This window comes from Lichenostomus cassidix, chromosome 4, assembly GCF_008360975.1.
Source record: "Lichenostomus cassidix isolate B80296 chromosome 4, HeHo_3.0, whole genome shotgun sequence".
Classification (NCBI taxonomy): Eukaryota; Metazoa; Chordata; class Aves; order Passeriformes; family Meliphagidae; genus Lichenostomus; species Lichenostomus cassidix.
In genome coordinates this window covers 28,939,115-29,011,203 of record NC_139484.1, presented here as the reverse complement: position 1 = coordinate 29,011,203, position 72,089 = coordinate 28,939,115, and the positions used below count along the sequence as shown (strand labels likewise).

The following is a 72,089-nucleotide window of genomic DNA, read 5'->3' as shown; positions in this document are numbered from 1 at the left end:
GAAAAAGAAACACACTAATTTTAAAAGGGATGCAACAGGACATTTTGTCCATAGCAACTAGCTGAAGACAGTCTAGCCTGCAATTATACCTTTGTAGACATAATTCTGGTAAATTTTTTAATGTACATTAATATTTGTTGTTTACACAATAGTTCAGCAAGGCAATATTCTCCTCCCCAGTTTAGAGACACCAAAAGTCACATGGCACAGTAGAGCAAGGGGTCTATCACTAATACATGGTATATTAGGCTTTTAGCTCACAAGAAAACCAAAAATAAACATTTGGTTTCAAAAACATCACAATTATTTTGCGTTGCTCATGGATTTCTAATATCAGCATGTTCACAAAATAGCTAGAGCAAATCCTTACTGCAACCATGTTGTCAGTATGTCCATAGCAGGACTAAATAAGTTAATCTTTTGAAATCTTTTCCAGAGTGACATTTCTATGATTTCATCCCATGAAATATGTGCTGTCTTTTTTTGAATCCAGCTCCAATATGCCCATACTTTCCTTCCTAGATTCTGTCTAATCTCTTCTTGAAAGACCCCAGTAACAGCAATTCGGCTACTTCCCAACAAAGTTTGTTCCAAAATCTAAGCCTTCTGGATATGTCCATAGAGTATCTCTGTTTTCCATCTACTGTGTGGTTTATATTTATGTTGTTTCTTTGTAGCTCTTAGCAATTCTCATTACTGACGTGTATGGACAACACTTTGCAATAACTTATCCTATTCTTATACACTGATTTCTGCTTATATACTGATTTCTGCTTATTCACTGAATATGGAACTTGGGTCTCTAAGCTGGATTTCTTTTTTTTTTTTCTCCAGTGCTAGGAGCTTACAAGCCAGGTGTAGAGATGCTGAGCACTGAAGGGCTGATGCATCTGGGTGTAAGTAGCCCTATCCAATGAGGTTCATCTACATATAAGTCTGTTTCAGAAGAGAATGCAGCTTGAAATGAAAATAAGAATAGTTCTATGACAAGCCACGCTTAGAGAAACTTTTAGTGGCTAAAATAGCACATCACTTTACAGTTAGCTTTTAGAGAGGGAAAGCTAGATGCACCCTCCTCATCATCAATAGTATAATTTAACGTCAGGCTGCTTGCTGACATTAATTTTTCTAACAGGTTTTGAACTTGCATAACTCAGGAACATTTGCCCACTTAGGAGAGACTTCATTTCCACTGTACAGCAAAAAGTTGAAAGAGGTGAATATTGCCATATATCATACAGAATGACAAAAGTCAAAGTATCTTCTATTCCTTATTTTTTTGCTCCGACTCCAAAGCATCACTTCTTTTTTATCCATAGCCTAATACAGAAATTAGAAGTTCAGGTAACAGTTAAGATGTACTTTTATGTCAAACACTGGTAATTTATCAGTAACAGGGGAGGGACTGAAATTTATCAAGGAGACAGTGACTCCAAAGTACTGTGACAATGAAAAGGGAGAATTCTAAATTTTCAAGGACTTTTTGGATTACTCCATGGAGAAATCAGGAAGTAGGATGCACATGTTATACTGCAACCTTTCACAACAAAACAGCCTAAAGGCAATGAGAAGATTTTCATACTGCTGAGGGTAAGTGGTCTGTGAATCCTACTGTAAAATATTCAGTGTCAGGAAAATTACCTTGATCTTTGCCCTCTGCATGATTCATATTCTTTCAAGTTAACACTGAAAACAAAACATATGAAAATGCAAGCATGGTGGGTGTCTAGCTCTAAACACAGGACTGTCTGGTCAAAAACAGATGTAATTTTCACTCCCTTCATTTACTTTTGTCTTCCTGCATGCAATGTTACCACTGAGAATTAAATCCTCGCCACGCTTCTGGATAGGTTTTCAGGCTAAATTCAGTTTATTGAGTATTCAAATGAACATGCAATGAACATGGGACCCACCCTAAAACTCTCACGAAAAACTATCTTTTAATCTTCACAGAATCAACTAGGTTGGAAAAGACCTTTGAGATTATCGAGACCATCCTATGACCTAACACCACCTTGTCTCAATTATTTAACTTTCAGAACTGAAAACTTAACCAGAAGGAAGATTTGTATTGACTTCACAAACTAGGATGCATTTGAACTTTTTTTTAACATAACATCTTCAAAGACTTCCTGTGCCTCTAGTACAACCATGTAGGCAAAAATTTCCCAGTCAAAAGATATTTGATAAGCACATATACTGTAAATAACTGCACATTTATAAAGAACATCACAGAAGACAAGCACTATGCTGCTTCAACACCCTATAAAAGTCACTCTCTTTTGGAAACATTAACACTTCCTTCCAAGAAAAGAAGAGTCCAAACCAAATTGTAACTCCAGTCCATATGCTGATAAAGTTTCACAACAAGCTGGTTTGTGTTGATGAGGAAAGGCCAAGGGAAGGCAAACAATAAGTCTGGCCTTCTCTACACCAAGTCTCTTTTATGTTCATTTGGCATTGTAAAAAGAGCATTTTCTGATGTGCAATTTATATTTTCAACCATACAAACACTTTTACCTTGCCAAATGAGTAAAAAGAAGGCCTGGTAAATGAAAACCAGCCCAGCATTGGTATATGAAGCATTAGTGTCTCCTCTCTTCTCACTCAATAGGGTAAGTTTACAATAATGTATATTTTCTCAACAAGAAGCCACATACATGCTTGCCATTAAAGAATTATGTTTCCATTATTATGTCATATATAGGAATAGGACTCAACATGCCAAATGCGAACTCCAACTTTGCATCTTCAGTTACAGCAAATGTGTGTTATGAAACAGGCCTAGGCTCGGTATTACCCCTGAATCTCTGTTATACGTACGTTAGAACTGCAATCCTGGTCCTGAGAGTCATCACTCTAAAATACTTCACAGCATAAAGTCCCTGCAGCTACCAAAAGCAGTCTGCATGCACCAAAGACCCCACCTACAGCACGTGAAGATGCTCAGGTTTTTTTAAATTTCACAAGCATTTTCTTAGTCTTCCTAAGTCTGCGAGATCTGTAAACTCCTTATTGGAGCTCAGAAAATACACAGTGCCAGGGGTCAGGACACCTACCCAGCAAAATGCACTGTCCTCCCCAGTGGCAGGAGGGTCACGGCACAGAGACCAGGACAGCTCCATCCACATCAGGGCTGCTCACAGCGCTGCCTTCTGCCCCACAGACACAGCCACAGCGAGGTGGACAGCCTTTGCACATGTCTAATAAGTCAACATTACTATGGGAAAAATTCACCCAATGCCAAGTGCTCCAGCATAACCACATAACACTTCATTTGTGAGCTAAAAACTCAACAGGGATTTAAATGAATTAGATCCTTGTGCACACGAGAAAGTTAACCCTTGCTGAATAAACCTTTTTTATTCGTGTATCAGAATTAGAAAAAAATATTACATAAAAAATAGTTTAATTTGAATGCAAATTAAATGGCTGACATACCGTGTCTTCAAATATTCCTGTTTTGTAATTGCTTCTTCTTTTTTCTTGTTGTTTATGAGTGCAATGTTCCACCAGGGTCTTCTTTTTCCTATGTGCAACAAAACCAAAGATATCTTCTAAAAACAGATGAAATAAATCAGAACACTCAAAGTCAAGGCTCTCACTCTGGTTTGACTTAAAACAGAAAAAACACGTTACAAAGTACACCAAAAGTTTGCCAAGTCTCTTTAGTGACCCAGAAACTGATTATGATGTACTGAATTTTGCAAGTTACTAAATCTGCCCACATATACAACACCAAAACAAATTTTGGGACTCTCACCAACAGGATTTTCCGTTCAAAATTAGACAGATGCAGTAGCATAGTGACACCCAAGGAAATCCCTTGCTGGTTAATTGGATGAAACCAGCAGGCACAGAATTCCCTGAAGATATCAGCAGATGCACCTTGAGTGGAATATTTCTATCAGCCGTGCTTCAGAGTCATCCATGGTCACCCCTGGCCCTCAAAAAGCCTCCATGAGACGGAAGGGCTAAAGTCAAATCTTTGTCCCACTCTTTGTGCCAGCCTCCTACTGCCTGTGCACTCCTGTCAGTGTGTCAGAGTAACAGCACCATTCCAGGCTCCCTTAGGGACAGGAACAGGGCAGGACAAAGACAAAACTTTGCATTCAGAGGTATTGCTCCTTTTTCATTAGCATAAGGACCTGACCCAAAGCCATCACAAGCTGGCTGCTGTCTGTCCATTTGGTCCCCTGGGCTTTTGACCAGCACAAGTTGCAGTTTCGTTTAAAGCTGAGCACAGTTCTTTTCACACACAAATACAATGACAAAAGATCACCATGGCTGTGCCTATCAAAGCCAAGGTGTCGTAAATGCAAGAAGTGACTGAATTAGTGCACAGAAGGACAAGGCTGGAAAATTAAATTATATTTGCTACAGAAAATCTGTCTTTGTTTTCCAAGCTGTTCTTGCTTTCATACTCAAGTGTTTTGTGTTTCCCTCATCAGTAAGCACCACTGCTTGGGAACGGCTGTGTCCTTGGGTGGACACATGATTCATGGTGTTGTTGCTGCAAGTCCTGGGTGTCTTCCTGGAAGATTTCTGTCTTAATGTGGCTTTTTGCTTAAAGAAATGTACTTTTAAGTCAAACCGGGTTTACAAATATCTCACCAACTCAAGTGAAGTCCAAGTGGGTGAAAGGCAGTTTTATTTTCCTGCTACAAATTTTCCAATCTCACCTATTTTTATGTTACCAAGGGAAACCTCCATGATTTACTAACTACAAGCCCTTTAACAAACATGAATTCAAACAAGCACTTGTAGAGAACTAAAACAAATGCTTCACTCTGAAAGGTATGTTTTCCTTTTAAACACTTCTTCCGTTAGAATAGAAACATAAATTCAACCGCTTTTCACTTTTTTTTTAACAAAAAGTTACTCCCCTCACCTCCCATCCCAGATGGCTAGATGTTGACTCAGTGCAAAGAACTTGGGAGGCTAAGCAAACACGAGCCTAGTTTGACAATTCATTATAACTTGGCTAATGCTCCTCTGTCACCAATAATCAAGGCTCTGCTAACACTTTCATTTCTTTCTTTTTTTTTTTTTTCCGAATACACTGCACTCTGCTCAGCTGAATCACCAGGATTTCTTTTCTGTCAAGAGGGCCCTTTCTTTTAACGCTCCTTAAGGGAAAAGTATTTACTTCTTCAATGAAGCCCTTGAAGTGGTTTGCGTCTTGCAGGTGAATTAGCAGAAATGTTGGTTTGCATGAGACTTTCAGGCATAGCTTTCTCTCTGCTACCCCCTTTTTCCAATGCAGCACTGTGCAGGGCAACAGTGCCCAGCTGCAGCACTTAATCCTGTATTGTCTGCCCTGCCCCAGTACTATTTGATTGAAAATCCAAATATGAGGCTTGATTTAACAGAAGTCCTGAGTCTGTCCCTTAAGAAGTTCCTTAAACCTAGTGGAAAACCTCCATATTTTCCATATTTGCAAAGGCTTTCAAATCTGATTCCTGCCTCCCTCATGAGAAAGACAAACCCCCCCCCCCCCCGCCAACGCAATGAGGTTAAGGCAGAAATGTCACTAAAGCACAACCACTTAAGTGAAACCTTTTCCCACGCCTTTCCTTGCTGCCACCAAACGAAGGCACAGCCCTGTAGAGGACCCTCTGTAACATGAGGCTGTACTGAGCAGGAGGTGACAGCACTGGAGCAGAGTCCATGGGATGGGTGGTCACCTCCTGGAGACCAGTGCCACTGGCAGGCCCGTGGCTGGCAGCAGGCTGAGGACCACACTCTGTGGGACTGTCAGCAGAACAATGCGGTGTGGTCCCACATGCCACAGCACGCTCCTACCTGCTGGGATGAGCGTGGGGCCAGCCAGTTCATCTCCCACCACAGATCAACAGAGAAAAGACCTACCTGCGGAAGCAAGGCTAGCATGCCTGCCCCAGTTCTAATGCTGCAGAGAGGAGGGGCCCAGCTTTCAATGGCAGGAGCATCTCAAAGCACTTGCAGAGCCAAACAGTCAGTGAGCCAGAAGACGTGGAAGGAGCCAGCGGAGAGTGCAGCATCCAAATCAGCAAATCCCTTAAGCATGTGTTTAAGAGCTTTACTAAATCAGCATCACAGGCCGTCCTCACCAATCCTGCAATACCAGCCATGAAGGGACTGGGAGGCAGCTCAAACCCCTGCAAAAGCATATGATGGCAAGCAAAGAGAGCATGGGGATATGGGTAGAGTCTGCAGCCCTTTGTAGCAGAGATGATCTGCATCCAAAGGGATGCTCCTTGGAGCAGTTAACTGCTCTGGGCAGTTACATTGAGTTATTACCATACAACATCTTTCCTCTCTTTTTTCTTTTGCCATGTTGTTGTCAGTTTTTTTTCTCTAATGATGTTTATTTCAAGTTCTCATCTCCAGTGGAAAAGCCTTATCCTACATATGTTCTGCAGATTATTGGACTCACCTCCCCCTCCAAGTGTTTCGACAACAATCACTTGTTTTCTGTGCAGAGAGAGGGATTACAGCCCTGTGGCATCTTTCTGCATTCTTTAAAATCTTCTCTCCTCTCTGGGGAAGAATCTGTTTCTGATGTTAATGTGGTGCTACGTGTTTTTAAAGTGTTCTGATCCTGCCTGCTGTCACCACAACATGGTGATGAATTAAGAGTTTAATTTCAGTTTAATTTGCACATGCAGATTAAGAAACATAGAGGAAAGGGCATGGAAGGACAAGAGCAACTCTAATATCTCTGCCTCGCTCATGTGCATTTCTGGTGACTGTAAACTGTTTCATCCTAGTGTTGATGAAGAAAAAGTAAGAAACTTGAAGATTTAATAGATTCAATATTATTTTTACTCAGATATTACGGAAGGTGAGAATTTAAGAAAAACTCCTTGGCAACAGAGTTAACACAAACACTTCTCATTTGCTTTAAGTTTCTCTTCTTCTTTCTTAGTACTGCAAGAAAGCAGTAACGTGATGAATTTGAAGTATGCCCTTAACCCCTTAACTGAGCTGGGGAGGGTTGGATAAACAATTATTCCAGCACCAGAATTACTCATTCCAGTGAGATGGATGGAAACAGAGATGCAGGCTCTCCAGTGAAGACATGAACCCTCAAAGCACTCAGGAGGAGACAGTCTCATCCCTACTGAAGGTATGATGGTCTTCAGCCTGACCAGCCATGGGGAGCTGTTCAGGATGCAGGACATCCAGCCAGGTCATGCTCACCCTTGCCATATGGACACCTGGTCTTACCAACCCTTGCAAAGGAACTGAGTCTCTGTGGGGACTCTGCACCTCTCAGGCACCCCATTTCTCAGACCCTTAGAGGAAAGGGATGAGGTCAGAAAATGTTATAAGGAAAAATTTTGGAGTACAGACCACTCAGGCTGTTTAAATTGATTGAAGTGATTAAAAATGGAATGCCCACATTTTGACTGTAACATATAGAAATTGTGCTAGGCATCAGGACCTTTTCAAAGAGTGCTAATTTATAGATGCTTTTTTAAGGAGGACAAGTGAGTATATCACTTTTTCTTTAAAGTGCAGCTGCAACAGCAAACCACACACACTGTAGATTTTATAACCTTGCTAATTTTCCCTAAGTCTTGGGAGATATTGGTGGTAAGTATAAAGGTATTTTGTTTCAATCTAAGAAGAAAAGGAAAACTGAAAACAAAAGAATTTGTTTTCAGAGTACAGTTAACAGCTAAACTGAAGAGATATTGACTCTGATCCGGACAGAACAGCCGGTGATGCCAGGAAGACTAGCATATACCACTTAACTCAACTAAAGAAATTGGGGGTTATTTTTATTCCTGTTGATGTTAATGAGAAAACTGGGCATCCTAAGCATGCAGGAACAAAATGACAACTTAAAGGAAATACTGTATGAATCAGTAACCCAACTGGCTGTGTGCAGAAAAATTGGAGCCAGGAGAACAGAGACCCTAGGAGCATTGCACTGGACAAGACACTTGCATGGAGAGTAATCAACTTCCAGCTCTTCAACACATTTTCCTACTTCCACATTCCTGTTTCTAAAATAGACAGCTATAATGCAGTTCACTGGGGTGCAAGAGGCTCAGATAAGTAAGGAGGAGCATTTAAGAGCTGAGACTGAAACCTTCATCGACTGTTAGCATCATCATCCAAAGCTCTGACCAACCATTTTATTGTATGCCAGCTCTTAAAGCTTTGATTGTTGTTTTTGTCTCATATGAGAAGGAAACCATGTTTTTTATGGCATCATGTCAGAATAGCTCAACAATGGGGTGCCAGCCTACCTTGAGTTCCGTTTCAACAATTTTGGGGAAAAGCTTTGGATCTGAGCTGGAAAGGACAGAGCTTTGACTGCAGGTTTGCCTAACTGCCTATGCTGAAGGGGTGGAACAACTTTCTCAGTGACTAAAACATTTTTGGGGACATAAAATGAAGATCTTTTGTCCAAACTCTAGCCACAGTCCAAATTTGTAAATAAAACATTTCAGTCATGTGTTAATATGAGGGGCCAGGTGGCACAGAAAGGTTATTCACCTACAACAGCCCAAAAATGGAACTGAAGAACTTTCTCTCTCCCCAGTCTATGGAATTTTGTCCTTGCTTTTAGATCTATGGGAAAAATCCACTGTCAAACCCTCAGAGACGTCCACAATGCTTCTCATGTTCCAAAATCACTGTGACAGCTCACATAATAAAATATTTGCTGGAAAGGCACCAAGGCATATTAAGTATAGAGAGGCAGCCTTAACTCTCACTTTCCACAATTTCATGAGCCTGAGTCAGAACTGCAATGTTTTTTGAACTATATATGGACTTAACTCATGGCATTTCTTCACCCATCCAACACCTTTCTATTTACTCCCATATGTTATCTCATATGATCTCATTATTTAGATTATTTTAGCTTCACTTAGCATGCAGGTGATGCTGCCAATTTGCTACCTAGTCATAAAACTGTGTATCCTTTTACTATCATTGGGGTTTTCTGAAAGATGCAGTAATTCTACCATCTCAAGATATTACACCAGCTGAAGAGTACATTATTAGGCATTTCATTACTGTAATAAAAATGGAAATGTATGAACAGAAAAATTACAGATTTTTTTGTGTTCTTTTCTCATTATTCTAATTTTTATTTGCTTCTGATTCTATATATATCCTGATTAACCAATGCCACATGAGAGACTTAAAACTAAATGGTCTGGAAACGGGAATAGAAGTTAAGTAAGTTCATAATGGCACACAGAGATCAGCCAAAATAATTTTTAAACTGTTCCCCACCAAGCTATTAAAGTACAAGGCTAGCTACACTCACCAGCACAAAGGCAATGATATCATCAGTTCGCTAATATATCTTCCATTTTAAGACCACTATCAGCCAAGCAGAAGACTCAGCCTGTTGGGTTCATTCCATAAATAGTTATTAGCTACAGCACCGAGCAGAGTGAGGAAAGAATGTTATTGTCCAGGAATGAGTTTGTGTTGCAACAAAGGAGCAGCAACAGAAATTAAACCTGCTTTGTCCTTAAACTAAGAGATCATCCTCTGGCTCACAGGGAAAACTCAACCAGTCTCTCTAGAGTTCTTGAGATCTTCCTGCTTTCCATTTTGCCTTACTGGTCTGAGGCCAAGACTTTTAAGGTGACTTTGGCATAAAAATTTAGCATACTAAGTCTATATACTCATTTACCAAATTCACAGAAAAACAGTTTATCCCTTAAACCTTTACATATAAAAACTTTATATTTTGGAGTTAGTCAACACTGCCCACAATTCATGGTGGCTACTTCCTTTCGTAGACATCAAACATGAATGGCTTTCTGAACTATATACTCCCTCCTTCTGAAACTAATTGCTGTTGTAGTACATGTGAAGTAAGTTTCCTAACCTACAGCATCCATGTTATATTCAAAAAAGATTAGTTGACCAAATACTGTTGGGTGAGATGGCAAGTAATGAATTTTCTCAATTATTTCAGAGAGAACAGAAGAATTTCTGGGTGTCTCAGCTGAATTTTCAATCACAATTAAGTTATTTAACTAAACAGGTGAAATAATAGGCAAAAGTAAACCACATCAGTTCTTTAAATTCATTATAGGCTGTACCAAAAAAAAAAAAAATCATATTTTACCATGGATCCATGAAAAGTGACAGTGAGACTAAGTTGTAGTGACTGAACTCATCAAAGATCAAAGTGAAAATAAGAAGCAAGTAGCTTGCTTGTTAAAGTGTGGGTTTTTTCAAAATAATCTGCAAAGATAGGTCAAATGTTACCAGTCTTAAAAAACCCTTGTGTATCCAATCTGGAAACTCAGTTCTGCTGAGCAGCAGCAGATAGGACAGGATCTTTAAGCTCACATCAGTCAACCTGAGGAGCTTATTTCAGCTCTAATAAACCTTTCTGAGTACGTACTATGCACTGGAGCATGTATCAGCAAAATCATCCACAGCTCTACACAGCACTCCCACTTCCAAACAAGGAAATAAAAAGGACAACCAGCAGGGCTTATCTTCTCCTCTAACCAGAGATACATACCTTACAATTAGCATGCCTATGGTTCACAGAGGGGAAAAAGTAACAAAACACAACAAACATAATTCTTCTCCTAAAAGAGTGCTGCTCCAGCAGCACTGTGATCTCCAGGCTCCAGTAGGTCCATTGCCAGAAGCAGATCAAAATCTCATTCCTGTCACTGAGACACAGTTTTATGAAATCATGCATGCCAAAGCCTAAGAAATATTGTGCAAAAGTCAAACTGCATCTTTTCTGAGGAAGAGTTACTAGCACACTGTGTATTCATACGTAGCAATAACACAGGAATCTGTGCATGCGTCCTTTATACAGAAACAAAATCCGTACAGATGTTTGCTATCAGCCCAAACGTGCACCCTTTTATGTACATCCTCTTCAGCCATACACAGAAAATTCAACAAGTATCCTTGAGTGAGGAGAAACATACAGTTCACGTGCATCCCTTAAACCAGTGAGGAACACTGCTCTTGCAGGGGTTAATGCATGAAGGACTCAGCTGAATCAAAATCTGCATTTGACTTTCCTACAGAGATCATGGGATATTGACTACCCAATTCCTCCCTAATGTCTCAAAACAGAGGCCATGCATTCCAACTGTACATAGAAATGTTTAAGAGCTTAATGTTCTAGCTATTTGTGTGTGGAAAGCAAACCTTAAATACAATTAATTCCATAACTCTAACCACATAAACCAATTAACACTGACTTTCATTAACACAGCATGGAGTTATATTCACTGTGAGGGTGTGATAGTCTCACAAGAACCCTAAATTATTGTAACTTGTAAGTCAAGCCAAAAGAGAAGAATGTGTTGGTGATGCTTTCTAAATGATAATTCTTCAATACTTCTTACCAGGACTAATACCTGGTAACAATACTTGCCAGTTGTTTCAGAGTGCTACGTTTCTCAAAATGAAATCTAGACCACAGAAGTCAGGTGCTCAGGTGAAAGTTGTTGATGTGAAGTAAATTGTATTGTCTGACAGTGAATTATCTATTGTATCTTGCAATTTTTCAACTATGTATTTAACTGTCTACTAACTATTTGATGAAAAAGCAAAAATTAAGAGATTGCATAGTATTTTAGCGTCAGCTGCCACATTATTAATGATAGCTCCCCTTCACAGACACAAGCAATGCAGATCTGAATGTTTCTTCAAGACAAGATCAGCTGCAGAAATAACTCCTTTAGGAAGAAAATGGTTAATGCTCTCTTTCATCTGCTTCTGAAACTCCAGCCACCTTCTAGTTTGCATAGCATGAAAAAATACATCTGAAAAAGGTTTCTGCAACATAAGAAATTAACATCATGCGACTTGGAATTTAAAAGTGAAATAAATGTGTAGATATCAATTCCTCAAAGCCACAGGCTTCCACTTAGGGCTGGTCAAAATCCTACGAAAATAATATGAATTTAGTGATTTGCTTCAATATCTGCCTTTCATAATTATTGTTCATGTAATATGAGCACAAACACATTTTGAATTCAGTGGGATATACCCCATTTCTCTTACCAGTTCCAGGACAGGATCAGAGATACTACATGATGAATATGATGCACTCAGCTGTGATTTTATTGTCCCTCCATTTCTGCTGCCCTGTGGAATGTGCAGAGAAGTTGGTTCCTGTGATAAGGAGAACAATCCAAAATCAGTAGGGAATAAAAGGTAAACAACTACAACAACTACAATTAAATTCAGAGTATATTCAAAGAGGTTATGGTTTATATCTAGTTGCTCGAATATTCTGGTTCAGCAGGCACCCTGTCATCAGTCTGCTTTTTCAGCAATCCACATAGAGGACATCACCACTGATGTAACTGGGTATATGTCATATAATTGCTCTGGGACAGCATACTCTATAGATTTAGTGCATGACTCTGTACGTGTTACTGGGTTATTAACAAAAAAGTCATTAATCACTGTGACAGACACAAAACAGCACACTATTCTCACTCTCTAAACTGAGACACCAAATAGACCCATTGCTAACTAGGATGATGACAGCCAGAAATTAAATTTTAAAGACTCTGTTTATTCCTCACTTCTAAAAATTATTCCTCACTTTCCTACCCTATTCCTTCTCACAAATCTGGTAGCAAAACATTAGGCAGCCTCTTCTGTGATTCTGCTGAACAGTTTCTTGTTAACAGACACATAATAATGATGACAAACGAGAGAGAAGAAAGTGGTTATTAAGCTATTAGAAGCTGAATGCACACTGTTTGAGCACATCCAGCATTTATCTACCTCTAACTTGCTTTTCTAAGCCAGGAACAGAAAATGATACAGAGCAGAAAATGTAAATCATCAATGATGTAATAGTGACCTGTGTGACACCTTGGAAGGGCTTAAGCATACATTCAGATTTTCTTAACAAAAAACCCCATTGTCCTATCCTGACATAAGAATGCCTGCTTACTTTCTTCACAGCTTTCCAATATACATTAACCCTCTCTGTTATGTAACACTGCATAGGCACTCCTGTCTCTGTCTGAAAGGATGCAGCAATATTTACCTGCATGTGGCTGTGAAGACAGCAGGTTTTGATTCCTGGAGAATGGGACTGGATACTAAGTTTTATTTTCCTAAATAACTTGTAAGTAATATTCAGCTATACTACCACTGAACTCTTCCTGGTGTTTGTAGAGGGGAAAAATGTATAAAAGGCAAAAGGCAAGCATGCTGTGCTTCCAGAGTGATTTGTCATAGGAACTTGACAAACTCTTGTGCAAACGCACCTAGCAGTGGATTAAATTACCCTGGATGAGTTCTCTTTGGCTTGCCAAAAGAGGAATGAATATGATGAGGAGCCTGACACATATGTGCCTGGAAGGAGCAGACACAGAGACAGAGCAGGATGGAAGATCTTGCTGGGAGATCTGCATATCCAAAAAAAGCAGACATGAGCAACGCTGCCCATAAAACCAGATGGTACCAAGAAACAAGAAGTGAATCCAGAGAAACAGCTGAGGTGAACCTCTTTCCAGAGACAACCTTTTGCTTGTCTCATCAAGTAGATTAATGAGCTGAGAGGTGGCAAGTATTATTTTAAACAAGAAAAGAAAAAGAAAAGAAAAAAAGTCTTTATTGAGGACAATCTGGGATGTTTACTTTTTTTTCTGTTTTCTGAAGTTTGAGGTTTGTGTGTTTGTCAAGCCATGCTTTGAAATGATCTTTTATCAAAAGAAGTTATGGTTAGGGATTTTTAGACAAAATATTTTGATAACATGCTTTGAATATGTTCCAATTACCATTTCAAAACAAACTATCACTGACATTTTCAGGAGGTGAAGTGTTGGGAAAGCCCAGCTTTTCCCACAAGTCTTGTTTTGCTCTGGAAGAAGCCCATGCTGGAATGAAAACATATTTCTTATCAAACTTCAAAAAGCTCATCTGATAATTTGGGGAGTTCACTATAATTGGAGATGGTGATTCATTAATAAAAAAAAAGACCCACTCAATAGAAAGGGTATCGCACAGGAAAAATACTGTGTGAGTTTCAGAGGTAATCTGCAGCATTGACTTTCTTACTTTGTTAAATTTTCACATGAAGAAGTCTGAGCAGAAAAGTGACCTGTTGTCTTGACCAAAGACAGAACCTGTTTAGAAATAAATTACTTGTTAGCATACATAGTGTATCTTTTTCTGAGGATAGGTATCTTTTCTTTATTTTTCTCATATTGAAATTGGCCTTTTTGACCTACCTACACATTTTGCAGCTTTGTTTTACTTTTTTTCCATGACTACATTAAAAAAAAGTTACAACGTAGTTGACACTATAATTTCATTGATGTTTTTATAAGTCAATGTTGAATTAACTGCAGACTGAGAGGAAAGACATAACAGAAGAAAAATAATTTCTGCCTTCAGCTACCTTAATATACAATTACAACAGCGTAGTGAGAAAGAAACAGTGCTTTACAATGAAAGTGTTTAAATAGTCAAAACAACGATGCCCCAGTTTCCGCATGAAGGAACCAAAACCCTTCACAGGTAATCTTGGACTTAAGCTACAAGTACAGGGCAGATAACTAAAAATATCCTCCACCAGGACATTAATAACAAGGTACATTCAATTTTAAAAGACCCACAAGAAGAAAAATATGAGAAAACTCTTAATGCTTCTCATAGCAATGAAACAGCTACTTAAATGGAAAAATGAAAACTTAAAAACAAATGGAGTGTAACTTTGATTAAGGACTTGTTTTTCAAAGGCATTCATGTATGTTATATGACTGGTAGAATTCATTCCCTGTAGTGCAGCTTGTTCAGATTCAAGCTCAGATTTTAAGGAGTACATGATGTTTTGATTGGAAACTGGATACAAGAAGACTCCTTCAAACAATAACCAAAATAAAGACATTGACATGAGGAATTTGGTCGTGGTTTCACAGGCAGCCCAGACAGTCTAGAAGCTCACTGACCAAGCCAAGGCTGCTGCTCTTCTCCCCACCAAATTTTCCTGCTGCTGCCCCAGCCTCAGCTTTACCCCCATCCCAGGCTTCCCCACTGCTCCTCTCCATTGCCTCTTCCTTCCACCACGACTCACCAGAAGGCAGAACGCAACAAAAGAGTTCTAATTTCTTTTTAAATTGTTTTATTTTTTCCTACTTTTGGGCCATTTTAGTAAGCTAAATCACCTAACAGAGTGACCCAGCAATAGCCAGAGGCAGCACAAGGAGAGCCCTGGGAGCACATGGCATGGAGAAGGTGCTGTGGAAGGTGCTCCTGCTCCCTAGGTTGACACCAAGCTCCATGCACTGGAGCTAACAGTGAGGGTCCCACAGACTCCAACAAGTTCTTGGTTGGTCCCCAGTTTGGTGGGACTCATATGTGAAGTCCTAGTCACTCCACACGTATGTAGATAACTGTACTCAGCAGCCAGTCAAACCAGCACTGGTGGTACACTGGATACCCTCATCAGGGATCAATGGATCTTGTACCAAATTTGTCATAAGGAATAACCTATGGAAAGTCACAAGCCTCATATCCTCCTCTCGCCTACAACGTTACTTACCTAGAAGACTGATCCTATGTGTTTTTCGGCTCATTCCCTGGTTGCCCACACAGCCAGGTAAGGACTTTGAGATGCAGCAGGGGTTTGGTCTCTTTACTTTAGGCCAGAGCACCCTCTCTGAAACCAGAGACCATTCTTCATTTCATGGAGAATTTCAAGCTGCAGAAATTTAATTACAGACAAGGTAAGAATGAGCAGTGGTGGCACCAGTCAAACCCTGAGCTGCAGTCAGGATTTATAAACAGGTCCTGCACTCAATTAATGCTCTCGCCTTTCCCACGCAGAAGTTTGCTTAAGTGAAGAAAGAGACTGAGTAATACAATGCTGCACAGTGCAGCACTTTATCTGTGTTTTTCACACTGAACTGAGGACCTCATTAGTTATGTTAATTTAGAACTAATAGCACATTTGTCATAACGGCTGTTTCTTTCCTGAATGTTTTACACAAAATTCACAAGTTTGATATTGCAGTATGCCAAAAAAAAGTGAGAAATGATTTTCCTGCTCTTGAGAAATCTCTCTCTAATTAGGTTGGTCATTTTTCTGCCTCAATGCTGAAGTGGAAAGATTTTTTCTTGGTTAGAATAAAATATACCAGAAGCTCCCATTCTTCTGGTAGCAAATCTCTTCTAACCACTGATAAGATATCCCATAGTTATTCATAAAGCTGAGGATACTAAATAATATAGAAATGTGCACATTGGCTTAAATACTCAAGAGGCTAGTGAGGAAGAAACTACCAAAACAGTGATGTATATTAATTACATCTGTAATTACATAGTATAAACCCCAAAGTCAAGGCCTCTTTTCCTTATTTTGCTTTGTGCAGTATTTATACCACCAAGACAGTAACTATCAAAACCAGCTTCCATCCCTGCTTGCTCTTTCAAAGACTTATCAAAGATTTTCTGCTTCTAAGAAAATGCCACCTGTGGCAGCCCTTTTGCCCAAGCCTTCACAGCTCCCTGCATTCAGAGAGGGCAAAGATATGGTGACAAATACATTGCCCATGCCTAGCCCAAAGCTTCTGTGCAACCTCATGTGCTAATCAGTAGTCAGCTCTAAGAAGATTTGTCTGTCTACAGACTTCCAGTAAAGTGCTGGTGTTATTATAGGAAAAGGACAGTGTAGATCCTGCAACACTTGACAAATATTAACATAAACTTCACACACATACCCCCACAAGCTCCTCTTGGCATATGACAGTGAAAAGTCTGGAGGGGATGAAGTGCCTCAGGTACAGAAAGCACCCGGTTGAGCCAAGAGACTCCATTTTGATTGCTCAACATCCCAAGCCTCTTTTCTAAAATACCATTGGCCAGTGTTATCTGAGTAAATGAAGGGTGAAAGCAGCAGCCATAGCTCCCACATCTGATACAGATTTACACCTGAATAAATAAAAGAACGAAAAAAAAAAAAAGATTATGCTTGCAAACTTTTAAAAAGTGAGTAAGAGGCTCTTTGAGAAAGGAGGCACAAACACTCACCATGATGACTGTGGTCAGAGAAAAGAAAGAAGCTGGAGACAAGTCTCTGTGCTCTGCTTAGGCATCGTAACAAATGTCTGGCTTAACATAAAGTGCACAAGCCCTTCTTCATGCATGGACTGCAGCCCAGAACTGTGTCCCAATGGGTATCCACGTTTTCCCAGCTGAATGCCCCAGACACTCAGTATTGAGTCACACACACTTGTAACTCCATCCACCTGCAATGGGATTTATTTTACATGACATGACACGTCTTCAGGAGAAGGCTGCTGCAAGTCATGCTCCCCATGCTGTGCTCCAGCTCTCCCTCTCCCCTGTGGCTACAGCTTAGTTCAGTTTTGAGCACACTGGTTTCCTTTCTGAAAGCTCCTGTGAACACACAGTATGATGGGAATGCTTAAAAACACCTCCTAGACTTAGTCCCAGAAAAAAACACCGTGTTCAGATATCATATGGGACAAGGCATGAGAGGTGCTAAACTGTTCCCTCAGCAGTGCATGACAGAAGGGTTTCATGGCCTGAGCTGCAGGCCAGCTCGAAGACCCATGGAGGTGCAGAAACACAAGCAGGCATCTCAAGTCCCTGACTCTGGCCTCAAGCAATGACACTAGGTTCTGGAACTTTAAAAGGAGTGTTTTGGAACATAAATATACAGATAGGGGTTTTTTATCAAGATATAAATTTTTCTTAGAATGGTTACTTTGTTCTTTTATTATCTGTACATGAACTATGCAGGGCATTTGTTTAGGATCTGTAAAAATCTGTTTCCCATAAGCAGCTTGGCATTCTGTCTTTATTAACTACAACATTCATTGAGAATGAAAACATTGTACTATCAAACTTTGAGAGAAAACATTGTACTATCAAAAAGAATCATTATTACTTTAACTTTATCACACTGGGTGATTACAACTGAGATAATTAGAGGCTAATTTGAGAGGAACTAAAGGGGAAGTGTAACCAGAGCTAGAAGTTAATCAGAATGCGCCTGTATTTAAATCAGGAGTGCACTGAGTTTGATTTCTAGCAGATTTTTGCAACTCAAACAGGCATAGGAAGGAAAAACAATATAGAAAAGTAAGGGTGAGAGAGGAGTGGTGAACGTAGCTTGAAGAAGAGCATGTTTGACCTGCTGGGCAGGAGAGACCTTCCATGTGCATGAGGCTCCTGGCTCAGTGTGCTGTCCTCTCCCTCCAAAAATCCAAGCATGAGCTCAGCCCCAGGACAAACAGTCCCTGAGCAACTCCACACAGAGTGTGTTGAAACAGGCTTTGCCCACCAGTGCTCCAAGGTGGGAGCCAGTGGCAGAGGTCTTTAGGAGGAGCAGGAGGACAGACCCTGCCCTTGGCTATGAGGATGAGTTGGAGCGAAGCAGCAGGGCAGGCAGACCATAATCTTGACAGTGGGAAAGTTTAAAAAAAAATCTTAAAAAATCATTTTAGAAAAATTAAAAATAAGAAGAAAAAAAAATACAGCTCTGACCTTGATATTAAGGGAAGGTGATAACTCTGGGGCACAGATGAGGTCATCCAAATGAGAACAATGGTTGTTGGAGGGCAGGTTAGATACCCAAGCTTTTTCCAGACAACATCACAGGAGGGAGTGGGAGCAACCTTTTCAAGCTCCCTCACCAAGCATGTGCAGAGAGCACACTGCCTTATCTAGATCCTGAAGCAAACTCTCATCACCACCTCTCCAGGGAGAAAGAGGGAGGCATCAGCCCATGACATACGAGTCAAGCTGTGCTGCTTCTGGCATCCTTGGCAGCTCAAGCATCTCCCCATAGCTCTGTATTAAGGCACACAGGTGTATCTCTTGGCATAATCCACTACAAACACCCAGCTATGGCAGCTCCTGTGCCACCACTAGTAATTGTCTGGCCCATCATGAGATACAGTAGGGACTAACCCCTGGAATTCTTGCTTGCTATTGGGCAAGCAAAGCTTATTGCCGACCTTTGCAGACGAGTCCCTCTGCTTCTGCAGGGACTCTGAATCTGTGGAGGAAAGGAGGGTTCTGCAAGCACAGATAACACAGCAGAAAGCACCACAAATTCAGCTGGGTTTCACAGGGAACAGGGAATGCAGGACCATTTTTTCTGCCTCACTGTGCATTAGGAAATGTTTAGTAGTATACTTTTTTCTACCACAGCCCTCTCAGAAAATCTTCTTAATGGATTGTTTGCTTTGCTAGAATACCATAAAACAGGTCAGTGTGTGAAATAAGCCATCACCAATAAAAACACTCTTATGACAGGATAATGGAAATTTATGGCAGGGCTTTGGCTTGTATGGCAGTGCAGCTAAGAGAAGAATTACAAGGGAAAAAACAGTGCTTGGTACTCCTGACAAGTGATTAAGGCACTTCTTGACTCCTGTTCCCTTCCTCAGATGGTATTTCAAAAGGGGTTAAGTCTGTAGGAGCATTGGTGCCTCAGTAAAGGGAGAGTGAACCCTGCCTGCTGTCCATCATCCCAGACTCTGCCCTGGGAACAGCACTCCCATCTTGTATACCATCACGTATTTTCCCAAATAACGACCAAAGCTCATTGTAAGACAGAACATCCTTGTTTGCATTGCAAGGAGATTCAGAAAATAGACTTGAACAGGGTGGGAATCAGGGACTCATTACTTACAGACTCAAGTCCCAGTAGTCTCCCATCTCCAGAAAAAATGCTTTCCCATGCATATCTGCCATGACAGACCTGTGACATGGGATTTTGCCAACTGCTTGACATTGCCTAAAAGACAAAAAGAGCAAGGGCATGAACTAACAAATGAGCACAAGACACACTGATGTCTGGCAACTACCTCATCTCCATTTTCCTGCTTCCTGTTAAATAGACCCTTTAGGGAAGTTTATTGCTGATCTATGCTAGAAAATTACTCATATAATTGAAACATCAGTGTAATATTGTTTCCCCAGTAAAACTTTTTCTTTTGAAATTTCTGGATGCAATTATCCCTTGTGACTAATAAAAACAATGGCTTAATCACAAATATATGGTTAGAAATGTCATTTTATGATTAAACATAAAATGCCTGTTGTCTCAGCATTTCACATCAAATGGACTGTCCTTCCTGGGAGAGTCCAAAGGAATTTGAGGAGCAAAAACAGGGTAGGGATGACAGGAGCTAATTATCCTTTCCTCAGGAATTTTGCTGAATAAGCATTTCAGATCTGACCTTCAGGACAGTCCTCTGACGCTTCTAAGAGTTTCAGAATCATCTGAACCCCAGGGAACCTTCAAACCCACCAGAAATGCAGGACATGAACCTCTGTGTGACACAGGCCTACTGGCACTTCTGTCCCACTGCCATCTCCATTCCCCATCCCCTCTCCACATGAGCAGGAGCTGGGCTACAGCACAACCAAGGGAGCTGCTCAGCATTTGTCCCCTGGTTTCCAGTGGGGAATGGCAGTTCCCAGAAAAACTACCCTGTACATACATATTCTACATACACAGTAATGTAAAGGCAATGAGGAAGAGGAGAGTGAATACTGAGTTTTGAGTCCCTATAAAATCCCCAAATTGCTCATTTTTAAACCCTTGTATGATACTAATATGAATAAAACTGCTTTACAGTCCCACTAGCTGAGAAATAAGTGTTACTGGCAAAACATGACGAGGCTCAATAGTTTTCAGACCTCTGCACAAGTTCAACAAGAAACAACCATAAGGTACTAAGAATTTCTTTTCAAACTAATGCTAAACAACTAGTGCTCAAACAATCCCAGGAAGTGGCCTAAAAATGGAGAGGTCTGGTACTCAGTTCCAAACATAAAGTGACAAATCCTGCTGTCCCCCTCTACATGAAAGAGGATTCAAGATGAGTAACTCAATACTGTCCACATTCACTGAAATGGAAGAGAATTCCCACATTACATCATCAAAATGTTGATTTTTATTAATTTAGAGAGTTAAAATATAACTCACTAATATTAAGAAGGAACAAAAAAATAATATAAAAACCCTAGGACTCTAAATAAAAATAGCTGGTTTGAATCCCCTGTGAGACCACCAGAGCCTACACATCTGAAGTGATGTTCCTTCCTTGCAGCAAGCCAAGACAGAACTAGACTACATGGGAACCACCAGAGAACTTGGATCCCAGTTCTCATGTCCGCTCACAAATGGCTCCTGTGTTTGCAAGAGGGCAAAGCTGTCTCCTGGCTCTGAACACCAGAAATACAGAGGAAGCCCAGATACACCCTGAAACTTTGCAGATGCTTTCCTTTAATTAAAGATGCTTTCCTTTAATTTACCATGCAGCACATACACTTTGGATTTTGAATTATTTACTACCAATACAGCTTAATTGTACTAAAGTTGAAATCAACATACTACAAGTATTGAAGCAATTTTGGTCTTTCGTTAGTCTTCAGACAACATCACTGCAAGCATTGGCACCAGTTTCAGTATAAGCAGAATGCACATTTCTATATGTACTCTAAATTAAATATGTATGAGAGCCTGAGAACCACAATGACAATTACTGCACCTTGGAACGGGACTTGGAATATTTAGTCTGGCAGAGTTCAAAAGACTTTTCAGCTGGGAGCAGCTGTAGCTTGGTTAGAGCAAGAATGGATTGATTGCAATTCATAACTTGGAATATGGATTAATGCAATATTCATGGAAAACTGTGTGTGCAGAGCTCCATATGGCCAGTGAAGCTCTGAAAGCATTTTGCTTCAGGGAAAAATCATGTCACCAGAATGCATTTGCCTTTACTGTGTCCAAGTTAGGAAGGAAGGAAGCTATTTTCCTTGCTTAGCTGATACGCAGATTGTAGAGTCTAAAACTCCCTTCACCTCTTCCCAGGAGGGTGGAAGAGACCTCTGTTCGTAAAGCAGGAGGCTCGAGTTTGATAGCCTCCTAATTTGTGCCCTGCAGATAACAAGATGCATTAGCTCTGTCTAGAACATCCTAACAAATCCTCTAAGGTGACTCTCAAGATCAGACTTTCTATCAATACAGACAACAATCAGGACCTACTCACAGTCCAGGTGGACTCTCAACAGTAAAAAGGCCCCCACAGACCAAACACACCTCTTTGTACAGTACAAATAAAGTCTCTGGCTACTGAATAAGATCTCAGGCAAGCTCAGCCTCAGGCGGATGAGATGAAGGTGAAGAGAACTGGCAGGCTGCAGCACTCACCATTTTCTATCAAGGACTGAAGAGAGCATTACAACCTCCCTTGTGCTGAGTACCAGAGAAAAGCCAGCCAAATTCCCACAATTACTTGTTTGGCATCTGCTTTCTTGTTCTGATGCTGTTGAAGATCATAAGGTCGAGACTGAACAGTGTATCTGGCAAATCTCAGCTGGGGAGTCAAAACAGGGGGACAAAAAAAAGATGTGATGTCAAATTGCTCTCCTAGGCTGGGATCCCCATTCTTCACACGGCTTTGTTTCAAAGCACTTCAGGAAAATATTTTTTTAAAAGTAGGAATTGTCCTAGATCACAGAATGGTTGCTGTTGGAAGAGACCTCTGGAGGTCACCTTGTCCAAACCCACAACTCAAATAGGGCCACCTAGAACTGGCTGCCCATGACCATATCCACTATGTTTTGAATGCCTCCAAGGATGGAGACTTCACAGCCTCTCTGGGCAATCTCTGACAGTGCTCATTCACTTTCACAATAGAAGAGTTCCTTTTTATGTTCACACAGTGCCTTCTGTGTTTCAGTTTGTGACCAGTGCCCCTGTCCCGTCACTGGGCACCACTGGAAAAAACTTGTCTCTGTGTTCTATTAACTTTCCCATCAGCTGTTAATGAGATCCTCTCCATAACTTCTCCAGGCTGAACAGTCTTTCAGCCATTTCTAACAGGAGGAGAGTTCCAGTCCTTCCATCATCTTCATGATCCTTTGCTGGACTCTCTTCAGTGTGTTCATGTCTCTTTTGTAGTAGGGAGCCCAGAGCTAGACACAGCACTCATGTTGAGGCCTAACCAGAGTTGAGTAGAGCAGAAGGATCATCTCTTTGACCTGCTGATATACTTCTCTAATGCAGCCTGGTGTAGCTTTTGTCACCTTTGCTACAAGCACACATCAACAACACCCTGGGTCTTTCTGTGCCAAGCTGCTTTCCACCTGGGTGGCCCACAACATGTACCACCAGTTCCCAGGCAGTTTCCTGCCCAGGTGCAGGTATTTGCACTTCCCCTAGCTGAACTTTGTGAGGTTCCTGGATAAAAGATTCTGTGCAAAGATGCTGCTGTTGGAAGGAGTGACCCTCACTTACTTCACAGATGCAGGTCACTCTGATTGTCTTCATGCACACAAATTGTACTTCTTCCAATAGGCTGAAATACTGCAGCTGCGCTTACACATGAGGCAAGAATTCTATATTTGAAGTAAATAATATTCTACTGAAAAGGAATATACTTCTGCAGGATGACCTTGCAAAAAGGTCAGAGTGGAATTACTTACCCTTGAATTGACCCAGGACACTGAAGCTTGATGCAGGTTATCCCACTCACCCTGTAGAGATCACAATTAGAAATGTCTTTGGTAGAAAAAGCTTCACCAGACACTTCACCTCCCACTGCTCAGCAGGGGAGATGCTGCTCTGCAGCATCTGCAGCTCTCTCCATGCTTGCACAAACCAGGAATCTCAGCCCTTCCAAGAGACAGCGACCTGCAAAGTACTGTGATAAGAGGAAAGGCAGGGAGACACCTAATGCACTTTTCCAGGCATGAATCTGTGGGGAGATAGTTAAGAAAACAACAGCCTATTTGGAGATGTGGCCTAGTTCCCATATATTCATCTCTGTGAGAAGCATTGTGCTAAACACACTTTCAAAGTGTGTTTATTATAGACATTATACTTCCCAATGGGCAATCCCTTTTAATTACTTGACTTCCCTTTGCACTACTGATACTTGTTTTTTCCCTAGACTGGTTTCACAGGACACATGGTGCACTCTTACATCTTTCCCTGGTGTAATTTATTGTCTTTCTACTTTTCTGTACCATCTGATGAAGTGGTGACATACTGGAAGCACCCACTGGTTCAGCAGGGGCTCTGATCTAACTTACAAATTGCCAGCAAAACCACACTGTAGCTCAGGGAAACAGGAGTGTGCTTAAAGCAACTTGTACAACTTGTGAGAAATCACACTAGCTATTAGAAGGAGGAAGGTGCAATTACTTCATGCTGTTATCTGACTTCTGGGAATTTGGAGGAACATTGCCCATGGTGAAACAAAATCAGTGAAAAAATCCCCCAGTTTGTGCCTTCAGAGGGTCAGCAATTCAGTTCAAGGTGTTCAGTGCTCAAGGCCGATGCTTATTGAAGTTCTTTTCCAGAGTCTAAAAGTGGTTTGGGGAAAAATAAATCTCAAATTCCAGGACTCTTGTTTCATTTCAGTGTTTACAAGCTGTATATGTACAGCCTTCTCAGAATAGCAAACCTTCATCCTTTCACATGATGCTCCTGAAAACACTTCTTGATGATTTTTTTTTCAGCAACATCCCTGGCTGGTAGGAGCTGTGCAACATTACTTTATTATGCTATTCAAGTTGACAGTTTTCCCTGCCCCATGGCCTCTAAGGAATACTGCAATGATCTAGGATCTGGCAGATCTGGTTTGGGGAGACAAAAAGATCAGACTTGCTGCTAAATTGTGTTCCAGTTTGTGTGTCTTCTCATTCAATGCATGGCATTGGTTCAAAGCATTTTTAAAAACTAGAGTCTCTCCAAAATCCATGGATTAACAAAATGTTGTGTCTTATCTTCTCAGAACAAGTCTACAATTACAAGCCTCATGTGATTATATTTCACATATATGTGATTATGTTTCACAAATAAATAATCAACCTTTCTAGAAGGCAAAGTCAAAGCTTTCCTCCCCACCACCACTTTTTAAACAATTCATTAAAGACTCTGTGTGCTATCCTCTTACAGTCATTTTCCCTCATGCACTCAGGTAATTCTTCCTCACGGACTCCTTGTGGTCATCTGCACACCACACCTTCTGACAGATTCCCTTTCGTAACAGCTTGAGAGCTCTTCAGGTGGGTCAGGGCCATGTGAGATTGTGGCAGAAGACCCAGAGGTGGTAGAAAAAGAGCTAGAAGCTGCTGGAAGCTACAGAGTGAGAGCATCCATCTGATCTCCACCTACAGCTAAGAAATGAGAGAAACCTTCCCTCACGTATCTTAACCTCTATTTCATTGTCAAAGGCACATGAAGAGCCTGACTCTGTGGTACTTATACCTTACTCCTCAGAAAGCAAAAGGTCACCAAAAAGCACCACTATCACCCTCACACAAGATTGATACAGCCTGAAGCGCTCTCTCTCTCTCTCTCTCTCTCCCCCCGTTTCTCTACCACCCAGAAATTCAGCCAAATGAAAAGCAAAGCCTTCCCTCCAGGAAAACCAAACAAAAGCCATGTGTCTTGAACCCTCTTTGTGTCCAGACAGGCATAGGGAGTTTGCCAGAGCAAACAAGTTCCAGAGTCAAAGGATTTCCGCTGAGAGCTCTCTGCAACCAGTCCTCCTCAGACCGGCCCCGCGCTTCCCAGCCAGCTCTTGCTGCTCAAACCGCGGCAAAGAGGCCTCCCGTTACAATGACACATTTGACAGCTTTGCCAAGAGCACTTGGGGAGGTGCCAAAGAAAGAAGCAGTGCGCTTTCCTGAAAAAAGCAGACACTCTGGGGAGGAATACTTGAAATACTCCTTCTAGTAAACCTGAATGGTTGAGCACCCACGCGGAGAAGCACTTGGGCTGCTATCCTGAGGGAGAGCAGGGAAGAGGCTCCACCAGGTTTCTCCCTCTCCAGAGCACGCCCCCCATTCTCAGTGGCATTCAAGGCATCTGCATTGAAGAGTGGCCATCTCTTTCTATGCTTGGGCTCCCTTTGAAGACATCCTTTCCTGCTGAATTTCAACCTGATACGGTGCACTTTCCTTGCCCCAGTCAGCAGTGCTTCAGAGCCCTGCTGCTCAGCACTGGCCTTTCTCTAGACTCCTGCTTACCTAAATGGAAGCCCTGAGCCTGGCTCCAGCCAGGCCTGTGGGGAGAAGTTCCACAGACACCAAGATCTCGCAGTCCATGTGAAAAAGCATTGTGAAAAAAATGCAAATGCACTTGAGAGGACACATGGAACTTGGGCAGCGTCATCAGGGAGATTTACACTTTGCTGAATGACACCAAGATAGCCATGTGGGTCCAAAGCAAATATCACCCTGAATCACCAGCCTTGAGTAAGGGGACAAGGATTCAAAATAATAATACTTTTATGTCTCTAGACAGTGACAGAAGCCATAGCCTTGTTCAGGTTTTCCTGCTGTAGGGAAAACCCCGAGAAGGAGAGAATGCCATTGCTAGCACTAGAGCACTTCTTCCCACTGCCCACAGTGCAAGGATGCTTCCCTGAGGCAGAGCTTTAAGGGACTTACGGAGCAAAGTAGAACACCCACACGCATGCATATGGGTGTGTGGAACAAGTGTATGAAATGAATGCATCATAAGGTCTTGGTATATTTATCTGAGGCATCACTCAGCTTCTAAACTTGTATCTTGCAGAAAGGTTTAATGGCATGACATAATCTAAGTCATGTACTCTGTTTTTAAGACAGTTGACTTCTCTCTGGTTTACACAACTCCCTCTGATTTTACACAAAGGCAAGCATAATGGAAGGCTCTTCCATTGCTTTTATGTGCCATATCCTTTCTTTCTGTTTCTTCTTTAAAACACGTCGGGTTTTTTATTTAATGCAGGATTGTGCATCCAGTGCCTTGCAGATGGAATGCATAATTGAACATTATACTTCACTCTTGAGAGACACACCATAAAATTAATATTTGAACCATATTCTTGCTGATCCAGGGCAGAGAGCAAAATAACACAAAGAAAATATTCTAAAGCAATTTGTGGCCTATCTGCAGAATACTTTCCAGACATTAGCATAGTAAAATAAATACTTAACATTAATAAAAGGTGGGTTTTTATTCACAGGCACCATTGTACTGTGCTGAGTTGCTTTGGGTAATTTTGCAATTAAGAAGTTGAAGTGGGGTGATGAGGAGAAAACTAGGAGTGAGAAAAGGCCAGATTTCAAGCAATGGTCCCTGTTCCCTCTGTCACCTCCCAAAACACAAACAACTGTGCAGTGGGGAAACAGAGCAAGAGACTGTTACAGATGAAACCACATTGCAAATAGAATCACAGTGGGGTCAGTGTCTCACAGCATGGTGGCCCTGGATTCATGAAAGGCATTAGAAATGCTTAGGACAAAAGATTATGGGTAATGTTTGATGCAGTACTACTGTAAAGCCAAGGAAAAACAAAAAAGAAAAAAGTTATAAATTCCATTCACGACAGAAACAAAGCCAGGGGAAACAGAAAGGGGATGGCCATTACTAATCAACTACTTCTGTCATTACCACAGCCATGAAACTAAGATATGAATTTGGAGTGAAAACTGCCTCATATGGGGGTGTTTTGCCTTGGGATACTGGTGTGAAGAAAGAGATGTCAAGTCATTAAAATCTGCACTCATGCCAGACAGTCTCAGATTTCAGAGTTAGGATCCAGAGTTTCTAATTATGTTCAAAACTGTTTCTAGACATAAGAAAAATGAACTTTAACTTATCATAGGAGCACAGATGCCTGATCTTGATACCTACTAGCATCCAAACCCACCTGAGTTCTGTATAAGCTGTGTTTTTGTGCTTGACTGGGACTCTATTTTTCATTTTTACCAGATGGCAAAGTTTTCCTTATTTAAGATGTTGAATTCTGGTAATGGTGGCTGCAGAAACACACCTTTAAAAGCACACAATATGCAAATAGCATTGTTTTGCAGTTGTAAACACAGCTTAAAATTGTGGCTGAAATGAAAATTTGCTATTTTAACTGGGCTGGCATCTCTGCATTGCACAAATGGGCAAGGAACAAAGATACATTATTTTATCCTCAGAAACAGCTGAGGTGCATAACCATGACCCACAATCACCAGAGTAATTAATGCTAGAAAAGTTCGAGGCAACAGGTACACCTACAGTACCACATCTGCAGCTCAGATGTTTATTAGTCACAACTTGACATTAAAAGACCTTCTAATTGGCAAGGATTTATTCCCTCTGATCTCAGGAAGTTTATAATTGTGAGGGCCATAGACACAACACGAATAATGTCTAATTCTTCCACCCTTCCTGATGTGTTACAGAAAGCATGCATTTTGGTGCAGAGAGCAGGGTGGCAGTGAAGAAAAAGCAGGTGAGCTCCCCTCTCTGGTCTACAGGAAAAAAAAGAAAGAACCCCCTGCAACACCCAGAGTAGGCATAAAACCTAATTCTTACCAATAGCCTTGACTAATTCTCTAATTTTTTGATTCCCTCCAGTGACCAGCAGTCAAGTCTGCCTGACACGCTCCTGGTTCCCTCACCCAAGTGGTGCTGCTGTTGGGGTGCAGGGCCTGCCCTCCAGCCAGGGGGACAGGGCTGCAGCAGGGTAGGGCACAGGTGTCCCAGGACTGTGGCACTGGGCCACACCACACACATGTGCAGCCCCTGAGCACACACAGGCACTGGCCACACACAGAGCTGTGACGGGGACGGCGCGGTGGCACCAGTTTGTCACCACCACCCCATCACTTCCCTCACTCGTCCCTGCTTGGCCACCACTGCTCAGGGAGGAAGTACTGTCTGTTGCCATGCCAGGGATGCATTGGCAAGGAGTGTTTCCAGAAGGCTGCACATTGGAGAAGGCACTTAAAAAGCCCAGACCTCTTTGTTTAAACTCCGATTGAAGACAGACCCATAAGTTCTCTATATTATTTATTAGTTATTGTCTTATTTAATCCCCTTTGGAAAGACAACAATAGAGGAGTTACAGTTCTTTACTTTTTTTTTCCAAGCTAGTAATGTTATTTCTTAACTTAGAAGCTGAAAGCAGACCATACCATGCACTTAACTACCAGCACAGCTGGGTTGCTGTGCTCCACCCCCTTTGCCCCATTCCTGACTCACTGCAAGTCACTATTAGTGATGCACTGGTCACCAGCACATCACTGGGGAACACAGGTCTTTGCCCAACTACCAGAGCTCAGCAGGTACATCCCTGCCCTCATGCAGAAGTGTACCTTTCCTGATCACTCTTGAAGAACACAAGCACTTGGGAGCTGGGAAACAAGCCCCTGGCAGACGGCAAGCATCTCACCCCACATGCACACCATGTTAGTCTCAAATTTTCACCTCCAGGCCAGCTTATGAGGGAAAACCAGGAGCAGAAAGGGATGCATGCAAAAGGGAAAGAGAAGATTATTGCCAGCCTAAGGGTGATCCACTCATGCTGTGATTGAGGAGCACCAACTCTCCCAACAACTTCAGAAAGACTGGGTGACAAAAAGTATCAGGCTTCTGTTTTTCACATCAGCTTTCTCAGAAAAAACAAACACACCAAAAAAAACCCCACAACACCACTACTATCTCCTAAAATCCTATTAAACAAGGTAAAATCCTATTAAACAAGTAGAAAGATCAATAGACCACTCTCCCTTCCACACTGAAGCAAACTGCCCTTTGTTTTGAGGGAAGACATACATAAGACATACATTTGTTTTCAGGGAATACATACATAAGAGTCAGACTGCACCCTGAAATCTGATTTTACTCCTTTAATGGTGGGCTTGGGCATCTGGAGTGTATACGAGCAACAGCTAGCCTCCAGTTCAGCTTGTAAAAACGTTTTGTGGGGGTTAGTGACTTTCCCAGTATTTTTCATGTTAGAATAAATTAACTTAAGTGTGCATGGAAGGTAGAAATACATATGACTGAAATGAAAAGTTGGGCTAAAAATAGCACTAAACCAATTGCATTGTTCATAGTGAGGGAAAGGAAACCTGGGGGGAAAAAAGAAATATATTTAACAGCTGTCTCAACATAATGTCAGATTTATTCAAGATTTCTAAAATGGTCTTTGACAAGCCTTGACTCATTGGGTAGGACTGGAAAGGGTATTGAGGGTGGACTATTTCTTGTGATTTATAAGAGACCACTGTGACTAGTTTGAAAAATGTGCATACAAGTGCAGTAAATTAAAACAGAAGCCTACATAAGACATGTACCTTACAGACAAAAGGCTTAAAGCATTCTTCAGTCTGAATCACCAGAGTGTGGTTTGCAAAGGGAAATCAGTTTCAAGAATTTCTGCTAGCCAAAGATGTATTCTCCAGTATTTAGAAAAACTAATTTCTTCTGTTAGCACACTTCAGAAATTAAAACCTAAATTTATGCAGCTACATCATGCTTCCAAAGGCACAGCACTTAGTATCTGTATCAAAAATTGCAGAAGTTATCAGTGGTTCATGGCTCACACTGGATCATGTAGTAGTCTCATGCATCAAAAAGCTTGCATGGTGCATACAGCAACCTCTAAGCAAGTGCAACTTAAAAAGCACTCAATTTTGCATGTGCAGAAGAGTGCAAAATGAAACCATGTGTATTTGATCAAAGACGGGCATGTTGGCCTTCCCCTTAGCTCTGAGAGATAATTGCACAAATTTTCACATAAAATTTGAACATTACTTAATTCATCAGCAGAGCCTTGCACAGGCTGTACCACAAAGAAAACACTCCAGACATCTTCACGGGAAATGAAAACCCCACAGCTAGAGGTGCTCTGCATAAGAAGTGTATTAGTTTCACAGATCGAAGAGAAGTCAGATTGTGATCTTCCTTCAAACCCTGGTTTTCCCTCTCCCTTCAGGCAGATACTCACATTCCCCTGCAGAGTCCAAGAAATTACTGAGCAAAGGTTCACTCTGACTCCCACAGCTCTCTCCAAGGCCCACAAGTAAATCAATACAGGCAGCCCCTTTGGCTTCTACCAAAATGTCTGCAGAGGTATGCGATCCACACCACATCACTTTGGAAAGGCATAATACCTTTACTGTGAAGTTCTGGCACCAGTTCGGATGTCCAGCACAACTGGACATACAGAAGGGTCACTTCTCCTTGGAATGAGACTCAGAATTTGACATTAGGTCTAAAATACTTTATTATAGATCCTCTAGGGCATAGTAGAGTAATAGCTAGTTATGGCATGCTTTGCTTGCCATTATTTCTTTGTGATGCCAGCTGGTAATTTGTAGAACACCCACCTCAAATGACCTATGGGAATTCAGGAGCCAAAACTCTCTCTCCCATGACAGTTACTGCCCAGTCTGTATGATGACCGTGTAGCCTTTGTGTCACTATGCAAATTTAAGGGATCAAAATCAAACCTCCCAGAGAATTCTACACAGTGTTGTAACACCCTTTTCAGTGATGGGGCTTATTAGCTGCTGTTTACGGAGGAATGACCAGGAATGGAGCAGCTCATATTCTTTATGAAGGCTTGACAGCTCTTCTTTGCATAATACAGTAGTTAATACACTTGACATAAAATAGCCAAGAAGGCAAAGGGCTGGAGAAAAAGGAAGCAACCCCAAAAGAAAAAGAAGAAATTAATAGGCAAGAGGGGGACCTGAGACTTCCAGCCTCTTCATCATCTGTTACACTGATCAAAATAGAACGCGATGTTTCAGCCACTTCTTGTCTGATACGATACTGCTGTTGGAATAAAATGTTTTCTTGAGTACATCTCCTCCCATTTGCCTTGCACAACTACAGTCAAAAAGATTTCTGTATTAAACCTTGGGGTAAAAGGGTCCTGTTTGGTAGGGCCTCCTCCTTGTTCCACAGATACTACTCAAGATATTACTTCCATACTTGAGGGGCTACAATTGCCTATAGCAACTTCTCTCATTCTTTTGTGTCAGTTAAAATAAAGGAGCATGACTTTGAATTCCCATCCATGTCCATATAAAACTAGCTTCAAATCAGCATATCTCCACCAGAGAAGAACTGCTGGAAGATGCAAAATGTCTTTTATCTGCTGGACTTCCTTCATGTTGCACTGAAACAATGGGTCAATTATCCCAGCACTGTGTTCTTCCTGGGCTGAAAGAGGATAGTAAGTTGAGAACTCATCAATCACTCCAGCTCCTATTGCTCCTGCAGAGAGAATTGTTGTGACAACAGGAGACTGAAACCCAGGTTTATTGTAACTGAACAGATGGATTCCAAAAGTCTGGGACATGCTTGCAATGGAAAAGCTGATTAATTACAGAAGAAAAAACATATACCACTTATTTAACCTTTTGATTTTCTTTGATGCATTGATAGGATGAGCAAACAAATCTTAAAAGAAAAAAGAGGAAAGAAATATAAAAAGCAAACAGTAATGCAATTACTGTTTCGATATTTCATACAGAAGTGATGCTTTCTATGCTAACACTCTGCCTGCCCCTCGACCTTCCTACCTCAAATCTCCAGATGTAACCCTAATTTCTGAAAGGGGTGGGGCTTATATAGTGCTAGAGAAACTGTCTTCAGTTCCTCTCCCTATTCTTTTTTTCCCTACTGGCCAATTGCATTAACATTTGACAGAAGGATAGTGGCCAAGAGACTACATTTCTATATGAGGATTGCCAGCTGAGCAGGGAAGAGAAACCCAAAGCAGTGCTCCCAGAGCTAACAGCAGCTGCCAGAACATCCACACTCTCTGGGCAGAGGGAGAGAAGAGGAGACTAGAGATGATGTGCAATCCACAACCTGGGATTACAGCAGGAGATGGAGGACACTTGGGAGGAAAGCAGATTACACTGCTCCAGAACAGATCTCTGTGCATGATTGCAATAAAAATTAAAATGCATTTTCCCCTCCCTCCCTCCGACAAAATAGAAAAGAAACTCTTCTGATGATGCATTGTACTGGGAGGATGCATGCCTTGCAGCTATGTAAACAGCAAGAAAACAATTTTGGAATCCAACCTTTCCTCTGTGTGTGTGCACTTGCACATGCCTGCACACACAGCCAGAACACACATTCACTACAGAACCCAAACGTGTGCATGAGCACACAGAACGCAGTACACACTTGTGCTCACTCACACAGGGGAACAGTTAAACACAGGAATCACTGCAAGTAGATCCATGCATATGTGCAGAGACAAAACCTGGGATTTCCAGCAAAGCTTGAGCAATTCAGTGTAATAAAAAAGGGCTCCTTGCAGCAAAGCACTTAACAAATGGCAGATTGTATCCATAGGGTGCCATTACCCAAGGGAGCTGGGGGATTTGGCTGGAGCACACAGTTTGAACAAATGGCCTGGAGATTTGTTAGGGCAAGGACTGCATTCAGCACAATCAGAAAGCTTCATCCCCTCTGAAGCCCTATATATTTCATTCCTAAATCAGATGAAGCTGCAATATTTTTTCATACTTTAAAAGTAACATTTCTCTGAGAGGAATCTGATTTATGAAAACTAGTGTACCCTCCTGGTATTTTCGCAGTCATATTCTCCTCTCAGTCCTGTTAGCAAAAAAAATGAACACGTTTCATTTTAATTTAACTTCATTATCTTCTTACATACCAACTGGGAAAAATTGAAAAACCTAACAAGAGACAACAATAAGTTTCTGTTTTAAATGGCTGGTAGAGACAAATAATGGCTCTGACATTAGCTGCCTTCTAGAAATCACTTTTTCGCTTTCCCCTATAACCCATAATTTGAAGTATTTGCAACTCCTCTTGTCTTGGATAAAAGACAAGAGGAGTTCTATTATTTACACCATGTTTTCTATTCTGAGAATTCCTCCTTGACTCCAGCTCATACATTGCTTGTGACAGACTCTGATAGAACATCTACTTCTGATTATAGACTGGCTAAATAAGTAATAAAACATTGGAATTCCAAGGAAAAGAACATTTCATGTTTTGTCATGTTGTTGTTATGAGAAAGGCAAACTTTTAGCATGATTGTTTTATTTTTACCAAGAGATGCTCAGTGTTATGTTTTATGTGCTCCCAGAATATCAGCCCACTTACTCCTGGTGCTCCAAACCCTCAAAACCCACAGCCAATTATACTGCTTGAGAATGGTGACTCTAGATTCCTTACCACCAGTTTCTCCTGAGGTACTACTTGCTCCATCTGTCCCATGCAAACCACACTCCTTGTGGCTTTAAAAATGCACTGATTCACAGAATGATTGAGGTTGGAAGAGAAGGTCACCTGGTCCAACCCCACTGATCAAACAGGGATAAAGTCAGTCGCCCAGGACCATGTCCAGTCAGGCTTTTAATATGTCCAAAGATGGAGACTCCTCAACCTCTCTGAGCAAACTGTCAGTGTTTGACCACCCTTACACTGAAAAATTTCACATTTTGTTTAGACAGCACCTCCTGTATTTCAATTTGTGTCCATTGCTTCTAGTTCTGCCACTGAGCACCACTGGAAAACAAGAGCCTGAAAAACCCTCCCTTTGGGTGTTTATACACATTGCTTAGATCCCCCAAACCATCTCTTCTCTAGGCTGAACAGTCCCAGTTCCCTCAGGTGTTCTTCATACAAGGGATGCTCTAATCCTTTCATCATCTTTTTGGCACTTTGCTGGACTCTCTCAAGTAAATCCACATCTTGCTTTTATTGGGGAGCCCAAAACTGGACCCAGAACTTCAGGCCTCACTGGTACTGGGTAGAGGGACAGGGTCACCTCCCGCACCACCTGCTGGACACCTCTCTCCTAATACAGCCCAGGGTACTTCTTAGCCTTCCTTGCCACAAGGGCTCATTGATGGATCATAGCCAGCCTGGTGTTTGCCAGGACCCCCACCCAAGGTACCTTCCAGTCCCCATTATTCACTGGTGGCTAGGGTTGTTTGTCCTCAGGTGCAGGATTTTGCATTTTGCTTTCATTAACATAATGAGATTGTTAGGCCCATTTCTCCAGCTTATTGAGGTCTCTTTGAATGACAGCACAGCCACCTGGGCTCTCTCTCTCGTTTTATATCACCTGAGATGATGATACACTTTATTTCAAACTTTATGAGGGTATACGCTGTATCAGTGACCAGCTCATTAATGAAGAGGTTGAACAGAATTAGCCTCAGAGAAGATCTGGATGAGGAAGGTATTGAGTATCTCAAGTATTTCTGTGTCCTTTTTCACCAAGCCTCTGCCCCATTCAGCAGCAGAGCCACATTTTTCCTTGTCTCCCATTTACTGCCAATGTACCTGTGGTAGCTCTTCCTTCCCTGCCTTTGTCAGACTCAACTCCAGATAAACTTTGGATTTCGTAACCCCATCCCATGCTTGGGCATTAATTCTATGTGCTTCCTGTGTTACCTGTCCCTGGTTTTACCTCATGTATGCTGCCTATTAGGTTTGATTTAGTTAAAAGCAACTTGTTCCTCAGTGCAACCCTCTGAGCAGGAAACCACGCTGCCTTTGCTTGGTTTTCCTGCTCAGTATGATGGACTGCTCTTGAACTTGGAGGAGGTGATTCTGGAAAAAAAACTACCAGATCTACTGGACACCTCATCCCTCTAGGGTCATATCCTATGGGATTCTTCCAAGCAAGACCATGAATAGGCTCAAGTTTTCTCTCCTGAGGTCCAGGGCTATGGTCCTGCTATTTGCTTTGCCTCCTCATCTCAGGATCCACCATCTCAGTCACCACAGCCAAAGCTGGCCCTTGCCTGTGCCTCCCCAGCCAGTCCTTCCTTCTTTACAAGTACAAGGTCCTGCAGAGCATTTCCCCTCATAGCCTGCTCCATCACCTGCGTGAGGATATTACCATGAATGAGCTCCAGAAACCTCCTGCGTTACTTGTGTGCTTGGCTGTATTGTCATTTCAGCAGATGTTGGGGTGGCCAAAGCCTGCCATGAGAACTGGGGTCTGTGAATATGAGACTTCTTCCAGCTGTCTGAAAGCCTCACCTCCCTCTTCCTGATCAGGGGGTTGCAGTTCAAGGTATTATTTACTTCATACTATTTTGTGGCTTGTAACATTTCCGGAAGCATTTCTGTGCAATGTTTTTTCAGTGAAATATGAGCAAAATAAAACCTGAGTCAGGAAATAGCTTCTCTCTATATAGCCAAGCCCTTCCTCTTTTTTTCCCAGTCATTTCATCTGTAGGCTAGCAACTTGCAAAGGACACCCAATAATTATTTGAGCTGAAATCAATATATAGTAAGTCACAATTTGGGATATCCAGACTTACACTTTTGAAAGCACTGCTTGATTTATGGATGCCTGGCTGGAGGATATTTTGTGCTCAAGCTCCCAGCCATTGCATAAATACTGCAGTACATAAGATCCCCTCCTCCAAAGGAATATGTTTGCAAATACTGAACAGCTTTACCCATAATTAGCTGCCAATTTAGACAACTTTTAAAAAACAGTCCTGATTTGGTAGCCACAGATGGGGGTAAAGCTGTACTTGTTAATGCCATCACAGTAAGTCAGGCCCTTTTTTTATTTATGCAAATCTACCCAAAAAGTAACACATAGCTATACATTTCTGTCACCTCCAATTTCAGCATGAACAAAAGAGTAAAGTAACTGATGAGTGTCAAGGAAGCAACTGGTATGTTACCTCTTCTCACCACATGGAATGCCAACAGCATGATGTTACCAGTGAGTGACCCAAGTTCAAACATGCATTATGGTGTAAATGCTCCTAAAATAGTTCCAAAAAATAGAGACAAAGTAGCCAGAATTTGCCCCCTCCTTATGACATTTAAAAAAAAACCCTCTAAGTATGTTTAAAAATAATATGTAATACTATTTATTTCAAAATATTTAACTGCAAGCTGCAAGGTGCCAACCTCCCTCATAAGCAGAAGGCATATTGTCTTATAAAGTCACAACTGAGGGATTTTGCTTTATCTGGGAAAATTTGTACAGCCAAACCTTACCCTTGCTTGGACTGGTGACAGGGCTGAGCATCCCTGTGTGCTGAGTTAAATAATGAGGTAACTTTCAGAGCTCCATGCTGAGGCCTTAGGGTATTAGTGGATTGACCCTAAAAATGTCAAAACCCCCTTTGCTAGAAAACAAAACATATACAGAGAGTTGCAAGAATTTGTTCAAAATCTCATTGAATTAAGCAAAGCTGAAAATAGAAGATTTTTTTCCCAGACCTGTAGCTCTCTCATAGAGACACCCTTCTACTTTCCCACAACAAGGCAAGGTAAAGAAGGAGCATATACACACATTGCTGTAAAAGCAGAGAAAAGTAGCTGGAAACTGACACTACTAAATAAGTTCAATCTCATTTATCTGCTTAATGTATGAGGCAATATCTGAAGGGAAACCTCAAGAAACTGCTCAACAGTTATCATTCTCTACAAGCAAATAGCCAAAGGAAAATCTGCTCAAGCATAAGGTAAGTATTCATGGACATATTGCAGATACAGGTAATAATGCTAACAGGTCTTCTACAACTATAAATAGGTGAGAGATACCAGATGCTTCTCTCTCTTCTTCACAAAATGAAGCGGTCTAGAAACAAAAAACATCCAAAATTCAGAGACATATCCCAAAAATAACAGCAGGAGTTTCAAATATGTGGCTAGCCCCTATGGCTATAGCACAGCTGCACATTGCATAGCTTTACAGAATTAAAGCTGTTACCTGCATACATTCTAAATGCACAGCCAGCATTAATGACACAGGCCATCTAGGAAGGATTAAGGATTAGTTATCATTTCAACCCAATGAAAGAAGATCTATATTTCTCTTTTAGACACGTAATTCACAGGAGAATCGTGCTTGCCAACACTCTGAAAAAATAATCTTTCAGAATTCTTGCAAACCCACTGTGTTATGATTTCATCTCATGAAATACAACACCTTTACATTAAACCTCATAAAACTAAATCCTGCTGGATCTCTTCCAGGCTCGGAGAATAAACAGCTATATCAGTGATGCCTAGAACAGTAAAATCTGGCCCACTATCATATGGCATGTTCCCATTTACAGAGGGGAGCAGGTCTGAAAACAGCTAATTCACTTTGCTATTACAAAATCCTCACATATAATGAATTTCTCACATAATTGTTCTAAAAAATATTTCAAGAAAAAAAAAAAAGAATGCTTTGAAAACCATAATACATATTTATTTATACTAGGGTTTGGGGGGAGGGGTTGTTAACCTGTTCCCTGCCTTCCCTTTAATGAAATGCATTGCAGAGCTGCTCTGGTTTTCAGCAAGCAGGAGCAAGTTTAGTTGTCTGGGGCTCTGGTGGATAGCAAAGGGGGAAAATTTGTCGTCAAAAGAGTTCAAAAGCACAGATGAATATATCCATCCAATGAGTTTACTCTGTAAAGCATGATTATTCTCCCTTTGCTGTCAGAAGTGCTACTCAAATTCCTTTCAGCCTTGCCTGTCTAGCCCAGAGCATGAGTAAGGAAGATATCCAAATAACCAGTACAATTACACCAGGCAACACAGATCTAAGGCTAAAGCACTCCTCAGAAGCTCAGGGCAAATGTGTTCCATAGAGATGAAGACTGGTGTATGGCCAAAGAACAAAAGCAATTTTCTGTGTGATTTAGAATCTTGTCCATTTCCTGTGTAGAACTGCACTTAGTCTCCTGGTCTGGGCAGAGGTTGGCATGTCTTTGCGTGGAAACTGAAGTTACAGACCCAGATATGCACATGTCACACATTCCTTCCATCTTACCTAATATTTAGCTGTCTAATTACATCTCATGCAAACCACAACCAGGTCCTTGGTGCAAGAACAGGAGCCAAGAAGGACATGAACTGGTACCACTCGTTACCAAGGCCTGAATTCCCCTTCTCATTTTTTCCACTCTGACCACAGCACTCTGGATTTAGTAGCCATGGCTGGAGGATGATACTTCCACAGTAAAAGGGAGAGGTTGACAGTGCTGTAACCTGCCCGTGTTCAGCGACACAAAGCAGAGGGAAGAATCCCAAAATGTGGTCAGGCAGGAGCCAACAGGGAAGGGACAAAGGTTTCCTGGGAATTGTTAGGAGATCTTTTTTGAACTGGCAGAAGAGACACATCCTTGTTAAGATGGTTAAGATGGTTAAGATGATACAACAGCATGACAAGGTCACTGACCCTATCAGCAGAGCTAATGGGGAGGAAATGTGCACTTGGGAGGGCAGTAGATTGCACCTCCAAGCTCCCTGTCAAGCAGAGGACCGTGCAGAACACCTTCAGTAGCCACTGGACATCACACACCCAGTCTTTCCCTGGGGTGGGGAAGGCTGATGCCCTAGGAATGCTCTCCATGGATTTGCAGCTCTCTCAACCAGCAAGTGACTTCTGTCAGAAAACCATTGTGTACACAATCAGAATTACAAATACTTGAGACTGAGAGGAGGGAAAGGCACCTTTTTACATGCTTGACCAGGTAAGAAGATCTAGCTCTTGAACTGGCTAATGACCCCAGCCCACAATTAGCCACTCTTATGAGGGACACACCCAGGCAGACCACAACACAGAGCCAGGTGAAGTGACATTGTCCATTGGGGCAAATCATCCTGAAGGCAAAAAAGAACAAAACACAGGTGACAGCACACCAGGGTAAAGTGAACTGGCCTGGTATTGCCATTCTTAAGGGTTTACTCTGATATTTTCAACATAATTTGTGCCAAATCAAATGAAAATAATACAGCTTGGTTTCAACTTTGTTCTTTTTCAGCGTGAACCTTTTCAAGCCTCAAATATGTAACTCTATACATTAAGAAGCAAAGAATACATGCCTGTAAACCATGGTACCTTTATTTTCAATGTTTATAAAACTACTCAAAACATGATTTCACTTTTTACTCACAGATGTAAATATTAATTCTAAACTGACTCTGACACACTTTCTGCTACAACTTCACTTACAGGATCTAAACAAACCTTGTTTGCTGTGAAATCTTCTAGGGAAAAAAATATTACATGAGTAAACCAGAGGAATACTTTCTCACTTTTTTTCCAAACATGAAGTTTTCCCTGCAGTCAACCCAGCTACATATCATTGGGAACATGGGATGCAAGACACTCATTTCCCTCAAAACTAGCAGTTCTAATCAGAACAGAAGACCAAACAACAATTAATTATTTGGGTAGAAGGAGGCTGAGATGGATTAGACCCACAATCAACAGAGAGCTGGGAATATCAAAAATACTGACATTTACAGAAACAAATTAATAATTTAAAGTATGAAAAGGCACCAAATAATAAACAAATGTACTAGATGGCTCTAAAACTTACCTCAGCCTACATTACAAGTATGCATTTGCATGTACTGAGAGAGGAAAAATACATGTGGAGAAGACCATGTTTATAATGTGGTTCAAACAGGGGGTCCTTTGCAAGACTTCAGGTTTACTTTTCTGTGCCAAGTTCAGGAAGATAGAACTGTACATTTCTAGCTTGAAAGCAGAATAACAGCGGAAAGAAGAAACTGGAGATGTTGAACTAAACTTTTAATATATTCTCTGAATGAATTGAAAGTTGTTTGCTTTTTCTCAGTTTTTTCTAAACTTGTGAAAACTGCAGATGTAATACCAACACTTCATAAGCCATGTCATGCAGACTGCTTCTGGGTCAGCTGCTTCAAACTCCTGGTTTTTTTTTTTATTATTATTTGGAAATACCAACTCTAGAGTCTGCAAATATATTTGAATTACTGATTATGTTCCTACTAGTTTGATTATTTGAATCACCATGTAATTTAACTCCATTGCAATACAGAGACTAATTTGCTGATTAGATCAATCTGACATCACAGTTTCATTGCTTTATTTTAAATACTTTAAATAGCATAGCTTTGGGGAACAGGTTCCCTTGATTTTCCTTTCTAAAATGTTTTACTACAAATTATTATTTTAAAATAATTTCCCTTGATAAGTAACAGGTGTCCAAACATTGAGGCCATTGGACCAGCTAGCTATCTGCAAATCTGACCACTTCCCTGCAAGAAGCAATTAGTTCTGAAACTGAATTTCTATACCTGCCTCGCTCAGACACTCATTTACAGTTGTTTTCTCTGTTAAGCACTGCAGAAGCAGAGCACTCAGGGGGTATTTTTTCCCCATGCATCTGCAGATTTATGTGACCTCCCCCCCAGCACACAGATCCACACCAAAGCTCACCAAGTCCACAGCTTCAGCCACTCATCATGGGAAGTACTAATGGCAGCTTTGGATGCAAATGGCCAAAAACTGCCAAACTCCTAATAGGAAGTAAAATTGGAGCTAGAGCCCTCATGACCAGTAACAACAGCAAAACACACTGTGGCCAGCAATGGCAGTATTTCTGTCCCATGTCACCCTGCCTAGATGGAGGCAGCAATTCTTTCTCCCCACCTGAAGCACCCGTGCCCTACACAGAGCCCAGGCATTTTGGTGCAAACACCCTGTCCTTTTGTATGGCTCACACCGTGGAGCTCTGCTCTCTGCTCAACGTGCTAGCTACTACCAGGCTGCAAACAACAGCTCGGGGGAAAGAAAGGAAAGATTTATTACATTACAGCTTTTCAAACAAAGTACACTAGGAAAACCAGGTACCATGCAATTGTAGTCCTCTAGGGCATGGGTTCTGCTACCTTTGCTATCCAGCACTTAGATTAGACAGATAGTAAAAGGATTGGTAATTACAAACAGAAATTCTGCATGAACAAAAATGCTCACCATGACAAAAACTGTAGCCAGATATAGATACATGTCTGATAAATTTGAAGGATCATAACTTACTAAAGCACTATCATACAAATAAATCTGGATTTATACATACGTGTGTTTGTGTGTGTGTGCATAATACAGCATCTAAGCACCTATATTTACCACTTCATATAAATGGAAAATACAAAGCAACATTAAAAAGCAGAGGTTTGGAATAATATTTACTAATGTTCCTATGGAAAACATTACAAACTGGGGAAAAAAACCCTGAAAATTTAAAGATACTAAAGGCAGAGAAACTATTGAGGGAATACCCACCAAAATCAAAATAATAACAAAAATGAAAACCTAGAAAACTCCGTATGACTTGGTTTTGTTTCCATTTGAAACTAATTAGCCCAAATTTTACCTTTCCCTTTCATGATATCAAACCCTGACTAAAGATGACCTGGAGTTCCAGTCCCCAGACACAGAGTTTCTATAGAAGAAGGGCAGCGAGCAGAAATACAGAGCATCGAAGATCGATAGCCCGTGTCACTGGGCAGAGGAAAACACGACACGGTGTGCACAAGCGCCACCAAGAGGTTCTTCTGCCATCGCCCAAAGATTTCCCCCTGTGCCGCTCAGGCACATCCTCAACACCCTTCGAGCATGAGGCACTCGCTCGCTGCTGCATTTTCAGTGAGCATTCCAAACGGAAAGCAAAGAAAAGGATAACTTACTTTTTAACGGTTCCTTCCAGAGAAGAGGGGGGAAGAGGGTGAGATATATCTACAGCAGATGCAGGTTTTGACAATGGAACTTTAAAATGTGGCGACAGAAAACAAGGTTGCTGCCCAGCCCGGATCTGGAAAATGTTAAATTCCACCTTATCAGCCACCGAAACAGCATCAGGAAGGATCTGTTGCTGAGCTGCCTCACATCAAAATCTATGCAAACCTATTTTTTTCCAGTCAAATTCAATTGTGAAATTCAAATAGTAATAATATTTCTGTAGAGTGATGTTGGAGAACATTTTTAAAGGTAAGCAGAAATTTTCTTCAGATGTTTTCATTGTGGTGAGAAAACCGGTTTTGTCCTCACACTGCCATTTTATGATCTGAGGAAAATGAGCTAAAAAGCCACAGGTTTTTTTCATTCCTTTATAATGGTAATAACCAAAGGGTAATTCCTCAAGTTCCAATTTTTTGCTTAGAAAGTCCCTGAGGTCAGTATCCCCCTAATCTGCTTGGCCTGGCTGCTCTCACCAGTAAGCATCAGTGATGCTGGACTCAATTCAGGGGTGAAAGCATCACCCAGACACTTGGAAAAGGTGGGTGCTTTGTGCTGGGTAAGGCTTGCCTGCCCTCCATGGGTCTGTGCCTCCCTCTGCAAACCATTGCTCTCTAAGGGGCAAATCATCCATCCCAGTCTCATCATCTTCCACGAAGGGAAACCAGTCCATGAGCTGCTCAGGCACTGAAAGCTCAGTATTTTCTCATGGAAGAAGAGAGAGGTTGAGACACAGCCCTGAATCAAGCCTCCCAGGTGAGGGTGCAGGCATCCCAGGGTGGTCTCAGGAGTGCCAGACTGCAAGCTGTCTAGCTAAACCCAGAACTTGGAGCACTGATTTGGACTAAATGGTCTCTGGTAGTTCCCTCCAGCCACAGTATCCCATGATTCCCATTATCCCATGATTCTGCAACCCAAAAGGATCATGATGCCTTCAGGTCAGTGACAAAAAATATGAGGCTCAGGTTAGAAGAACCATCAGCTTTTGCCTCAAAGCTCATCACACCACCAAAGCACCTCATAGGGTCAGGGGAAGGGAGAAGCAAAGAGGCTCCCACATACAGTACATAGCCAGGTAAGGGACTGAGTGATCTCAAGGTGGAAGATATGGAAAAATATGAAACATATTAACAAATTCATACTCTTTGTTGCTGCCTGTGTTGAAGAAAGTATCTTGCCTATTCTTTAGCAGACAGGCAAGTGTCAATACATTCTCCCTTTTCCACATCTAAGCTTCCAGGACTGGTCAGAAAAAGGTACAGAAGTTCAGAGTTCTCATCAAGGCTTGAAAACAAGGGGAATCAGCACCACAGTGTTAACTTAGAGGGCACAGAACACTCACACTCCTTAGAACACAATGGTTCGCTGAACTCTGTGCAAGCTCCAAGGACCCCAGTAGTTTTCCCCACAGTTCATGCATTTTCACCACCATCCATCAGGTAACATTTGCTGATGGCTGGGGGAAAACTGGAGCTGAGGTCTTTCTTTCCAGGCAGCTTATTCTCTCACCTAACTCCCAAGATTTAAGGTGATTTAAGCACTTCAGGATTAAAGGCGTTTTAACAGCTTAGAGAGGTTTAAGTATCTAAAGTGGTTAAAGCGCTTTCGCTACTTTCAGGGCTTTAAGGTGGCTTAACTATCCACGGCACTTGATGAATTTACGGGTGCTCAAAAGCCTATGGTGCCTTAAAACAATAAAAAACACCGTAATACATTTTTTAAAAGAACTATACCTTAAAACATCATTGTGTTTTAGTGCTGCAGTCCCGCTCGGCTCCTGCCCGGTCGGAGCGGGTCGCTCAGGCCTGCAGCCCCGCGCCTTACCCTGAGGTGCATCCCAGCCCCTTACCTGGCGGCAGGGCGGGGCAGGGCGGGGCTGAGCTCCCCGGGGAGCCGAGGGGCGGCACCTCTCCTCAGCTCCGCTCCCAATTAAGCGTGAGAACTGGGATGTTTATTGGCCCCAGCGCGTGCCGGGGGACACCCCCGCGGCAGCCCCTCGGCCGTGTGTACTTCGAATCAAAGCTTAACGCAGGAAAACGTGTGGTTTTCCTGCTTGTTTCCTGTGGGCTGGAAACAAACAAGCAAACAGTTCTGGTGAAAAGACTGAGCAGGTTTGTGTCGGAAATGTCTCATCCTCCACCACAGAGAATGGTTATTATCTCTAGTCTAAACAGTCTGCTCAGAGTTGGGTCTTTGCTTCCACATGGCCTAGCTGGCTGCATCTGTGGAAAGCAGTGTACGGGGAATTTATGGAGCAGGCACGTTTTCTTCTGATCGTGCTGAAATCCACCTGAAGGGATATCAATGACTCCAAAAAATGAGAAGCAGTGAAAAAAAGGGGAGATAAAAACAAACCACAAACTTGTCCATTTTACAAAGACCTGCTGGACAGCCCAACCATTCAGGGTAAGAGAAAACATGCTGGTAGATTTCATTCCACCGAAGAGGAGTTTTGGGACCGAGGCTGGTAGAACCAGCACAAAGGAGATGGAAGGGACATTCCTGGCAAGTAGCAAAGGCTACAGCCTCTGGCAATCCCCAGGACTTGGAAAATCAGTCTTAAAATAGGCACTATAAGCCATCAGTGGGGCTCACTGCTAGGAAAGCAACTGAGGCCAGAAGCTTACATATGCTCTTTTTAAAGGCACTTAATGGCAAGAATATATGGCACTGTAAGAAACAGACAACTTTTAAGCTTTACCACAAGTGATACTAGACATTCAGGATATTTATTTTCCAGGTATCAAACAACTTGAGGAGAGAAGCTGGCCTACAGGGAGATTAAGTTCATCAGCTTGGCCCACTGGAATGGATCTTGGAATCTCCTCTGGAAGAGCTGGCACTAGCTTCACCGTGTGACAGCAGCCTGCATGGGGCAGCACTGCAGCCATTCCAGCATGGCAGCCCTGTGCCTTCCTGGTGGGAATGCTGCAGGTCCCATCTCTTTCCTATGCCACAAGCAATGACTCACATCTCCGGGAAGCCCAGTCTGGAAACTGGATGTACAGGGATCCTGCAATTTACAGAAGTCATCATGGCTAAGGCTAGCTTCCCATAAAACATCTCTATAAGGAGAAATATTCAGTAGCTGATTAATGAATGTGGTTTACCACAAAATGATACTACACAGGCCTACTCTTTTCAATAATAATCTCATAAATAATATTACTAAAAATCCAAGAATTATCCAAAGCACACTGAAGCTGGGTTGTGATCCCAGTGCCTTGCCTGTTGTCTTCCCCTTGGTGGTAAATCAACACAAACACAATTCTTTAAGGGAGTTTCTAGGTGAAGACAGGAGCGAAGGGAAAGGGATGTTCCTATGCTGCACAGAGCCAGGAGCTTTTAGCCTCACAAAAACGTGCTAGTATTTCGAAAGCACTTGGATGCTTCCACTCGGGGAAAACCCCAGTGGCAGTCGGGGGCCATCCAGGGGCTGTAGGGCCCGGCTCCGCTGCAGGACCCTGCTCCTGGCAGGGGAGAGCCAGGGACAGGAGGGGCTGGGGGCAGGAGGAGGGCCCAGCCTGGCAGCCCCCAGGGCTGGGCGCTGCGGAGCCGAAGTGGGGTCGGGAGTGCTGGCAGCCCCCAGTTGCTGCCTGCGGCTCCAGCGCCGGGCCGAGCCCTGCCAGCATCGCAGGGAGGGGCTGGAGGTGCCAGACACCCCCCGGGGGCTGAGGGAGCTGCTAGCCTCTCCCCTTGCCCGGGAACCGGCCCGGCCACATCTCCCGTCCGCTGGCAGCGAAAGCTCCAAAGGCGGGCTCCAAGGGGGTGCCGGGGGCAGCGGGGTCCCGCCGCTCCGCAGTGGCTGTGCCAGAGGCAGAGCTCACCTCCAGCTCCCCGCGCCCCCTGCCCGGCACAGGAGCTCCTCGGGGTTCTTTGTTCGCCGGGATCTTTCCCTCCTTCCCCGTGCTCGCACGGTTATGTTCATTGCAAGGATTTCCTGCCAAAAGACAATCCCCCTGAGCAAAAGCAGACCGAGAAAGTAGTGACCAATCCTTTCTGGATGGCTGTCACCAGGCTCCTCCCAGCCCCCGCTCCCCCTGCTATTTGCATACAAAAAAATCCAGAAAACTCCCGTTTGCCCCAGCATCTCGCTCAGACCCTCCGTCCCCGGCTGGCAGCAGGAGCCCGGGCTGGGGGACGCTGCCCGCGGCTGAGGTAGCGTCGCGCCGCCCGCCCCGTCACCCCGGCCCCCCGAGCCTCTCGCCGGGCCCCCCTCCACCTCCTCCGCGCCCCAAAATGCAGCGCCGCCTCTGCGCCCTGCTCCTGCTGGCGTCCCAGTGCATGGGCTCGGCCGCCGGGCTCTTCCCCTTCGGGGAGCCCGACTTCTCCTACAAGCGCTCCAACTGCAAGCCCATCCCCGCCCCGATGCTGCTGTGCCGGGGCATCGAGTACCAGAGCATGCGGCTGCCCAACCTGCTGGGGCATGAGACGGTGCAGGAGGTGCTGGAGCAGGCGTCCACCTGGATCCCGCTGGTGCAGAAGCAGTGCCACCCCGACACCAGGAAGTTCCTCTGCTCCCTCTTTGCCCCCGTCTGCATCGACGACCTGGACGAGATTATCCAGCCCTGTCACTCGCTCTGCGAGGAGGTGAAGGAGAGCTGCGCCCCGGTGATGTCCGCCTTCGGCTTCCCCTGGCCCGACATGCTGGACTGCAGCCGCTTCCCCAAGGACAACGACCTCTGCATCCCGCTGGCAAGCAGCGACCACATCCTCCCCGTCACCAGGGAAGGTAAGAGGGCGCGGCCGGGTCGCCCCCGGGCGGGCAGCATCTGCCCCCGGTGAGCCGCCCCGACAGCGGGGTGCCTCCCTCCCCGTCTTTCCGCAGGGAGACGAAGGCGTCTTCCTTGAGTTACAGCATGCCCCGGTGCTCCGGGACGGGGGGGACTAGGGAGGTGGCAGCAGACCAGGCTCAGGGAGGCTTTTCCAAGGGGAGCGGGGAAACCGTAGGCTCCGTCGGGGAACTGTCACCGGCCTGCACCCGTCTCCGTCCTCAAAGAAAAGGTCTCGGATTAGGCACTGGAGCCGCGCGGCATCCAGAGGGTCGGTCGCCTTGTGCGTGGGTCGTCGCTGTAGCGCGGAGCTAGGGTGCTCCGTGTCGTGTTTCGACCTCCCTCCCCACCCCTCTTTTACTTTTTCCCCCGTTAAAACAAAAACTTTTGGTTGAGGCGTAACCATAAAAGCCCACCTTCCCCCCTGTAGCGGGTTGCAGCAAGGTAAGGCGCCTCAAAGTGCTCGGGCAGCTCCAGGGCTGGGGGGACAAGGAGCAGGGTCTGGGATGAAGCGACGGAAAGCTGGCGTTTCCCAAAGGGTTCCCAACGCCACCTGCTGTTCCTTTCTCCCCGGGTCTGACGGGGACTGTTGCTTGCATTTCCAGCACCCAAGGTCTGTGATGCCTGCAAAAACAAAAATGAAGACGATAATGACATCGTGGAAAACCTCTGCAAAAATGACTTTGGTAAGTGGAAGCAGAGCTCCTCTCGCTTGAAACTTGAGAGTCAATGATCAGGTACAGCTCCCAGGGGAGTCAGTAAGAGATGTGCCTGAATAAAGGCAAGGCTTTGACCGTTGGGTCATGAAACATAAAATTCCACCTTGGAGTAAAAAGTAGTCCTTTCTATCATTCTTTTCTGTTTACTGTTTTGAAGTAGTGGTCTTTTATGTGGATGTTGCTGGCAAGCCCAATAGAAAATAAAATGAAAAAAAAGAAAAAAAAGAGAATCTTTCATGCAGGCTATTGCCTGGGGAGAAGTAGAGCAAAGCTTCATTTAGATGTTTGAGACAGAGCCGCATGACCAATCTCAGTGTATCGTAAGAAAGACTCTCTCCGCAGATTAAGAATGAAGCTCTATATATCATTTGACAGAGAAGGTAATGCACAGACAATTGGGGATATAAACTTAATGGGAAGATCTGGGGTTAGAAGAGGACAAGAAAGCCCCTTCAACACAGACAACTGAAGGACACATTATCCACACATTAGCATTTCAAGAGCAAAAGGGAATAAGGAGGGGAATCCTTTTACAATAGGTCAGTGTTTAATACCTGGAAACAGATTTGTAGTATAAGTATGTACAACAATTCAAAAGTCTTTAAAAAAAGAAGACAAAAACCCACCCAAAACCTGAAACCATGATTGTGGGACATAATTGCTAAAACAACCAATAGTTTTGGCCTGGCAAATTGCACTCAGATAAATCCTCCTAAAGCTAAACATGCCCCACAGCTTCTTACAGAGCCCTGTATCCCCCTCCTAGTTATTTTACCAAATCGAATGCAGCTGTTGGACCAATTTGCCCTCCATGGGATCTATTCTTTCAAAAAAACAATGCATGTGAAATATCATTTCCTTACAGGTTTGCCTAAAATCCTCTCCAGCCTAATAAATTAAGTGTAGAAGTTTTGAGCTGCAGCGGAGATCAGGTTTCAGATTAGGTCTAGGTACTTGCCTCCCCGTCAAACGCTACTTTCAGGAAGGCTGTCCTCTCCCAGCAAAAAAAAATGGTGCTCTGCTTAGTGTAGCAAGTGTGCCCTCTCTCAGTTGCAAACAGGAGAAAAGCTGGAAAAAATATTAATTTAGAAAGGAAGAGAAAAGAGGGGGAGGGGAAAGAGGAGAAAAGAAATCCAAAAAACCTCAGCCCTAAGGTTGATTCAAACTGAAATGACTTGCATGCCCTTTGTGGCTTTAGAAATGGAGCCACCTGCTGCCTCTTCTGTCAGCCCTGACAGTTTAATTAGCAATAGAGCACCTCCCTCCCCAGGTCCTCTTTATGTGCACTAATGGGAAAAAAACCTCTCAATCTCTCTCCCTCTCCCCACTTCCCCCTCCCCTCACTCTATTAGCCTTGAAGATAAAAGTGAAGGAGATTGCCTACATCAATGGGGATACCAAGATCACCCCCGAAACAAAGAGCAAAACCATCTACAAGCTGAATGGGCTGACAGAAAGAGATCTGAGGAAGATAGTGCTCTGGCTCAAAGGTGGCCTCCAGTGTACCTGCGATGAGATGAACGACATCAACGTGCCCTACTTGGTGATGGGGCAGAAGCAAGCTGGGGAACTCGTGATCACCTCGCTGAAGCGGTGGCAGAAAGGGCAGCGGGCTTTCAAGCGGTTCTCCCGCAGCATCCGCAAACTGCAGTGTTAGTGGCTTTGTCTCTGGCTGTCTCCTGCAGCCACCCCTGTCCCAAGCTCTCTGGGCCTCCTGCACCTTCCTGCTTTGGCCCCTCTGAGCCTCGAGATGCCGTGGGCACAAGACACAGTGACCACTCTCCAAGAGGGGAAGAGCCCCTCCATTTTTGTACATAGGTTAAAATGTAATAAAAAACAAATTATGACTATTTTTGGGAAGTATTAAAGTATCTCGCTTAAAGCTTGGGGGTTTTTTATGGTTGCAAACGTGACTTTGGTCTGAGGTCTTTCCCTCTTGGTTTCGGTAATGCTGGTTCATTTATAGTGCTGCTTCTCTGTATATGTGCATGTTTGTTGTGCCACAGCAGGAGATGCAGAGAAAGCCAGGCGTGTGGCTGGCCTGTCACCGCGGGCACGACGCTTTCACTGAGGTGAAATGGCTTGCCGTCTGTATTAACACTATTAAGGTCACGTTACGACTCTTGCATGTGATACATAGGCACCAGTAAGAGTATATTAACCACTCTCACATTTTATTTTCCACGTGTCTAAGCCCTCCTCTCTCAGAAAAAAAAAAAGAACAAGTTTTGGAGCTGGTTGATCTGAGTGCAACTTTTTTTTTTTTAATTATTTTGCAAATTAAACCATCTGTAGCCTAACTGTAATATACGTAGTGGTTAACCTGAAAGAGTTGTAAAATATTGCTTTAATTAACCTTGTAAATACTCCAGATAAATGTTATATTCTTGTATATAAACTTTACATCATAGTTTACTCATTGTCTCTGTCTGTATTCACTTTAATCCATTTTGGGAGAATTGGGAGAAAGCTGTCCATGACTTTGTCATGGCAAAGCAGAATTTGTCATTCCACCCTAAGTGGCCAGTAGAAGTGCATGAGGAAGCCTGTAGTCCTGCAGTCAGAAAATACATAGTGGACCTCATTTCCCTGAAGATGAGCCCACAAGACACAGGGCTGAGGTTCAGTCAGTTCATTTTAATATGTGTCTGTTGAGCTCTGGGAAATGAGGCTTTTTTTCTGTGGCTCCTTTGTTCGACTGCCTGCATTTTGTCATCTTCTCAGAGGACTTTCCTGATGTGGAACTGCAATGAGACCACTGTCTTAAAAATTAATCAATTTTTCCATTTCTTGAAAAAGACATATTAAGGAGAAAAATGTCATTTGCAACTTGCAATTCCAAATAATGGTAGAGCAAGGCATTTTCTTGTGTGTATGTACACTCACTATTCTTATTGAGAAAGAAAATAAAACCTACTTGATAGTGTAACTAAATGAATGTTTTTCAGCATTTTTCTTACAAATGTTTTCTGATGAAGAGTGTTACCTGAATTTTATTGTACTTACCTTGAAAAATAATCTTGTTACACATAGAAAATTCTGTTACACATAGAAAATTCTTCTTAGCTTCACTGACAGGATAAGCAATCCCATATTCCCAAGAACAACATTTTAGGTTAACTCTTCACTGAGAGAATACAAATCCAACACTAGATTTTTCTTTCAAGTAAAAAAATATTATTTTCATAAATTTATAAAAAATCAATAATTTTTTCACCATCAGGATAAAAAGATGAAATCCAAAGATCCACCATGGTACATTGTTTTAGAAAAAAATTGTTTGCCTTCTCCCACAGTCTTAATGCATTCACTACACCTGGTACAAACAGCGGTAGGATGCTGACCAAGGAAGAAAGGAGCAATCCTCACATCCTCACAAATGTCCTCAAAAGTACAAGAATAACACACACACACACACACAAAAAAAAAAAAAAGTAAAGGAAAAACAGATTTTACTTTTTTCATGTTATGATGTAATTATTTTAACACCAGCACCGTGTCCATCATCTTACAGAGCCATTTGCATTCAGGCTTTTTATCACTCCACCCATTCTGCTCAGCACATGATGTAATGTCTGCACCTGAACAGCCTTGGTTCTAGAGGGAGCAAGCTCACAAAGAGGAGCTGTCTGAAGATGAACCTGCAGCAAACAGGAGTGTGTGCCTTGTGGAGGAAAGCACTTTGAAGAGGCAGTTGTTGCAATGCAGTCTCTGGGGACTGAAAATGAACAGCCAGGACTGTTGCACAAAGCCTGCCTTACAGATAGTGAGTTGTCCTACATCAGCTATACAATTATCTTAGTTGGGCTGTCCTAGAAGGCAGCAGTACTGATGCTGATGAGGACAGACAGGTCACAAGTTACTTGCTCTGGGGTCAGATTTTTGCCAAATTACTTAAATGTATGAGGACATATTACCGATGATCAACAGTGTCCAGTGTTAAAAAAACCCCAGACCACATCCCCCTTCCACTCTCACAACATAAACACTGTTACACCAGCAAAATCCTGTTCCTGTCAGGACAAATTCAGGAGAAGAAGAACAAACTAAACTGGCAAACATTCAATCTTAGTAGTATAATCAGCGTCCTGGATTAAGGCCATCCTGCCATACAGATGCCCTACAGATAAAGCCTTCTGCATGTGGCCTTGGCTGAATCACTGGGATCATCCACCCTCAAGGTGCATTGGCAGGGGTCAGATTACCTTTCAGATTAACAGGATTTAGGCAAATGGGAACGCTAATGGGATTCACCTTTTCCCAAAGTTCCATTACCTTGTTCTAACAGTACTATATTAAGAGATTGTCATGTCCACCTCACCAAGAAGTGTCAATGTTTGTTGTCCTGTTTCTAGTGGTGTAAAAGCCAGACACTGCAAATTATTCAACTGAAAATTAGGATTTTAAAGTCACAGCCTGAGGAAACTTCATCTCTCCGATACTGGCAAAGAAGTAAACACATTTTTACTCTTACTTGCTCAAAAATAACTGAAAATCTTCAACTGTGCCAAGAATATACTGAGCCAAACATATAACAAAAATTGTCAGAGCCTGTTACTTCTCATAATTGTGTCACATATACTTCAGAGTAACTTTAGTACCTGGTATGCTATGGTTCACTCCTAACAAGTTTTTTTGCAATTGATGAAAAAAGGCAACTGACTGCTGCATTTTTTCAGACACTTTTTGTCTTTTTCTGAATAAACCAACATTTTAATGCAGCCAATTATGTAGCTTCCATTGTATTTGCTTTCATAAAAACTATAAAAGCATCTGACTACAATGGATTAGTTTAAGAACAATAATAATGACACTTGACATTTATACAGAAGTTTCCATTTAGTTTCTCAGACTGCCTTCACAAAAATAGGCATTAATATCCTTCTTTTGCAGATCGGGAAAATGAGGCACAGTGAAGTGAAGTGAAATAACTCATTCAAAACCACCCAGCAAGTCTTTTACAGTCAAGAAAAACAGAGTATTTTTTTCTCCAAGTTTTATGCTCTAATCACAAGCCCACAGCAATCAGAATGATGTATAATCAAGGCAGCACTTAGATTATAATTTGAAAGCATAACAGCAACCAAGGCTCCCTCCAGCTTCTTTCCCCCGCATGTGTAAAACAAAATGACTGCCCAAATTCAAATTTAAAACCCATCAGCAATATTCCTCACAGTCTTTCCTCTTTTTTTTTTTATTGATTTTTCTCTTTATCCTGTAATTATTTCTTAATCCTTTGTTTTCTCCCTTACTTCTCATTCACTTCAGACACCTACAGAAGAGCCACTCAGCCTCTCTCTCACCCCTCTCATACAGACACTTTTGCCCTCAGAACTGTATATTAGAGAATTCATGCAGTATAAATACACACAAGCCACAAAAATCCTAATGACCAGCTCAAGACTCAAAAAGACCCAGCAGGAAAATCCAGCAAGAGACATGTAAATTTGATTAATGATTTTCTGTGAGGACAGGAGGACAGTTAGATGCCAGAAGGAGCATCACAGACACATGCTGGTCACCTCAGGCCAATATACCTATTCTGCAGTAGGGGAATATAAAGATGTATAAGGAATATGTGAGCAAGAATGAAGAACACACAGATAAAACATGTCTTTCCTTAATGAGCAGGTCTCCTGCATATCTCCCTGTTGTTATAACCCTTTGTTCTCCAATCTTGGGCCATGGAGCACCTCTCTCACCCCTCTTCTAGATGTCTCACTACCTCTTTTCAGCCGTCAAGGGTATCAGCCAAGAGCAGAGCCACCAAGACTCAGGAAGGGACCACCACATTGTCCCCCAGGTGCCTGCTGGGACACAAACAACCCCCATGCAGCCAGCAGGGCAGCTCAGCTTTGGCTGTTTTGGCAGTCCACTGCCATCCTCACCAAACCTAGCAGCTCTGAGAGCCTCTGTGATGTGGCCACATTTGGCAATGGCAGAGGAAGGGCGATGGATTGATTGCTACCAGAGCAGTAGGCAGCCTTCCTTAGCTTGGGCAGCCAGGCTTTTGTTATTGGAGCCAGAAGTTCTTATTTCTAGGCTTCAGAGACCTGCCTATATGATTTATCTAGAAGTTGCTTTCTTATCAGCAGATGTAGTTTCAGTACAGCCTGACTGTCTGGTGAAACAACCACAGGAATGGATCTTGTTTGCCTCTGTACAAAGAGGAGAGTGCAAGATATTCACATCACAGGAATCCAAGACCCCAAGCTCTCTTACAGACATAAATTAGCCCACACTGCATCCCTTTGGGGTGAGTTTAATAGAGTAACATTTTCCAAATGCATCAACTGCTTTCAGGGTGCGCCATGGGCTCCTAAATCACCTAGATGCCTTGGAAAATATTAGCCGCTATTCCCCACCGGAGTTCAAGCCAGCTGGCCGGGGTCAGCAGCAAGCCTGTCACCCAGCCAGGAGGAACACCTCAGCAATCAGCCAGCCAGCCCATCGCTCTCAGACTGATCAAAATAACCAACCAACACAGCAAGCTGCACTGGGGAGCAGTTCATGGAGCCAACTCCAAAACCAATCACACACAGAGCAGCTGTCCGGCCAGAAAGACCAGCACAAGTTAGAGGTATGCTCAGTGTCTTACATGATAGACACAAGAAGGAGCTTATACACCCTCTAAGACTCACACTAAGGCAATACTATTAATGCAGCTCTTTCAAAACCCAGATCATCCTTTTGGAGTCATTTTCAGACCACAAAAGTGATGCTAAAATCATGGAGAATTTTCTGTTTGGACAAAACAGGTTGCCATTAGAGGCACGGCCAAAACCAGCAGCAACTGGCAGATTTAGGACTGATCTAAGAAGGTAGCAGAAATGGTAATTTAAGAACACTTTCAACTTTCCAGATCTTTGTTTTCAGAGCTTAACCCTGACAGTCTTCATTAGACACAAAACTTAGCACATGGAGCAGCTATGGAAGGGCAACTAAAGATTTTTCCAGTGATACCTGTTTTTATCAGGCAAGAGATAACTAATCCTTTCCTGGCAATTTCCCTGCCATTGTTAGTTAAATTCGAATCCCTAACATTGTCTAATTGCCTTTTTTGTTATGTGAATCTCCAGCCATGCACCATAGGGAACCCTGGCTGGTTACACACTGAGACAGGTGCTTTAGTGGCTGCAGGGCTCACATCATTAGGCACATGCAGAGCTATTAATCATTTCAGTTTACTCTGAGGCACAAACCTGAATTAAGTCAGACCACTTTCCTAAGCAAAACAATAGCTTAATTGTAACAGGTAAGGCAAAAACAGTTTTGAGAGGTAGAGTTTCAGGAACTAGGGAAACTCCCCCCCAAAAAAGAATCAAGCACGACAAGAAAATACACTGTAATTTAAGGATTAGGAGGTTTAAGCATTTGTTTTCAATGAGGGAAGAAAAATAATTTTAAGATAATCTATTAGCCTCACACAGCCTGTTTCCTTCAGATGCTGAATTCCTCAATATGGGAAAAGTTGTCTCATTTACATTCTGTGATCTGCAGCACTTCAATCATCCCAGTGATATGAATGGCGGGTTGTTCAGGGTTTTTTCACACAATGGGGAGTTTTAAATAGCGATGGATTTTCGAAAGTATCTACTAAAGCACAAGTTCAAAGATTTCAAAAGTATTCTTAGGTTTTGATTTTTTAAGTAACTTACACAACAGAAGGAGGAAAAAAACAACTTCTTTGGAAACAACATAAGAAGACGTGGTTAAAATCCTGTTAGATGCTTACAGATGCTTATCTGTTGCTTGAGGTATCCACATATATTTAAAAATCTGGCTGCAAGACATATCCTTAGAGAGTTCAAAGTACCTGGCACCCAGGGATTTTGGAAATGGGACCTAGACTGTTGAAAATATTAGCAAGGAGTAGTATTATAATCTATCCCACACATGTGAAATGATAAATTTGCCTTTACACTTCTCTTTCAATATTTGACTAGAATATGAGAATTACTGGAAGGGCTGAAATAAGACATCTTGGCTTCCCCACAGAAACAGACTTTGTAAATTCATAAGGTACCTCTGGAATTCTAAAGCTAGCTCTGCCTTCACAAGAAAACACTGCATGACAATCAGTCCCTCAATTCAGAACTAAACTTTTGAAACCTTGCTAGAAAGATTAGCATCCTTCTCAACTTTGTACTGCTACATTACATAGATGAACAAGAAAATATTTGTATTAAATACTTCTGTCTACAACACAATACAGCTGGAAACTACATTAACACTTGCCTTGCAACTACTGCAACTAACTAGCACATAGCAAGGAGTAGTATAAAAGTCACAAGTATAGTCACAGTTCACAGAATCACAGAATGTTTTGAGTTGGAAATCACCCACATGGGTCATCTAGTCAGACTCTTAAGTGAATGGCCCATACAGGAATGAGGCAGGCAAACTTGGCATTATTAGCACCATGCTCTAACCAGGTGAGCTGATCTCAAAATGGATGGAAGAGATGCATTTTCTCGCATGTGAAACCCAAAAGGATCACTGGAGACAATTAGAACATGGATTACAATATAGCACATCTGTGCTGGTAAAGTGCCACAACCTAGCTTAGGGTGAAGTTCACCTAGCAATAACTACATGTATTGTTTGCATAAATATAAGCTGCTCCATAGAGTGTCCTTTTTCCACACCCCACTGCCAACCGTGTGCTCCCACCATATTCCTCGATCACACAAGGCAGACAGTGTGTGGGCTCAGGTCTTCTACTCAGCCTCAAATGTGCCCTGAACAGAAACAACTAGATGCCATGAGTGGTTTGTGATGAGTTTGGCTGCTGAGAAGAAGAACTATCCAGTTCCATGGCTGCATTATCTCCATGTCTGCATGGGGATCAAGTGATGCAGGGAAGTCTCAAAGTGCACTTCAAAAACAGGCCCTCAGCTCAGACATTTGCAAAGAAATAAGCATGTTACAGCAGGCTCTGTCTCGATTTGCTGCTATGGCTTGCTCAGAACCATGGTAAGTTGGTGAGGGCAGCTAAAGAGTTTGCAGTATCAAATTCATCTTGGTATAGTCTGTCTCTGGAGCACATTAAAGGGTCCCACAGGGACCTACCCTTCATGACAAGGAGCCAGGGCTGGGGTGCTGTTCCAGCCCTTGAGCTCCCACAAGCCAGGAAAGCAGCAGGCAGGAGATGGCAGTCTAATAATGACCATCTGCAGGGCAGGGCTCAGCACACCTGAGTCTTGGACGTGAAAATTATTCCTTTTCAGTTTTATGGTAATCTTGGGTCCCAGGCTTGCAGCATTTGCCAGCTGGACTCTCCTCCTGCTTGTCTGTCTCCCACACTCATTCTATCTTTAATCCTCTCAAGGAGAAAAAGGATCTAGAAGAGCTTGTGGAAAACTTTACACACAGCAGTCCTCAAAAAAGAGATAAGAAGGAGGTGCTGGTGAATATTGTAACAGCATTATCTGCTTCAGTGGGAGATTCTCGTCTGGCTGATGCATTTCATTTCTGACACACAATTGAACGGACAGTGCAGAAACAGAGGGAGGGCAAGATTTGCCAGGGAATTTGGTACCAGCACATATTCTAGGTGGACTTAATGAAGTGTGAAATGATGGCCTGGAGCTGGTCTTAGGGAAAACAGCAGTAAAATTCCATATACATTAATAGAAGCAGAGGTACCACTATTGACTATTTTGAAGAGTCTGACTGTTCAGCAGCAAGAGAACTTCTTTTCTAATTTTCATGCTATGTGTAAGTCAAGGACACCAAGGATTCAGAAGAGCCACTCCTGCTCAAACTCCAATTAGAAGAGAAGAATTGTGAGTAGATGGACTCCTAATGAAGCCACTGCTCTAATATAGCTGATAGCTAAAATGCAATAGCTGGCTACGTCTGAATAAAACATGTGCTTGTATACAAATGCAATAGCAAAAGCTATTGGGAAGAAAAAATATCAACCCTGATTGTCACTGTGTTGGCATATAAAGAGGTGGAGAAGTAACTGTGGTCAGAAAAGTCATTCTCATGGTATAGTGTCAGGCAACTGGCAAAGTGCAAAGCTGCCTGAAGTTCAATGAAGTCAGCCTGGTGACATGTGGAGCAGATGCTGAAAGCCTGACAGCTGGAAATGTTGGAAGCACTTGTCATCAAAAGGTGGCAGGAAGCTTATGTCAGCTGGAAAAGAGCCTGGATGCTTGTTGCTAGGGCAGCAGAGAGGGTTTTGACAGATAAAAGTGTTGGTGAGCAACGAGCAGAGATAAGAGCACAGATCCCTGGGAAGGCGGAGGAGGGCTGGTTCTTCACCTTTATCTCCAGTGATAGGGATACAAAAGGTCTCTGCAGACCCCCAGTTTGGGGCAAGGCCTTGCATGGTCCTCAAGTCATCTGCCACTAGATTAACCCTAGAAGGGAGCTGTTAGTATGACGTTTCATGCTCATTCACTGTGTTATGGTACAAATGCAACAGCTAGCAGGGAGGCTGCAGATGAGGAAGAAAGTAATAGGTGTAAGAAAGAAAATATTTGCCTTTGGGAAGAGTTAGATTTGTTAGACTTGACCTTGAGAACCTGAATGACAAAAGTTACGCCCATGCCTGGCAAAGTGCCTTCTTTTTTATTTTACTTTCCACTAGACACATTCAGAGTAAAGCAACAAAGACATAGCAGACCTATCCTCAAGTAAATCTTATTTGGTCCTGTAAAAAACAGAAGGGAAAAAAGACCTGAAGGTTCTTTATTGGGATAGCTAAATCATAAGTATGTTAAAGAACAGGAAGAAAACCTAAAGACTGTCAAAAAGTGCACAGTCTTCAGAAAGACTGAAAAATAAGACCTTGTTAGTTGCTGGTTTCAGTCCAGATCCAGTAAAAAGCCTAGAGAACAGCAAAAAATAAAAATGCTTTTGCAAGTTTTTTTTTAAACAAGTTTCCCCAAATGTACAATATTGCTCAGAGATTTTCCAGAGCAAAAGCCTCTTCAAAAAACATTATAAAAGTTACAGTATTGATAGCAATTTCAGATAAATGGAAAACCCAAGGTCTTTGTCAATTTTCACACTATGAGAAGTTTCATTAATCAAGTACAGCTGGCTGAACATTTTTTTCATTATATGGTTTATTGGTTTGGATGACTCAAACAAATTGGGGAAATTCACCTAGTGCTGTTTCCCTTTCATTTCCAAGGCTGACAGTGAACATTTCACAATCCTGTATATTCCAGTTTTGGTAACAGATTTGCACAGTCACTGTCATTATCTATACTCACTCATGCACACTCAAATAGATAAGTGAGACAAGATGGCAAACACTTGTCTAGGTCATGGGAGACCAGGTTTAAATCTGTCCTCTCTGCCCCTCTGTATTCATGTCTCGGTTCACATTGAGAGCTTCACCAGTAGCCAGAGAATTTGGTAACTACACACTCAAATGGGGAGTATGCTCCAAATTATCTAAAATTACCGAATAAATCAGAAAGAGAAAGAATAAGCCTATGGCCCAATGACTCTGTTACTGCCTTTGCACAGCAGTGAGAGAACATGAAGTAGGAGGGTCAGAGCCCATCTCTGATCCTCAGTCTCTCTCTTGCCTCTGTAGTTGTGTTTTGTGGTCCCACATCAGACTCACAGAGAACATTCATCACATGGAACCTGACCCACAAATTCTGCTTTTACTTGCTTGATCCATTTGGTTTATTTTTTAAATCTCGATATCCCAGGAAAGAAACAGAGCTCCACCTCAGAATACTTTATTTCCAGCACTAAGACTTTCATCCAAGTGTTAGGCAAATCTTTTAGTAAAAAGTTTGAAGCAGTTTGGAGTCTTGAATATAAGTTGTTAACATCCCAGGTAAATTGCCCTACTCACTCAACCAGCAGATAAAATGGGAGAGCTGGGACTACTTCCCTCTCATGTTTATGATCCAATCCTTTTCTTTTATTAAATGTACATGAAAACCAAATGAAACAGTTTGCCAGGTGTTAAAAAATGTTTCTATAACCTCAAATCAATCCTTGTGCTGTGCTAACAATTCTAAAGAAATTAGGTTTCCATCCAGTCCATAACATTTTTTTCAGCTCAGCTGCCAAAATACTTTAAACCCAGCAACTATTTGCACAGCCCTATAAATTAGGTTTACTAAAGGAAACAATTAGCAAGCCTGCAGCTTACAGGAATTTCAATTGGTACTGCTACAGTGCATTGTTTAAGTAATTAGAAAATTATTCCGACTATTGTAAGTATTTGCAATACAGATCTGGTGCATATAGATGCTGTCCTATTAATAATGGAAGCTATAAAAAGCTTGAAAAGCTAATCTGCAGAGAAGGTCACATGCTTATTAGTCTAACCAGTATATGCTTTTCATTGTCACTGAATAGCAATATTAAAATAAAATAGGACCATACAGGGAAATGTGCTCCTGCACTGCTTAACTTGTGAGAATTCTAAAGATCTAGATGTGTCACTTACTCCATTCAAGTTTAAACAGATGAGGATCTGGATAAAGACATGAATATAATAATTAATGACGTTAAGGTGTACCACTGGACTAGAATTCTTCATTAAATACTTAGCAGAGCTATAAAATCAGTAGCAAGATGTCATAAAACTGAAATAAGTTTCCAAATTAGTGTCTATTTCCAAATGGAAATAGCGTCAGTCATAAATGAGATGCTTTAATCACAATTTAACACTCCCTACAATCCTGAAATGCAATTAATCTGCTTAAGGCAGCAATACTTGCAATAATGATTAGCAGCCTTAAAAATTCTGCACCTCAGATTTAGCTATTAAGCTCCAGAGATGGGCTAGCAGCCAGATGTTTATAAACTCTTTTCAGGTTACAATTTAGTTACGGTTACAGGGTTAGACAATGTCCTCTCATTTAGCCCTCCAACTGACTAGCTTAACCATTATCTGCCACTACACTGGGCATATGCACCCTGCTGGCTGCCACTGTCCAATGCCAAGTCATCTATTTCCCTGCCACTGCTCCGCTGAGGCTGCTCCATTCATCCCCTAGACAGCCCCCTTTCAGAGGAGCATTACAGGCTCAACAGACCTCTTTGTTGGAGTTCTATTTACACCACCATTTTTTGTTACTCAGATTGTGAAAGGAAACAACAGGAGATGGAGAGGAGACAGACTGCTAACACAGTGGACCAGAAGTCATCAACCTCGGTCCTTTGAAGTGATATGCACAGTAAATACGGAAACTCTACCAATATGTGAAATAACCTGGTGGTCTAAGTGCAGTTCCCAATAGATATGCGGATCTATATCTGCAAAAAGTCAGCATCATAATCAGCAATAAGTGGCAACCTTCCCCACGATTTATAATGAACTGCGGTGTAATTATTCACCCGGCTCCCATTGATTATAATGGGATTTGGCTGGATAAATCTCCATGTAACTCTTTGAAAATTTGGGAGCTTTAGGGCAGTTGCTGCTCCGAGGTGTAAAACCTTATACACATTCAGATGGAATGTGCTGTCTTCCAAACATAGCTAAAATGCAGCAGTAAGTATGATGAGCCTTGACTTGATTACTGCTGTCTCCAAGCTGTTGTGGGATAGAAATGCACCTCCCTGCAGCAGGACAGCACAATGACCGTGTGCTTCCCGGGTAAAGGAGTGCTGGAGCACAAGCCAGACTTTGAAGATGTGTTTAATTCCCTTTGACTTTGACAGGACTAAAACGCACACGACTGCTCCATGGCATGGATTTCAGCATGTGACCCAGGACTTGAGGCATGCAGCAGTGCTCCAGAGGCCTCACAGCAGCTCCAGTTGTCAGGTTTTATTTGGGGAAGCTGCTTTGCACACACACCAGGCTGCTCAGCAGCTGCCTCCCCGGTGTGCCATGGGCTGGTCTGCTCCTTGCCCACACTACAAAGGCATTTGCAGCCACATTGCTTCACTCTGGTGCCTTCAGGAGCAGCACTGCAGCTCAGGGAGTGATGGCAGCACCAGAGCTTTGCACGCTGAGGTGACAGGCACACTGTGTTGAACCACCAGCTGAGCAGCATAAAGGGCTTGGGCTCTGTGAACTCTGTGCTGTTCAGGCAGATTTCCTACACCAGCCAGCAGGTCCAGTACGGGTGTATGTGTGTCACTCATTTCTTTGCTGCACTCTGACTGAAATACACCTCTTGTCCCCCAGCCCTTTTCTCTTCACTATTTAGTGCAGCACCTTATCCCCCAGCTTCAGCTTCCTCCCTCCTACTGCTTTCTGAGCCTCCCTGAATGGCAGCTCTGTGCTTCTTCCGTTACCAGATTTTGAGACTGCAAGATCATGGCACCCTGGTCCCACTGGCTGTGCTGTCCATTGGCCCTTCCAGCACTCTCCACCACCATCTTCCAATCCAGTGGTGCCTTAGACAAAATAAACACCACCAGAGGCAAAGTTAATGTTACTTCTCTATGGCAGCTATCTCCCATTTCTGTAGGGGGACAAATGCCCAATAGTGTTGTGGAAGATAACTCTGCATGTGCTGCCTTTACCATGGCCCACAACCAGTCTTTCAAAACGTTTTATTGGTGCACAGATTCTGGGGTTCTGGGATGATAAAGATCTCACCTGCTTCCATTTTATAAAATGCACATTTTTAGATTTCCTTTTTCAAACAAAAAAAAAAAAAAGGTGAAATATACAAGCCTAGCATGCAAAAAATTAAACATTACTAAAAGAAAGTATGTTGTTACCGCAGAAAATATTCTCTACCTAAAGCAGTCACATCACTGGAGAAACAAAGGAATTGTTTCTTGAATTTTCATTATTTGAAGTAAAGAGGCTTGCTTCACTAACTTTTGCAGATATGAGGAGAAAACACATTTTAATGTTCTTTTTTGGCAGATTAATTTACTATTTCTTGTCTGGTGTGTTTTGCTGCTTTTTAAGAACACCTTCACAAGCTAAAAGTGTTCTTCTTTTATCTGACAATATCCAGAAGCTGGACATAAAATAGACAATGTACAGAGCACTGTGTGTGCATGCATGTTTCAATGCATAGAAATTTGCACTTTTAATTTTACCCAGTGCAAATGACAACTAAAAGCAATAGCCTTTCAGCTTTTGCAAAAATAGGTCCCTTTTTTGCATTTTATGGGGTAGTTAGAAAAACAAAATTTTATTGCCTGTAGAGGGGAACAATTTTCAGTAATTTGAGCTTATAGTGAAACCAGCTGATCTCCCTCTTGCTTTATCTGTATTGCTTTATTCTTTGATCATAAATGTATCCAATGAATATTTTTGTGTTATTTTATTTTCTTGATAAATTATATGCATTGAGATAAAAAGTATATTAGTTACTATTATTTTCCTAATGGGTTTTCCTTTCCCGGACAATATTGTTTTGTAGTTATCGCATTGAGAATTTGCCAAAGGTATCTGACAGACCCAGCCTAGAGCTTCAGCAATTCTGACATTCCTACAAAAGTTCCAAGAAGAAAAAAAAAAATCCATTATTTTTTTGCTTCCTAGGAGCCCCAGAATCCAGCCTAGTCAGTCAGGAAAAAGTTGCTGTCTTGTAAGGCTAAAGCAAGCCTTTGAAGCATGTCAAGTTTATGAAAACATAGACAAATCCAGAAAAGCATTCTTTGGGTAAAAGCTCAAAGAATAAATTTTAAAGTGTTTGTTGTGTTCTGTTGATTGGTAGGTTAAAGATAACAACTTACAGGGCTGCCTGGTCATCAAGAGGTTGGGATGGAAAAACAGAGCCCCTGATGTTAATTGCACACAATTTAAATTTGGCTTAGGCTATCTTACACAGCTCCTTGCTTTTGATTAGATTTCTGCCAAGTGCTCTGACACTCTTGTTTGGTAAGTGCTACAAAGGTACAGTGTGAGCACACTGAACTTGGGTGCTGTTAGTTTATGCAGAAACATTCCTCTAACACCCAGTCCCATTTTGGCTGCCTACTCCTGTTCCTTAAAACACTGTAGAAAGAAAGGGACAAAATAGGATAAAAACATACAACTTTTCCCTTGAAAATTTCTGCTTTGTCACAGGTAAATTCTCTTTACACTTTCATTTTTTTAAAGAGATTCTGCTGTTGCATTTTAAAGAGCACTTAGAAATATAAAGCAGCTACTTTTATAACAGAAAAATATTAATTTGTTAAAGTTTATTGCAAATCTTTTGATTCATATTCTGGGTTAAATGTCCAGTATGGAAGCTAGACAATGAAGGGGCAGAGACAAGCCTGTACGTCTAAATTAAAACCCAGTGCCCCTGCCCCAAAAAAGGCACTCGTGCCTCTCAGCCCACTGGTTTGGCATCACCCACCCTTCCTAGCCAGCCCAGCAGGCCTGGGCACCCCCTTACCAGCTCTCTCCTGGGGACCAAGACTGTTAGACCCTCCTCTGCTTCTGTGTCTTTTTCCTTCACTCTTGGAAAATGGAGCCATCGAGAGACTTTCAACCATTTCCTGACATAAAACAGTTTTCACAAAATTTTACAACAGGCAAGGGTGAGATGGTATCTCTGTGCAGCTAGCTCTATGCATTAATCATAATCACTCTTCATCACAACTGTAGTGGTATCCAAAAGCCCAGGCACAATTCTTGGGTAACGTTAATTTACACCTCATTAGCAAGTACTTTTTGCCGAGCCACCAGAAGAGAGGCCCTGACTGTACAGATGGTATCTAGTCTTTATCTGAGTCTGCTGCTGACAGACACTGTTTAGAGGAGAGTTTAGCATTTACAGCAAATATTTTCTTGCCAGGTCATTTTGCCACTGCTGAGGGCAAGTCATGCCCATGGCCATACAGCCACTGATCACCCATTATGCACTGATGTTACAGGTCCCTGCTGCATCCAAACCCTTTAATTTTTTATTTCCCGGAGGCTAACTAAAACTTCCACTGTCACATCCAAATTCTAGTGCAGATAGGCTGACACATGAGAAAAAGGTGTCATTGTCAGAATGAGTTGGGTTAAAAAAAAGCCCAACAAAACAACAAAGCAAACAACAAAAAATTAATATTTTCTATAACTTCTTCACTTTAATAAGCTGGAAAAGAGTATACAATACCCTGAAATACTAGCAAATGGTCTGCTGTCTTTTAAATAAAACTATTTTTATTCTTAAGACCCAGTTAACTGGGTTAAAGCAACTCTCAACCAGTTCCTAGCTTGCTACAGAATCGAATTATGGTGTGCAATGTTGAGTAAAGCGAGATCTAAACTATCCCAAGCAATTTCCAGTTTTATTGCATAGTGACAACAGAAATCAGATTCAATTAGCAAGATATGAATGCATTTTCAGAGTCTGCAAGTTTTTTATCACTTGCTAGCTGGTAAACAAATAAATTATGCAGTGTGAATTGAAACACATCTCTACTTTGGGCTATATAATGTAATTGTTGTAATTTAATTCAGCTCTAATGAGATTAGAGTTTGCGGATGTGTAATCCAGTATTTTTGTAAAGATACATTACCATACATTTGAACTACAAAAGCAAGTCTGCTTTACCGTATTTGCTGACTTGTCAACACCTTTGCTTGACTCTGCAAAAGTTTAGTGAGTGTTTTCTTTTCCCTTGTTCCCTCAATTAGATCCTCGTCACCTTCAAAAGACATGAGATCAGGAGCTTCTTGCCTTACACTTCTGAGAGAAGCAGCAAAAAGGGCTGAGGAATCAGAATGGCAGCTGGACATCTAGATGGCTTTGAAGTTCCTGCTAGGTAAAGTTGTATCTTTTGATACTTAAATCCTTCTAAAATGTACATCTCTCCCCCGGTGAACGGTGACTTGCAATCCCTGCTTCTCCCTTAGATGAGTTCAAAGTGCCATGACATTCTTTAAGGCAGATGGTAAAACTGTAGCATATCCTTCAATACTCAGGAGCAAAACTCAAGGGCACATCACCCACAAGACTATGGTGTACATGGCAAAAACCAGCACAGAAGGGCACCTTTAGACTTCAATTTCCATTAGCCGTAACAACCACCACCACATATGGCAATTTCAACTGAAAAAAAAACCCAACAAAACCCAAAACAACAAACACTTGTTTAAAAAAACCAAGAAAAAATTATCCCCTTCAGTTTTATAATTTTTATAGAAAATTGAAAGACGCTTACAGAATTGGAAGATTTGGGAGGAAAAACAATACCTGAATGAGATGTTTGATAATGACCTTCTCTATTTGGAACCAGAAGTACTATCTTTAGACTTCACTGAGTACTCAAAGTCAACTTTTCAGCCTCTGTCTGTGTGAGCTATACCACAGGATTTATGGTGTACCTGCACAGTTGCTCGATTAGAGCATCTGAAAGATCAGACCCAGACCTTTCTGAATAAACCTAGAAGATATCTTGTTTAAACCTCAGCCTGCTAATTTTGTTGCAGTGATTTTGCCCCCATGTATTGAAGAAGTAAAAGAGAATTTGCTGCCACAGGAGGCCTGGAGAGGCAGTGAAATACCCATCCATTAAGATTTCAATAATTCAGCTGGACTCAGCCCTGAGCAAATTGATGTCCTAACTCTGTCTTGTGCTGGTCCAGATAGCTGCCAAGGTTGCTTTTGGCTGAAGTCATGCTATAACTGTAGGTCTCTAGAATACCCCATCATCCCTGTTGGTCAGCTACCCTGAAGGAATTGCAAGACCACTATTTTTGATGTTCTGCAGTGTCCTAAGCAATTTCCATGCAAGAGGGGGAGAGGGAGCTTAGCAACATATCCAGCATCTCACAGGACAATGGGGGTGGTGAGGGCGAAGATGAGAAAACCCTTATCTGGCTGTTGTTCAACTTGAAGTTATATTTGTTTTGACTGTATTTCAGGAAAGTGATTTATTACCATCAGAGGAACAATGGAAGTAAGTTAATTTACATATTGCTTGCAAATATTTTTATAATCGAATTGTGTGTTTATAGCAATACCAGAAACTTTTAACATTTTGTTCACAGAAGTGTAGTTAATAAAGAATTTTCTTTTCTTGAAAAACTTAACTGGAATTTTTATTACGTCGGCTTAATTGGTCGCTCAGGGAGAGGGTGGAGAGGAAAGCCTGTTATCTCCCTGTTTCTGCCTCACCTTTTCCTAGTTCCTTAATTACTTATTATCTTAATTAGGCCATCTCCAGCGCGGGGCTGTCCCGGTGCGCTCCCCATAAGGGGGCACCCTTGGCTGAGTCCTGCGGGACAGCGCGGGGCTGCTCCGGGATGCTGAACGCCAGCGCGCTGCCCGCAGGGGTGATGTGATGTGGTACCCGTATAAAGCTGGGAAATGACACGGCCGGCGCTGGTCCTGCAGCATCCAGGCTCAGCATCCATCATCCAGCCACTTCCTTCTAAATGGAAAAAAGTGTGGCTGCTGTTGCACTTACTCTTCTGAAGGAGGAAAGGGAAAGAGCCATATGCTTAAAACTGATACGCAGATTTCTGCAAAGTCCAAAGTTCTAACTGGATGCAAACTTTGGCTAAGATGGGATAGTAACTAATAGCAACAGAGAATGGCTTCTAGCTTTTGCCTAGCTGATTGCTCAAATCTGAATCCCAACTGGTTTAACACTGGCTGTGTCTGAACAAAGAAGCTGCTTTGACCCATCAGCCATCACCACACAAGATCTGGATCTGCAGCTCATCCAGGGCAGGCATCACAGAGAATGTTTCGACTCTCTTCCAGGAAGGGAGACAGTGCATGTCTGTCTCCTTAGCTTTATTTCAGGTTGTACTTGGGGTGCAGTCAGTGCACACACAGATCTGTAAGGCAGGAGGTGCTGCAGGCTCCTGAAATGTAGGCCCAGAAGGCTCCAGGTCAGAGGGAAATTAACATCCAGGTTGAGTCAAGCTCAGATGAGCAAGATTCTTAACTACAAGGGCGTGGGACTGATCTAACACAGAAGCTCACACAGCCTTAGATATGATAAGAGACTGATTTATAGCTCTAAGACAATCTCCTCCTTCCTTAGGGCTCAAGGAAACTTCTATTAACTCTAGAAGGAAGATAAATACCAGTTACAATTCTCACTTTACATAGAAGGAAGCAGAAACAGGGCTTTAAGCCCTCTTCTGAGTTTGCATTTACTTTGGATATTTCAGCCTTGGCTGTTGCCCAGACTGTGCTTGTTCAGTGGAAACAAAGCCACTGCTGCTCCTACAGTGTGAATGGCTTGTCAGAAAGAGCCATTTTGGAGCTGTTGTGCTTAAGACAACATCCTTCTCAGCTTACAGCTGGGAGTCATAACACAGTCTTCAGGGGTTACATCTGGCAAGACAACCAAGCCTCTGTGGAAAGCAGCAAGCCATGGCTTTTGGTCAGGTGGAGAATAGCTTTCATATAGGAAGAAAAACACAAATTGTGTTTTACTTTACGTGCATGTGCACTGATGCTGTTGTCAATAGGATAAAACCTCAGCAGGATAAAACTTTTAAGGAATAGTTCAAGTCTTCAAGTTTTAAGTTTAAATTCCCTTTTAAGGAAAAGACTTCAAGTTTTCAAACTGTCTAATAATGGGCTATGTAGGAGAAGAAAGTCTTCTTATCTAGATGAAGTATTGCTACGGAGGGTTCCCTGAAAGAACTGAAGAACTCTATTCATCAAGTTACTCAGGCACATGTCTGATTAGAGAGAAAGCTTGTTTTGTGGTTAGGGTGCTAAAACTGGGGCTCAGGGTGCTTGGGCTCACTTCCTTCCCTCTACCACAGGCTTATCTGCAAACCTGAGAAAACTAGAATGATATGTTTTCCACACCTGACCTCCTTATTCAGTAGTTTAAATAATAATTTAAATAGTTTTAATAGTTTGCCTTACTGATTTTAACAGACATTTAGAATAAAGGGCACCACACTGAAGTTACTACAGTCACCCATACCATTCATGTATGTTTTCCATTGAAAATATTTTGCACAAAACTGGTATTGAATCAGTGCTGAAACACTTGAATTCAAACTGCACATAGCGGGAAAGTTCCTATCTGCCTGGGAGAGCCTGTGGGATTCTAAAAATCAAGCACTCTATGCTTTAAAGACTTAGCAGTCTTTAAAGTTAGTTAATGTGTACTACAGAGAATCAACCACTGTCAAAAAATGCCTATAGCCTATAATTCTTATAGTTCTATTACTTGTGTAACTCAGTCTTCAGCAACTGAAGCTTCATTCCCAACCTTTAGTTTGTGGGAGTCAGTCACACCAGCAAGGTGATATAAACAATACAGAAAAAAAGAAATGTTTAATCTAATTTGGTACAACTATAACCACACCACACCTTAGCAAGATTTTGTGATGAGTTTTGTAGTGCATTTAAAATAAAATATCTGCACCAGGAACACGTTGGGCCCTCAATTTTCAGAGCATAGCTGTGTGACAGCAGCAAAGGCTCCTTCTGCAGTAGAAGAGGAACTGAAGCAGAGCCTCTTTCAGTAAAAATAGCAGCACCAGAAGCTGAAGTTCACTTTGCACTCAGTTTTGGCAGTTCTGCTTCATGCTCTGTTTAGCTGGGAGTAATGTCTTCTCACACCTACCTGTGTATGAAATTTCATACCTATCTGTGTATGAAATTACTTTATAATAGTGAACACTGGTCACTGTGGGTCTCTGCCAGTAAAGGGTTTGTTTTATTTATTCCTTGTTAGAAAATTTAAGAGTCACCAAAGCAACTTCCAAGTTTGTGTGTTAAGTACTAACTGCTCTAATAGTTCATATCCAGATACTTTTGTATAGTTTTCTAACACACTGTTGATCTCCTTTCATGACCTTACTTTCTCCAAAAGCATGTCATATAGCAATGCAAAAGTTAAAAATTAAAGTGTAGTAACTGCCCAAATCTGATCCCTATATTTCAGAGACTAACAAATAGGACCAAGATTAAGAAACAAAGCTGGATGATTATTGAGATAAATGAAAAATAACCAGTGTACATTTTTGCATCAGGTAAGAAAGCCTTCTGATTCAGGAGCAGAAAATGTAAAGATGATCATATTTAGGATTTAAACAGTTTGGTTAATGCATGCAGGAAATTGCCCATCTGAGATGAAAACAGAAAAAAAAAACCATCTAGCGCTTGCCTAAGTACACACAGGTCTAGACTTCTGCACTGCTGTCCTGCACTGCTGTTCTTCCAGGTGGCAATAATTATTCTTGCATTCATGTGCATATAGTTCTTGTTTGATTTGGTGAGAAACATTTAAATTAGTCAAAATTTGAAAACCAACCACATACTCATAAAAGAGAAAGAAGCCCTCTTCATTGCCCTGCTTACACATTTCTCTTTCTTGCCACCCCGCCTTTGACTACTTGGTTTACACCTCTGTGGTTCACAGAGGTCACACATCACAGTAACTAATACTGAGAGAGAAGACACCAAACACTTTCCTCTGCCCATTACAACATTTGCATCTTTAGGAGCTAAAGAGAAGAGAAATCAGATGACAAGGTAGAACACGCTATTTTCAGTGGGAGGGGTAAACCTAGGGCTCCTTTTATCTGATCAAAACTGCTTTCTTTTCCATTTTCTGTTCCAAGAGCTCGCCAAAGCAAGTAGCCAGCCCTCCACTGTGTATCATGGCTTGGTAGACAACATCAGCTGGCAAAACTTTCTGTCTGACTCCGAGGTCATGGTGGGTCTTTGCATACATTCACATCCCTGCTCTGGATAGTCATGCTATTCTCAGACACAGTGAGAGGCCAGAGAGAAATGCACAGTCCTGTTAGTAGAAATAAAGCAATGGATTGTGATGATTGACTCCCACCCTTCCCTTCAAAGTGCTTTGCAAACATGTGAAAAAAAGGAAAAGCTTCATTTCTTTTTGAAAGAAAAAGGAAATGAAGGTCAAAGGGAGCATAAAATCAGCCCTAAATGGAAAGGGCATTCATTAGCTTTCTCAAAAAGAACAAAAAATAAAAAGCAGCAACTACTTACTAGATGCAAGAGAAACAGCAACAGCCTGTACCTTCCAAAAGAGCCTTATCCAGGCTTATCGAGAACGTAAAACGTCTCCTGAAAAAAAAGGCATGCTGGGGAAGGCTCCTATTTCAAAGAGGCCAGAGCAAAAAAAGTTGCAGCAAAGCAACCAAGGTTCAGCTGTAGATAATTTTGGGCAAGAAGGAAGAGATTGCCCTTCACCAGATGGCCACATATAAAGCAGCACAGAGGAGGGGGGTAGGAAAAGGGGAAAAGAAAATAAGAAGAGTTGGATTTGGGGTTTTTTTCCCTATTAAGTCTTGGCCTGAAATAAAACATAGGCCATTCTGATAGCTGTGTTTTTTCCTCCAGATGGTAGCTGACAATTTGGGGTTAACTTCCACATGACAAAGAAGCAAATTAGAGAAAAAGGATTGTTTCTCAGTTACTTTTGAGAATTTTGTTATTTCAGATTTTGAAAAGTATACATGGAGCCTGTGTTTTGCTAATTCACCTTGTAAAAACCTGATTTCCAGTAGGTTTGCATATGTGTTCAAATAACACTCTTATTTCTCCATTTTACTCACAAATTTTGCACTTAGAGAGATGCAGACCACTGCTTGCAACTTGTGCTTGCAACTGTGTTATGTACTCTGAGATATGGGGTGGCAACAAAGAATGCTATTCAGAGAATTACCATCCTTGAAAAAACATTCTATCCTGCCCTAGCCTAGCCTATCCATTCTTCTCAACATAAAGGCAGAAGTCTAATTATATCAAATGGAGAGGGAAGGAAAAAGCTTATTAGTATTCTGACTCTGTATTTTCCCAAAGGAAATTCTGACTATCAGGTACTCAACTGATTTTTACAATGCAATTTGCTTGCCATTGGAAGCTGTCCATTGGTGAAAATTAAATAAATATGATATACAGGAACAAAGTTGTTCTCCCCTGGCATAATACTAATCTTAAATATCTCAAATAGAAAAGTAGATCAAACGCAAAATCTTTATCTCTGGTACCATAGGTGGCTGCCCATTTTACTGATTATATAACTTGTATCATGTGGCAGTCACAGAGTGAGAACTTACTTGGGAATATAGTTGAAAAATGAAACAGCACAGTCATGACAGCACTGATTTCTGTACCTAAGTAATGAGGCAAATCTTGAAAAAATAAGGCTGGTTGATTTACTTAACATAGAAATTCCTGCCAATTTTCAATGTGCTGTCAAATATAATCATATTAACTAAACCTTAAAAACCCCAAACAGCCTGATTTATTATTTCTTCAATGCATATGTTTTTGGGTATTTGAATATGGCTACATCAAAAGAAACTAGGTTTTTAGGGAGCCAGTTAGCTTGTGTAGCCACGTTAACAAGTTCTAGTAAGGTCAATATCTTACAATAAATCTAATTATTACACAGTTATTTTCTTCATATATACAGTTTTTATGTTGTGCTCCAAGACAAAAATGATATGTTGAATTTGTTGGTGATAGTCATTC

At 42.0% G+C, this 72,089-nt stretch overlaps 1 protein-coding gene and 1 long non-coding RNA gene across 2 annotated transcripts; one reads left to right on the top strand and one right to left on the bottom strand.

Moving 5' to 3' along the window:
• Positions 1-44,912: 44,912 nt before the first annotated feature.
• Positions 44,913-70,734, bottom strand: LOC146438169 (uncharacterized). The gene is made up of 4 exons (XR_014851679.1): positions 70,599-70,734; positions 47,464-47,671; positions 46,103-46,215; positions 44,913-45,288 (listed from the first exon to the last, which is right to left on the bottom strand). It is a non-coding gene; the product is annotated as an uncharacterized LOC146438169 (long non-coding RNA).
• Positions 46,336-50,181, top strand: SFRP2 (secreted frizzled related protein 2). The gene is made up of 3 exons (XM_085058553.1): positions 46,336-47,007; positions 47,653-47,733; positions 49,119-50,181. Exons 1-3 carry the CDS (start codon positions 46,515-46,517, stop codon positions 49,421-49,423), a joined length of 879 nt encoding a protein of 292 aa, XP_084914679.1. The 5' UTR covers positions 46,336-46,514; the 3' UTR covers positions 49,424-50,181.
• Positions 70,735-72,089: the final 1,355 nt, after the last annotated feature.

Coding starts and splice junctions, on each gene's coding strand:
- SFRP2 (XM_085058553.1), top strand. CDS start 46,515: ATGCAGCGCCGCCTCTGCGCCCTGCTCCTGCTGGCGTCCCAGTGCATG. Junction 47,008..47,652: donor CCTCCCCGTCACCAGGGAAG/GTAAGAGGGCGC, acceptor TTGCATTTCCAG/CACCCAAGGTCTGTGATGCC. Junction 47,734..49,118: donor CCTCTGCAAAAATGACTTTG/GTAAGTGGAAGC, acceptor TCACTCTATTAG/CCTTGAAGATAAAAGTGAAG.